Source organism: Oncorhynchus keta, unplaced genomic scaffold (assembly GCF_023373465.1).
Source record: "Oncorhynchus keta strain PuntledgeMale-10-30-2019 unplaced genomic scaffold, Oket_V2 Un_contig_20236_pilon_pilon, whole genome shotgun sequence".
Lineage (NCBI taxonomy): Eukaryota > Metazoa > Chordata > Actinopteri > Salmoniformes > Salmonidae > Oncorhynchus > Oncorhynchus keta.
In genome coordinates, this window is record NW_026281891.1 from 36,004 (window position 1) to 108,092 (window position 72,089).

Genomic DNA, 72,089 nt, shown 5'->3' on the forward strand with positions numbered 1-72,089 from the left:
TTACCAGTACAGTACAGCATCATGACAGGGGTTCTGTGTGGGGTTCTCTGTGCTGTTTCTCCACAACTGAAGCATGTGTTTCAGACATAAGGAAGTGGATGGCTGCAAACTTTCTACTATTAAACTCGGACAAAACAGAGATGCTTGTTCTAGGTCCCAAGAAACAAAGAGATCTTCTGTTGAATCTGACAATTAATCTTAATGGTTGTACAGTCGTCTCAAATAAAAACATGAAGGACCTCGGCGTTACTCTGGACCCGGGATCTCTTTTGAAGAACATATCAAGACCACGAGGACAGCTTTTTTCCATCTACTTAACATTGCAAAAATCAGAAACTTTCTGTCCAAAAATGATGCAGAAAAATTAATCCATGCTTTTGTCACTTCTAGGTTAGACTACTGCAATGCTCTATTTTCCGGACCCGGATAAAGCACTAAATAAACTTCAGTTAGTGCTAAGGATAATGCTAGATCCTGACTAGAACCAAAAATTTGGATCATATTACTCCAGTGCAGCCTCTCTACACTGGCTTCCTGTCAAAGCAAGGGCTGATTTCAAGGTTTACTGCTAACCTACAAAGCATTACATGGGCTTGCTCCTACCTACCTCTCTGATTTGGTCCTGCCGTACATACCTACACGTACGCTACGGTCACAAGAGAGGCCTCCTAATTGTCCCTAGAATTTCTAAGCAAACAGCTGGAGGCAGGGCTTTCTCCTATAGAGCTCCATTTTATGGAACGGTCTGCCTACCCATGTCAGAGAGCTAAACTCGGTCTCAACCTTGAGTCTTTACTGAAGACATCTCTTCAGTGGGTCCTATGATTGAGTGTAGTCTGGCCCAGAGGGGAAGGTGAGACGGAAAGGCTCTGGAGCAACGAACCGCCCTTGCTGTCTCTGCCTGGCCGGTTCCCCTCTTTCCACTGGGATTCTCTGCCTCTAACCTGTTACGGGGCTGAGTCACTGGCTTGCTGGGGCTCTGAGATCAGACCCTGGGGGGCATGGACCCTCACCTGGGTGGGTTGATTCACTGTTGTGGTCGGCCTGTCTGGGTTGACCCCCCTGGGTTGTACCGTGGCGGAGATCTTTGTGGGCTATACTCGGCCTTGTCTCAGGATGGTAAGTTGGCGGTTGAAGATATCCCTCTAGTGGTGTGGGGGATGTGCTTTGGCAAAGTGGGTGGGGTTATATCCTTCCTGTTTGGCCCTGTCCGGGGTGTCTCGGATGGGGATAATGTCTCCTGACCTCCTGTCTCAGCCTCCAGTATTTATGCTGCAGTAGTTTATGTGTCAGGGGGCTAGGGTCAGTTTGTTATATCTGGGTACTTCTCCTGTCCTATTCGGTGTCCTGTGTGAATCTAAGTGTGACGTTCTCTAATTCTCTCCTTCTCTCTTTCTTTCTCCGGTCTAGAGGACCTGAGCCCTAGGACCATGTCCCAGGACTACCTGACATGAGGACTCCTTGCTGTCCCCAGTCCACCTGGCCATGCTCCTGCTCCAGTTTCAACTGACCTGAGCCCTAGGACCGTGCCCCAGGACTACCTGACATGAAGGCTCCTTGCTGTCCCCAGTCCACCTGACTGTGCTGCTGCTGCTCCAGTTTCAACTGTTCTGCCTTATTATTCGACCATGCTGGTCATTTATGAACATTTGAACATCTTGGTCATGTTCTGTTATAATCTCTACCCGGCACAGCCAGAAGAGGACTGGCCACCCCACATAGCCCGGTTCCTCTCTAGGTTTCTTCCTAGGTTTGGCCTTTCTAGGGAGTTTTCCTAGCCACTGTGCTTTTACACCTGCATTGTTTGCTGTTTGGGGTTTTAGGCTGGGTTTCTGTACAGCACTTTGAGATATCAGCTGATGTACGAAGGGCTATATAAATAAATTTGATTTGATTTGATTTGGAGGAAACATGTGTCTGAAAAGCCTAAGGTGGTAAACTGCTGTAAACACCAAAGCTTCATCCTAAAAGCATGGACCCTACCGATTCAGCAGGTAGCTAGAGGATAATGAGATCAGACCACATAAAGCATGGACCCTAACGTTTCAGCGGGTAGCTAGAGGATAATGAGATCAGACCACATAAAGCATGGACCCTAACGTTTCAGCCGGTAGCTAGAGGATAATGAGATCAGACCACATAAAGCATGGACCCTAACGTTTCAGCGGGTAGCTAGAGGATAATGAGATCAGACCACATAAAGCATGGACTCTAACGTTTCAGCCGGTAGCTAGAGGATAATGTGAGAATGCTGTTCATCGACTACAGCTCGGCATTCAACACCATAGTACCCTCCAAGCTCGTCATCAAGCTCGAGACCCTGGGTCTCGACCCCGCCCTGTGCAACTGGGTACTGGACTTCCTGAAGGGCCGCCCCCAGGTGGTGAGGGTAGGTAACAACATCTCCTCCCCTCTGATCCTCAACACTGGGGCCCCACAAGGGTGCGTTCTGAGCCCTCTCCTGTACTCCCTGTTCACCCACGACTGCGTGGCCATGCACGCCTCCAACTCAATCATCAAGTTTGCGAACGACACAACAGTGGTAGGCTTGGTTACCAACAACGACAAGACGGCCTACAGGGAGGAGGTGAGGGCCCTCGGAGTGTGGTGTCAGGAAAATAACCTCACACTCAACGTCAACAAAACTAAGGAGATGATTGTGGACTTCAGGAAACAGCAGAGGGAACACCCCCCTATCCACATCGATGAAACAGTAGTGGAGAGGGTAGCAAGTTTTAAGTTCCTCGGCATACACATCACAGACAAACTGAATTGGTCCACTCACACAGACAGCATCGTGAAGAAGGCGCAGCAGCGCCTCTTCAACCTCAGGAGGCTGAAGAAATTCGGCTTGTCACCAAAAGCACTCACAAACTTCTACAGATGCACAATCGAGAGCATCCTGGCGGGCTGTATCACCGCCTGGTACGGCAACTGCTCCGCCCTCAACCGTAAGGCTCTCCAGAGGGTAGTGAGGTCTGCACAACGCATCACCGGGGCAAACTACCTGCCCTCCAGGACACCTACACCACCCGATGTTACAGGAAGGCCATAAAGATCATCAAGGACATCAACCACCCGAGCCACTGCCTGTTCACCCCGCTATCATCCAGAAGGCGAGGTCAGTACAGGTGCATCAAAGCTGGGACCGAGAGACTGAAAAACAGCTTCTATCTCAAGGCCATCAGACTGTTAAACAGCCACCACTAACATTGAGTGGCCGCTGCCAACACACTGACACTGACTCCAGCCACTTTAATAATGGGAATGGATGGGAAATGATGTAAATATATCACTAGCCACTTTAAACAATGCTACCTTATATAATGTTACTTACCCTACATTATTCATCTCATATGCATACGTATATACTGTACTCTATATCATCGACTGCATCCTTATGTAATACAGGTATCACTAGCCACTTTAACTATGCCACTTTGTTTACATACTCATCTTATATGTATATACTGTACTCGATACCATCTACTGTATCTTGCCTATGCTGCTCTGTACCATCACTCATTCATATATCCTTATGTACATATTCTTTATCCCCTTACACTGTGTATAAGACAGTAGTTTAGGAATTGTTAGTTAGATTACTTGTTGGTTATTACTGCCTTGTCGGAACTAGAAGCACAAGCATTTCGCTACACTCGCATTAACATCTGCTAACCATGTGTATGTGACAAATAACATTTGATTTGATTTGACTATGGTCAGAAGTAGTGCACTACTAACCCATAGGACTCTGGTCAGAAGTAGTGCACTACTAACCCATAGGACTCTGGTCAGAAGTAGAGCACTACTAACCCATAGGACTCTGGTCAGAAGTAGTGCACTTACGTACCCATAGGACTCTGGTCAGAAGTAGAGCACTACTAACCCATAGGACTCTGGTCAGAAAAGTAGTGCACTACTAACCCATAGGACTCTGGTCAGAAGTAGTGCACTACTAACCCATAGGACTCTGGTCAGAAGTAGCGCACTACTAACCCATGGACTCTGGTCAGAAGTAGTGCACTACTAACCCATAGGACTCTGGTCAGAAGTAGTGCACTACTAACCCATGGACTCTGGTCAGAAGTAGTGCACTATGTAGGAAACGTACATTCTGCCTGGTAATCAAACTGTGAAAATAGGAAGTTAACTACTATGACTGGGTCTGTGAGAAGGTCAGCTGATGTTCTTTTCGTGAGAACTACCAGGAACGACCCTAACCCCAACTACCAGGAACGACCCTAACCCGAACTACCAGGAACGACCCTAACCCAAACTATCAGGATCTACCAGGAACGACCCTAACCCCAACTACCAGGAACGACCCTAACCCGAACTACCAGGATCTACCCTAACCCTAACTAGCAGGACCTACCCTAACCCTAACTACCAGGAACGACCCTAACCATAACTACCAGGAATGACCCTAACCCAAACTATCAGGATCTACCAGGATCTACCCTAACCCTAACTACCAGGAACGACCCTAACCCCAACTACCAGGAACGACCCTAACCCGAACTACCAGGAACGACCTAAACAAAACTACCAGGAACGACCCTAACCCTAACTACCAGGATCTACCCTAACCCTAACTAGCAGGACCTACCCTAACCCTAACTACCAGGAACGACCTAACCATAACTACCAGGAACGACCCTAACCCAAACTATCAGGATCTACCAGGAACTACCCTAACCCTAACTACCAGAATCTACCAGGAACTACCCAAACCCTAACTACCAGGAATGACCCTAACCTAACTACCAGGATCTACCCTAACCCAAACTACCAGGATCTACCCTAACCTAACTAGCAGGACCTACCCTAACCATAACTACCAGGATCTACCCTAACCCTTACTACCAGGATCTACCCTAACCCTAACTAGCAGGACCTACCTAACCATAACTACCAGGATCTACCAGGAACTACCTAACCCTAACTACCAGGAACTACCGTAACCATAACTACCAGGATCTACCAGGAACGACCCTAATCCTAACTACAAGGATCTACCAGGAATGACCCTAACTACCAGGATCTACCAGGAACGACCCAAACCCTAACTATCAGGAACGACCCTAACCCTAACTACCAGGAATGACCCTAACCTAACTACCAGGAATGACCCTAACCCTAACTACCAGGAATGACCCTAACCCTAACTACCAGGATCTACCCTAACCCTAACTACCAGGATCTACCAGGAACGACCCAAACCCTAACTACCAGGATCTACCAGGAACGACCCTAATCCTAACTACAAGGATCTACCAGGAATGACCCTAACTACCAGGATCTACCAGGAACGACCCAAACCCTAACTATCAGGAACGACCCTAACCCTAACTACCAGGAATGACCCTAACCCTAACTACCAGGAATGACCCTAACCCTAACTACCAGGAATGACCCTAACCCTAACTTTCAGGAACGCCCCTAACCCTACCTACCAGGATCTACCCTAACCTTAACTACCAGGATCTACCCTAATCCTAACTACCAGGACCTACCCTAACCCTTACTACCAGGAACTAAATTACTATTATTTCACTGTCCACCTCTCTCCAATCTCCCTCCCACTGTAGTCAGGTGATATACATCTCTCTCTAATCTCCCACTGTAGTCAGGTGATATACACCTCTCTCTAATCTCCCTCCCACTGTAGTCAGGTGATATACATCTCTCTCTAATCTCCCTCCCACTGTAGTCAGGTGATATACACCTCTCTCTAATCTCCCTCCCACTGTAGTCAGGTGATATACACCTCTCTCTAATCTCCCTCCCACTGTAGTCAGGTGATATACACCTCTCTCTAATCTCCCTCCCACTGTAGTCAGGTGATATACATCTCTCTCTAATCTCCCTCCCACTGTAGTCAGGTGATATACATCTCTCTCTAATCTCCCACTGCAGTCAGGTGATATACACCTCTCTCCAATCTCCCACTGTAGTCAGGTGATATACACCTCTCTCTAATCTCCCACTGTAGTCAGGTGATATACACCTCTCTCTAATCTCCCACTGTAGTCAGGTGATATACACCTCTCTCTAATCTCCCACTGTAGTCAGGTGATATACACCTCTCTCCAATCTCCCACTGTAGTCAGGTGATATACACCTCTCTCAATCTCCCACTGTAGTCAGGTGATATACACCTCTCTCTAATCTCCACAGTAGTCAGGTGATATACACCTGTCTCCAATCTCCCTCCCACTGTAGTCAGGTGATATACATCTCTCTCCAATCTCCCTCCACTGTAGTCAGGTGATATACACCTCTCTCCAATCTCCCACTGCAGTCAGGTGATATACACCTCTCTCAATCTCCCACTGTAGTCAGGTGATATACACCTCTCTCCAATCTCCCACTGTAGTCAGGTGATATACACTCTCTCTAATCTCCCACTGTAGTCAGGTGATATACACCTCTCTCTAATCTCCCTCCCACTGTAGTCAGGTGATATACACCTCTCTCTAATCTCCCACTGTAGTCAGGTGATATACATCTCTCTCTAATCTCCCACTGTAGTCAGGTGATATACACCTCTCTCCAATCTCCCACTGTAGTCAGGTGATATACATCTCTCTCTAATCTCCCACTGTAGTCAGGTGATATACATCTCTCTCTAATCTCCCTCCCACTGTAGTCAGGTGATATACATCTCTCTCTAATCTCCCACTGTAGTCAGGTGATATACATCTCTCTCTAATCTCCCTCCCACTGTAGTCAGGTGATATACACCTCTCTCTAATCTCCCTCCCACTGTAGTCAGGTGATATACACCTCTCTCCAATCTCCCACTGTAGTCAGGTGATATACACCTCTCTCTAATCTCCCACTGTAGTCAGGTGATATACATCTCTCTCTAATCTCCCTCCCACTGTAGTCAGGTGATATACACCTCTCTCTAATCTCCCACTGTAGTCAGGTGATATACACCTCTCTCCAATCTCCCACTGTAGTCAGGTGATATACATCTCTCTCCAATCTCCCACTGTAGTCAGGTGATATACACCTCTCTCCAATCTCCCTCCCACTGTAGTCAGGTGATATACATCTCTCTCTAATCTCCCACTGTAGTCAGGTGATATACACCTCTCTCCATTCTCCCTCCCACTGTAGTCAGGTGATATACATCTCTCTCTAATCTCCCACTGTAGTCAGGTGATATACACCTCTCTCTAATCTCCCTCCACTGTAGTCAGGTGATATACACCTCTCTCTAATCTCCCTCCACTGTAGTCAGGTGATATACATCTCTCTCTAATCTCCCACTGTAGTCAGGTGATATACACCTCTCTCCAATCTCCACTGTAGTCAGGTGATATACACCTCTCTCCAATCTCCCTCCCACTGTAGTCAGGTGATATACATCTCTCTCTAATCTCCCACTGTAGTCAGGTGATATACACCTCTCTCCAATCTCCCTCCACTGTAGTCAGGTGATATACATCTCTCTCTAATCTCCCACTGTAGTCAGGTGATATACATCTCTCTCTAATCTCCCTCCCATTGTAGTCATGTTATATACATCTCTCTCCAATCTCCCACTGTAGTCAGGTGATATACACCTCTCTCCAATCTCCCACTGTAGTCAGGTGATATACACCTCTCTCCAATCTCCTACTGTAGTCAGGTGATATACACCTCTCTCTAATCTCCCACTGTAGTCAGGTGATATACACCTCTCTCCAATCTCCCACTGTAGTCAGGTGATATACACCTCTCTCCAATCTCCCACTGTAGTCAGGTGATATACACCTCTCTCCAATCTCCCACTGTAGTCAGGTGATATACACCTCTCTCCAATCTCCCACTGTAGTCAGGTGATATACACCTCTCTCTAATCTCCCTCCCACTGTAGTCAGGTGATATACATCTCTCTCCAATCTCCCACTGTAGTCAGGTGATATACATCTCTCTCCAATCTCCCACAGTAGTCAGGTGATATACATCTCTCTCTAATCTCCCTCCCACTGTAGTCAGGTGATATACATCTCTCTCCAATCTCCCACTGTAGTCAGGTGATATACATCTCTCTCCAATCTCCCACTGTAGTCAGGTGATATACATCTCTCTCCAATCTCCCACTGTAGTCAGGTGATATACACCTCTCTCTAATCTCCCTCCCACTGTAGTCAGGTGATATACACCTCTCTCTAATCTCCCACTGTAGTCAGGTGATATACATCTCTCTCCAATCTCCCACTGTAGTCAGGTGATATACATCTCTCTCCAATCTCCCACTGTAGTCAGGTTATATACATCTCTCTCTAATCTCCCACTGTAGTCAGGTGATATACATCTCTCTCCAATCTCCCACTGTAGTCAGGTTATATACATCTCTCTCCAATCTCCCACTGTAGTCAGGTGATATACATCTCTCTCTAATCTCCCACTGTAGTCAGGTGATATACATCTCTCTCCAATCTCCCACTGTAGTCAGGTGATATACACCTCTCTCTAATCTCCCTCCCACTGTAGTCAGGTGATATACACCTCTCTCCAATCTCCCACTGTAGTCAGGTGATATACACCTCTCTCCAATCTCCCACTGTAGTCAGGTGATATACATCTCTCTCAATCTCCCACTGTAGTCAGGTGATATACACCTCTCCAATCTCCCACTGTAGTCAGGTGATATACATCTCTCTCTAATCTCCCACTGTAGTCAGGTGATATACACCTCTCTCTAATCTCCCTCCCACTGTAGTCAGGTGATATACATCTCTCTCCAATCTCCCACTGTAGTCAGGTGATATACATCTCTCTCCAATCTCCCACTGTAGTCAGGTGATATACATCTCTCTCCAATCTCCCACTGTAGTCAGGTGATATACACCTCTCTCTAATCTCCCTCCCACTGTAGTCAGGTGATATACATCTCTCTCCAATCTCCCACTGTAGTTAGGTGATATACACCTCTCTCCAATCTCCCACTGTAGTCAGATGATATACATCTCTCTCTAATCTCCACTGTAGTCAGGTGATATACATCTCTCTCCAATCTCCCACTGTAGTCAGGTGATATACATCTCTCTCCAATCTCCCACTGTAGTTAGGTGATATACACCTCTCTCAATCTCCCACTGTAGTCAGATGATATACATCTCTCTCCAATCTCCCACTGTAGTCAGGTGATATACATCTCTCTCAATCTCCCACTGTAGTCAGGTGATATACATCTCTCTCAATCTCCCACTGTAGTCAGGTGATATACATCTCTCTCCAATCTCCCACTGTAGTTAGGTGATATACACCTCTCTCCAATCTCCCACTGTAGTCAGGTGATATACATCTCTCTCTAATCTCCCACAGTAGTCAGGTGATATACACCTCTCTCAATCTCCCTCCCACTGTAGTCAGGTGATATACATCTCTCTCTAATCTCCCACTGTAGTCAGGTGATATACATCTCTCTCTAATCTCCCTCCCACTGTAGTCAGGTGATATACACCTCTCTCCAATCTCCCACTGTAGTCAGGTGATATACATCTCTCTCAATCTCCCACTGTAGTCAGGTGATATACACCTCTCTCCAATCTCCCACTGTAGTCAGGTGATATACATCTCTCTCCAATCTCCCACTGTAGTCAGGTGATATACATCTCTCTCCAATCTCCCACTGTAGTCAGGTGATATACATCTCTCTCTAATCTCCCACAGTAGTCAGGTGATATACATCTCTCTCCAATCTCCCACTGTAGTCAGGTGATATACATCTCTCTCCAATCTCCCACTGTAGTCAGGTGATATACATCTCTCTCAATCTCCCACTGTAGTCAGGTGATATACATCTCTCTCCAATCTCTCCCACTGTAGTCAGGTGATATACATCTCTCTCTAATCTCCCACAGTAGTCAGGTGATATACATCTCTCTCAATCTCTCCCACTGTAGTCAGGTGATATACATCTCTCTCCAATCTCCCACTGTAGTCAGGTGATATACACCTCTCTCCAATCTCCCACTGTAGTCAGGTGATATACATCTCTCTCCAATCTCCCTCCCACTGTAGTCAGGTGATATACACCTCTCTCTAATCTCCCACTGTAGTCAGGTGATATACACCTCTCTCTAATCTCCCTCCCACTGTAGTCAGGTGATATACACCTCTCTCTAATCCCTCCCACTGTAGTCAGGTGATATACATCTCTCTCTAATCTCCCACAGTAGTCAGGTGATATACATCTCTCTCCAATCTCCCACTGTAGTCAGGTGATATACACCTCTCTCCAATCTCCCACTGTAGTCAGGTGATATACATATTAATATCTACTACAGTAACATCCCTGTTAATATCTACTACAGTAACATCCCTGTTAATATCTACTACAGTAACATCCTGTTAATATCTACTACAGTAACATCCTGTTAATGTTAATATCTACTACAGTAACATCCCTGTTAATATCTACTACAGTAACATCCCTGTTAATATCTACTACAGTAACATCCCTGTTAATATATACTACAGTAACATCCTGTTCATATCTACTACAGTAACATCCCTGTTAATATCTACTACAGTAACATCCCTGTTAATATCTACTACAGTAACATCCCTGTTAATGTTAATATCTACTACAGTAACATCCCTGTTAATATCTACTACAGTAACATCCCTGTTAATGTTAATATCTACTACAGTCATGTCCCCCCACAGTAACACACTAATATAAAACAGTCTTTTCCCTTATCTCTGAGTCATTCCGGGGTCCTTAGCTGAAATCTAAGCCCCTGCCACACAATGCGTCATGGTGCTGCAGCATGCTTGTCCTCTGTCCGCCCCGTAAACACTGTACCATCTATTACCCTGACACTGGTCCATCTCTCAGCCCTGAGTCACAACACAACACCAGCCAATGTCACTACACATTCCTACAGTCAGAACTAATGAGTAGTGATGCAGAGAGTGAAACAGTACAAAGTAATTTAATGTCAACACTTACTGCTCCTAGCAACTCTGCTCCCTCCTCCACTGCCATTTTCCCTGTTTGAGAGTGACACCGGAGTCGTCAATTAGCAGCGCAGGGATTGGCCCAAGCAGAGAGACATTATATCAGCGCTAAAAATACCTGGAGGGAAGAAACATGACGAGTTCCGGAGACCAGGACACTACAGCAATGGAACTACCTAGCCTGCTAACACTGGTCTTAACCCTGAGACTACCTAGCCTGCTAACACTGGTCTCAACCTGACACTACCTAGCCTGCTAACACTGGTCTCAACCTGACACTACCTAGCCTGCTAACACTGGTCTCAACCTGACACTACCTAGCCTGCTAACACTGGTCTCAACCTGACACTACCTAGCCTGCTAACACTGGTCTCAACCTGACACTACCTAGCCTGCTAACACTGGTCTCAACCTGACACTACCTAGCCTGCTAACACTGGTCTCAACCTGACACTACCTAGCCTGCTAACACTGGTCTCAACCTGACACTACCTAGCCTGCTAACACTGGTCTCAACCTGACACTACCTAGCCTGCTAACACTGGTCTCAACCCCTGAGACTACCTAGCCTGCTAACACTGGTCTCAACCCCTGAGACTACCTAGCCTGCTAACACTGGTCTTAACCCCTGAGACTACCTAGCCTGCTAACACTGGTCTCAACCTGACACTACCTAGCCTGCTAACACTGGTCTCAACCTGACACTACCTAGCCTGCTAACACTGGTCTCAACCTGACACTACCTAGCCTGCTAACACTGGTCTCAACCTGACACTACCTAGCCTGCTAACACTGGTCTCAACCTGACACTACCTAGCCTGCTAACACTGGTCTCAACCCCTGAGACTACCTAGCCTGCTAACACTGGTCTCAACCCCTGAGACTACCTAGCCTGCTAACACTGGTCTTAACCCCTGAGACTACCTAGCCTGCTAACACTGGTCTCAACCTGACACTACCTAGCCTGCTAACACTGGTCTCAACCTGACACTACCTAGCCTGCTAACACTGGTCTCAACCTGACACTACCTAGCCTGCTAACACTGGTCTCAACCTGACACTACCTAGCCTGCTAACACTGGTCTCAACCTGACACTACCTAGCCTGCTAACACTGGTCTCAACCTGACACTACCTAGCCTGCTAACACTGGTCTCAACCTGACACTACCTAGCCTGCTAACACTGGTCTCAACCTGACACTACCTAGCCTGCTAACACTGGTCTCAACCTGACACTACCTAGCCTGCTAACACTGGTCTCAACCTGATACTACCTAGCCTGCTAACACTGGTCTTAACCCCTGACACTACCTAGCCTGCATACACTGGTCTTAACCCCTGAGACTACCTAGCCTGCTAACACTGGTCTCAACCTGACACTACCTAGCCTGCTAACACTGGTCTCAACCTGACACTACCTAGCCTGCTAACACTGGTCTCAACCTGATACTACCTAGCCTGCTAACACTGGTCTTAACCCCTGAGACTACCTAGCCTGCTAACACTGGTCTCAACCTGACACTACCTAGCCTGCTAACACTGGTCTCAACCTGACACTACCTAGCCTGCTAACACTGGTCTCAACCTGACACTACCTAGCCTGCTAACACTGGTCTCAACCTGACACTACCTAGCCTGCTAACACTGGTCTCAACCTGATACTACCTAGCCTGCTAACACTGGTCTTAACCCCTGACACTACCTAGCCTGCATACACTGGTCTTAACCCTGAGACTACCTAGCCTGCTAACACTGGTCTCAACCTGACACTACCTAGCCTGCTAACACTGGTCTCAACCTGACACTACCTAGCCTGCTAACACTGGTCTCAACCTGATACTACCTAGCCTGCTAACACTGGTCTTAACCCCTGAGACTACCTAGCCTGCTAACACTGGTCTCAACCTGACACTACCTAGCCTGCTAACACTGGTCTCAACCTGATACTACCTAGCCTGCTAACACTGGTCTCAACCTGACACTACCTAGCCTGCTAACACTGGTCTCAACCTGATACTACCTAGCCTGCTAACACTGGTCTCAACCTGACACTACCTAGCCTGCTAACACTGGTCTCAACCTGACACTACCTAGCCTGCTAACACTGGTCTCAACCTGACACTACCTAGCCTGCTAACACTGGTCTCAACCTGAGACTACCTAGCCTGCTAACACTGGTCTCAACCTGATACTACCTAGCCTGCTAACACTGGTCTCAACCTGACACTACCTAGCCTGCTAACACTGGTCTCAACCTGACACTACCTAGCCTGCTAACACTGGTCTCAACCTGACACTACCTAGCCTGCTAACACTGGTCTTAACCCCTGAGACTACCTAGCCTGCTAACACTGGTCTCAACCTGAGACTACCTAGCCTGCTAACACTGGTCTCAACCTGACACTACCTAGCCTGCTAACACTGGTCTTAACCCCTGAGACTACCTAGCCTGCTAACACTGGTCTTAACCCCTGAGACTACCTAGCCTGCTAACACTGGTCTTAACCTGACACTACCTAGACTCACAGCTCCCTGACACTACCTAGACTCACAGCTCCCTGACACTACCTAGACTCACAGCTCCCTGACACTACCTAGACTCACAGCTCCCTGACACTACCTAGACTCACAGCTCCCTGACACTACCTAGACTCACAGCTCCCTGACACTACCTAGTCTCACAGCTCCCTGACACTACCTAGACTCACAGCTCCCTGACACTACCTAGCCTCACAGCTCCCTGACACTACCTAGACTCACAGCCACTACCTAGTCTCACAGCTCCCTGACAGTACCTAGTCTCACAGCTCCCTGACAGTACCTAGACTCACAGCTCCCTGACACTACCTAGCCTCACAGCTCCCTGACACTACCTAGCCTCACAGCTCCCTGACACTACCTAGGCTCACAGCTCCCTGACAGTACCCAGACTCACAGCTCCCTGACCCTACCTAGACTCACAGCTCCCTGACACTACCTAGACTCTCAGCTCCCTGCCAGTATCTAGCCTCACAGCTCCCTGACAGTACCGAGTCTCACAGCTCCCTGACACTACCTAGCCTCACAGCATCTAGCTTCACAACTCCCCAGCCTCACAGCTCCTGACAGTAATACCGGTGCTGTGACCACTAGCCTTCCCCAGCTGTCTCCACAGACAGCACCTCTACATAGCTGAGCTGGGGATCTCTCCCTCACTTACCATATTTGTAGGCGCAAGTCACTCCGTGCAGCATGATCCGTAGGGGGACCAAAATAGCAGCGCAAAATCAGCTGGTTTGGACCGGCCCTGCTGGCCTCCCTGTCTGGAATCTGTTCTGCACAAGTCCTATTGTCATATGGTTAATCAGCTCTTTCTCTATACAATGCAGTCCACAGCCAGTCAGTCAGCCAGCCAGCCAGCCAGCCAGCCAGCCAGCCGTGTAGTCAACCAGTCAGTCTGCCAGTCAGTCAGCCAGCCAGCCAGCCGTGTAGTCAACCAGTCAGCCAGTAAGCCAGCCAGTCAGTCAGCGAGTCCCACTCGTCCCGGCTCAGCCACCCACCACTATAGAGAACCAGTCAGCCATGCCGGGAAGTTGAGCACAAAGTCAACTGGTCCAGCTTAGGGAAGACTTATTATGGAGAGCTGCCTGATCAGTCCGCTTGGTCTGGTCCCTCAACCCACTGCTGGACTGGACACGACTGGGCTGGTAGTAACCACTGTCTGGCAGCATAAACAGCCTTCTCCCCAACAACCGCCAGCCTAATTAATTGAATCAATGCAGTCAGCAGTAATTCATTCTGATATTTTGAAATGCTTCCCTCTCTTTGAGACAGTGAAATGCCTCCCTCTCTTTGGGACAGTGAAATGCCTCCCTCTCTTTGAGACAGTGAAATGCCTCCCTCTCTTTGAGACAGTGAAATGCCTCGCTCTCTTTGAGACAGTGAAATGCCTCGCTCTCTTTGAGACAGTGAAATGCCTCCCTCTCTTTGAGACAGTGAAATGCCTCCCTCTCTTTCAGACAGTGAAATGCCTCCCTCTCTTTGAGACAGTGAAATGCCTCCCTCTCTTTGAGACAGTGAAATGCCTCCCTCTCTTTGAGACAGTGAAATGCCTCCCTCTCTTTGAGACAGTGAAATGCCTCCCTCTCTTTGAGACAGTGAAATGCCTCCCTCTCTTTGAGACAGTGAAATGCCTCCCTCTCTTTGAGACAGTGAAATGCCTCCCTCTCTTTGAGACAGTGAAATGCCTCCCTCTCTTTCAGACAGTGAAATGCCTCCCTCTCTTTCAGACAGTGAAATGCCTCCCTCTCTTTCAGACAGTGAAATGCCTCCCTCTCTTTCAGACAGTGAAATGCCTCCCTCTCTTTGAGACAGTGAAATGCCTCCCTCTCTTTGAGACAGTGAAATGCCTCCCTCTCTTTCAGACAGTGAAATGCCTCCCTCTCTTTGAGACAGTGAAATGCCTCCCTCTCTTTGAGACAGTGAAATGCCTCCCTCTCTTTCAGACAGTGAAATGCCTCCCTCTCTTTCAGACAGTGAAATGCCTCCCTCTCTTTCAGACAGTGAAATGCCTCCCTCTCTTTGAGACAGTGAAATGCCTCCCTCTCTTTCAGACAGTGAAATGCCTCCCTCTCTTTCAGACAGTGAAATGCCTCCCTCTCTTTCAGACAGTGAAATGCCTCCCTCTCTTTGAGACAGTGAAATGCCTCCCTCTCTTTCAGACAGTGAAATGCCTCCCTCTCTTTCAGACAGTGAAATGCCTCCCTCTCTTTCAGACAGTGAAATGCCTCCCTCTCTTTCAGACAGTGAAATGCCTCCCTCTCTTTCAGACAGTGAAATGCCTCCCTCTCTTTCAGACAGTGAAATGCCTCCCTCTCTTTCAGACAGTGAAATGCCTCCCTCTCTTTCAGACAGTGAAATGCCTCCCTCTCTTTCAGACAGTGAAATGACTCCCTCTCTTTCAGACAGTGAAATGCCTCCCTCTCTTTCAGACAGTGAAATGCCTCCCTCTCTTTCAGACAGTGAAATGCCTCCCTCTCTTTGAGACAGTGAAATGCCTCCCTCTCTTTCAGACAATGAAATGCCTCCCTCTCTTTCAGACAGTGAAATGCCTCCCTCTCTTTCAGACAGTGAAATGCCTCCCTCTCTTTCAGACAGTGAAATGCCTCCCTCTCTTTCAGACAGTGAAATGGCTCCCTCTCTTTCAGACAGTGAAATGCCTCCCTCTCTTTCAGACAGTGAAATGCCTCCCTCTCTTTCAGACAGTGAAATGCCTCCCTCTCTTTCAGACAGTGAAATGCCTCCCTCTCTTTCAGACAGTGAAATGACTCCCTCTCTTTAAGACAGTGAAATGCCTCCCTCTCTTTCAGACAGTGAAATGCCTCCCTCTCTTTCAGACAGTGAAATGCCTCCCTCTCTTTGAGACAGTGAAATGCCTCCCTCTCTTTCAGACAGTGAAATGCCTCCCTCTCTTTCAGACAGTGAAATGCCTCCCTCTCTTTCAGACAGTGAAATGCCTCCTCTCTTTCAGACAGTGAAATGCCTCCCTCTCTTTCAGACAGTGAAATGCCTCCCTCTCTTTCAGACAGTGAAATGCCTCCCTCTCTTTCAGACAGTGAAATGCCTCCCTCTCTTTCAGACAGTGAAATGCCTCCCTCTCTTTGAGACAGTGAAATGCCTCCCTCTCTTTCAGACAGTGAAATGCCTCCCTCTCTTTCAGACAGTGAAATGCCTCCCTCTCTTTCAGACAGTGAAATGCCTCCCTCTCTTTCAGACAGTGAAATGCCTCCCTCTCTTTCAGACAGTGAAATGGCTCCCTCTCTTTCAGACAGTGAAATGCCTCCCTCTCTTTCAGACAGTGAAATGCCTCCCTCTCTTTCAGACAGTGAAATGCCTCCCTCTCTTTCAGACAGTGAAATGCCTCCCCTCTCTTTCAGACAGTGAAATGACTCCCTCTCTTTAAGACAGTGAAATGCCTCCCTCTCTTTCAGACAGTGAAATGCCTCCCTCTCTTTCAGACAGTGAAATGCCTCCCTCTCTTTGAGACAGTGAAATGCCTCCTCTCTTTCAGACAGTGAAATGCCTCCCTCTCTTTCAGACAGTGAAATGCCTCCCTCTCTTTCAGACAGTGAAATGCCTCCCTCTCTTTCAGACAGTGAAATGCCTCCCTCTCTTTCAGACAGTGAAATGCCTCCCTCTCTTTCAGACAGTGAAATGCCTCCCTCTCTTTCAGACAGTGAAATGCCTCCCTCTCTTTCAGACAGTGAAATGCCTCCTCTCTTTCAGACAGTGAAATGCCTCCCTCTCTTTCAGACAGTGAAATGACTCCCTCTCTCTTTCAGACAGTGAAATGCCTCCTCTCTTTCAGACAGTGAAATGCCTCCCTCTCTTTCAGACAGTGAAATGCCTCCCTCTCTTTGAGACAGTGAAATGCCTCCCTCTCTTTCAGACAGTGAAATGCCTCCCTCTCTTTCAGACAGTGAAATGCCTCCCTCTCTTTCAGACAGTGAAATGCCTCCCTCTCTTTGAGACAGTGAAATGCCTCCCTCTCTTTGAGACAGTGAAATGCCTCCCTCTCTTTGAGACAGTGAAATGCCTCCCTCTCTTTGAGACAGTGAAATGCCTCCCTCTCTTTCAGACAGTGAAATGCCTCCTCTCTTTGAGACAGTGAAATGCCTCCTCTCTTTCAGACAGTGAAATGCCTCCCTCTCTTTCAGACAGTGAAATGCCTCCCTCTCTTTGAGACAGTGAAATGCCTCCTTCAGACAGTGAAATGCCTCCCCTCTTTCAGACAGTGAAATGTCTCCCTCTCTTTGAGACAGTGAAATGCCTCCCTCTCTTTCAGACAGTGAAATTTAATTCACCAAACCAGCCAAACATTAAAAGCAATAACTCAATTACATTTTATTGGCAAAAGGTCAATCCAAATATATTTTTATATGGGCCTGTCCTTTCGATAGATCATATAGGCCTGTCCTATCGATAGATCATGGGCCTGTCCTATCGATAGATCATGGGCCTGTCCTATCGATAGATCATGGGCCTGTCCTATCAATAGATCATGGGCCTGTCCTATCGATAGATCATGGGCCTGTCCTATCAATAGATCATGGGCCTGTCCTATCGATAGATCATGGGCCTGTCCTATCGATAGATCATGGGCCTGTCCTATCGATAGATCATGGGCCTGTCCTATCGATAGATCATGGGCCTGTCCGATAGATCATGGGCCTGTCCTATCAATAGATCATGGGCCTGTCTATCAATAGATCATGGGCCTGTCCTATCAATAGATCATGGGCCTGTCCTATCGATAGATCATGGGCCTGTCCTATCGATAGATATCAGGCCTCCTATCGATAGATCATGGGCCTGTCCTATCGATAGATCATGGGCCTGTCCTATCGATAGATCATGGGCCTGTCCTATCGATAGATCATGGGCCTGTCCTTTCTAGATCATGGGCCTGTCTATCGATAGATCATGGGCCTGTCCCTATCGATAGATCATGGGCCTGTCCTATCGATAGATCATGGGCCTGTCCTATCAATAGATCATGGGCCTGTCCTATCGATAGATCATGGGCCTGTCCTATCGATAGATCATGGGCCTGTCCTATCGATAGATCATGGGCCTGTCCTATCGATAGATCATGGGCCTGTCCTATCGATAGATCATGGGCCTGTCCTATCAATAGATAATGGGCCTGTCCTATCAATAGATCATGGGCCTGTCGATAGATCATGGGCCTGTCTATCGATAGATCATGGGCCTGTCCTATCGATAGATCATGGGCCTGTCCTATCAATAGATCATGGGCCTGTCCTATCAATAGATCACTAGAAGATGCATATTGTTCATTCTAGGAGAGGTCTCGAATGAGTTTTCTGCTAGCGAATTAAAACTTTTAAATTAAAAGTAGCCAGCTGAAAATAGGTATGTTACCGGCTATTTGGCCGAAATCCGGCGCTTAGAGAAACACAGGAAAACACAGGGAAAGTACTGAGTGTTGCAACATGCTCTGGGCTGTCTTTATAAAAGTACTAAGTGTTGTGTGGGTCTTTACCAGAGAAAGTACTGAGTGTTGCAACATGCTCTGGGTTGTCTTTATAAAGAGGTGTGGGACCAGAGAAAGTACTGAGTGTTGCAACATGCTCTGGGTTGTCTTTATAAAGAGGTGTGGGACCAGAGAAAGTACTGAGTGTTGCAACATGCTCTGGGTTGTCTTTATAAAGAGGTGTGGGCCAGAGAAAGTACTGAGTGTTGCAACATGCTCTGGGTTGTCTTTATAAAAGAGGTGTGGGGCCAGAGAAAGTACTGAGTGTTGCAACATGCTCTGGGTTGTCTTTATAAAGAGGCGTGGGCCAGAGAAAGTACTGAGTGTTGCAACATGCTCTGGGCTGTCTTTATAAAAGAGGTGTGCATCTTAGTGGGGACAAACAGCTCATGAAGACACTGACATCTGCTACTGATACAGGTGAGCTCATGCATGTCTCTCACTATTCTTAACTGATCACACATCATTTCAAATAAAACAATTGGGAAGGGAGGTTTTCCTGGTGCCTAATGTAACATTGTCCGATCTGTTCAGTCATCATAGGACCTAACTAGAATCCTGCTTGTTAACACAGTCAAATGTCAATAGTCATAGTGAGACAGAGTGACTGTGTAAGTGTTAGTATTTCACCAACAGCTGGAGACCTGAACAATACTGTAGTAAATGAGCTCCCTTTTCTTACAGGGCGTCCATTCAACATACTATTCTGAAGTTTCCTTCAAAGGCAAACAGACATCTATCACAACAACGATGGTATGTATTAATAAACCACAGCATTATTAGAATGATCAGAAAACAGCATTCAGAGATACTAACGAGAATATAGGACATGTGTCTCTAATGAAAAGCCCATTCTGGTGGGAAGCTGCTATAGACCACCAAGTGCTAACAGTCAGTATCTGGATAATATGTGTGAAATGCTTGATAATGTTTGTGATATCAACAGAGAAGTATATTTTCTGGGGGATTTAAATATTGACGGTCTTTCATCAGGCTGCCCACTCAGGAAAAAACTTCAAACTGGAACCAGTGCCTGTAACCTGGTTCAGGTTATCAGTCAACCTACCAGGGTATTTACAAACAACACAGGAATTAAATCACCAACATGTATTGGTCGCATCTTTACTAATGCTGCAGAGATTTGTTTGAAAGCAGTATAGAAATCCATAGGATGTAGTGATCACAATATAACAGCCATATCTAGGAAAACTAACGTTCCAACTGGGTCTAATATAGTGTATAAGAGGACAGGCTGGGCCTAATATAGTGTATAAGAGGACAGGCTGGGTCTAATATAGTGTATAAGAGGACAGGCTGGGCCTAATATAGTGTATAAGAGGACAGGCTGGGCCTAATATAGTGTATAAGAGGACAGGCTGGGCCTAATATAGTGTATAAGAGGACAGGCTGGGCCTAATATAGTGTATAAGAGGACAGGCTGGACCTAATATAGTGTATAAGAGGGGTCAGGCTGGGCCTAATATAGTGTATAAGAGGGTCAGGCTGGGCCTAATATAGTGTATAAGAGGACAGGCTGGGCCTAATATAGTGTATAAGAGGACAGGCTGGGCCTAATATAGTGTATAAGAGGACAGGCTGGGCCTAATATAGTGTATAAGAGGACAGGCTGGGCCTAATATAGTGTATAAGAGGTCAGGCTGGGCCTAATATAGTGTATAAGAGGACAGGCTGGGCTAATATAGTGTATAAGAGGACAGGCTGGGCCTAATATAGTGTATAGAGAGGTCAGGCTGGGCCTAATATAGTGTATAAGAGGACAGGCTGGGCCTAATATAGTGTGTATAAGAGGACAGGCTGGGCCTAATATAGTGTATAAGAGGACAGGCTGGGCCTAATATAGTGTATAAGAGGACAGGCTGGGCCTAATATAGTGTATAAGAGGACAGGCTGGGCCTAATATAGTGTATAAGAGGACAGGCTGGGCTAATATAGTAAAGAGGACAGGCTGGGCCTAATATAGTGTATAAGAGGACAGGCTGGGCCTAATATAGTGTATAAGAGGACAGGCTGGGCTAATATAGTGTATAAGAGGACAGGCTGGGCCTAATATAGTGTATAAGAGGACAGGCTGGGCCTAATATAGTGTATAAGAGGACAGGCTGGGCCTAATATAGTGTATAAGAGGACAGGCTGGGCCTAATATAGTGTATAAGAGGACAGGCTGGGCCTAATATAGTGTATAAGAGGACAGGCTGGGCCTAATATAGTGTATAAGAGGACAGGCTGGGCCTAATATAGTGTATAAGAGGACAGGCTGGGCCTAATATAGTGTATAAGAGGACAGGCTGGGCCTAATATAGTGTATAAGAGGACAGGCTGGGCCTAATATAGTGTATAAAGGAGGCTGGGACATGCTGGGCCTAATATAGTGTATAAGAGGACATGCTGGGCCTAATATAGTGTATAAGAGGACAGGCTGGGCCTAATATAGTGTATAAGAGGACAGGCTGGGCCTATTATAGTGTATAAGAGGACAGGCTGGGCCTAATATAGTGTATAAGAGGACAGGCTGGGCCTAATATAGTGTATAAGAGGACAGGCTGGGCTAATATAGTGTATAAGAGGACATGCTAATATAGTGTATAAGAGGGGCCTAATATAAGAGGACATGCTGGGCCTAATATGTATAAGAGGACAGGCTGACATGCTGGGCCTAATATGCCATAGTGTATAAGAGGACAGGCTGGGCCTAATATAGTGTATAAGAGGACATGCTGGGCTGGGCTAATATAGTGTATAAGAGGACAGGCTGGGCCTAATATAGTGTATAAGAGGACAGCACTTCGCTCTGCAGGTTGTATAACTTTTTTCATTACATTTCATTATAGTGTGATTTGTCTAATCTTAGCAATTCTTCTTAGGCTACATAGCCGTCCTTGTATCAGAGATATTGCATAATATCGTATTTGTATAAGAGCCTTCACTGATCGCCCAGGAGGCTAACGCTAGCTAACGCACACAGATTAGCATCACTGTAGTGCTATTCACTCAACTGTACGAGGACAGGCTGTTAGCTAGCTACATAATCTTAGCCATTCTTCTTAGCTAGCTACATAGGTCCTTGTATCAGAGATAATTGCATAATTATAGTGATTGCCGCCCCTAACGTAGGACAGGCTGGGCTAATATAGCTGTATAAGATTACATGCTGTAGGCTATTCACTCAATATAGACTTGATTAGTTCAGTGTTAGCTAGCTACATAGCTGCTTTGGGCCAAGATAATTGTGTAGTTTAGTGTGTGTAGCCTTGGGTGCCCTAATATAGTGTATAAGAGGACAGGCTGAGGTTATAGTGCTAGCCAGGACTGCTGGGCCTCGTATAGTTTATAAGAGGACAGGCGTAATATAGTGTACAGGACACTGGGCTATAGTGTATAAGAGGATTTCCATGCTGGGCCTAATATAGTGTATAAGAGGACAGGCTAGGGCCTAATATTAGGACACTACTGGGCGACTTGATTAGTGTATAAGAGGACATAGCCTACTGGTACTGTATCATTTTAATATAGTCAATAGAGAGGTCTTTCTGAACATTGGGCGTGTAGTCCACTTGTCATTCCAATTTCCTTGAGCGTAGCCTTTTCTGTAGCCTGTAATATGTGTCTGTCTATCCCTGTTCTCTCCTCTTTGCAAGACCATACAAACGCTCCACACCGCGTGGGACCACCTAATCTGGTGGTAGCGCCGACCCACGTGGACAGGTCTGGTAGCCTCTGGAACTGCCGATCTGCGGCCAACAAGGCAGGTTCATCTCAGCCTATGCCTCCTCCAGTCCCTTGACTTCTTGGCACTGACGGAAACATGGATCCCACAGATAACACTGTATACTGCTCTCTCCTCGTCCGCCCACGTGTTCTCGCACACCCGAGGCTTCTGGTCAGCCTGGCAGGATCCTCATCTCTAGTGGTATACCCATCTGTCTATTGGATTCCATGCTGTCACAGTTACCAGCCCTTTCAAGCTTAACATCCTTATCATTTATCGCCCTCCAGGTTCCCTGGGAGTTCATCAATAGCTTGATGCCTTGATAAGCTCCTTTCCTGAGACTCACCTCTCACAGTTCTGGGCGACTTTAATCCCCCGTCTACCTTTGACTCATTCCTCTCTGAGGACTCTCCTCTGGGCCTAATCTCACCTTCCCCCCTACTCACAGAGGACAATAGGCTTGACCTCATCTTTACTAGATGCTGTTCTTCCACTAACCTCATTGCAACTCCCTTCCAAGGCTCCGACCACTAATCCTTTTCCCTCTCGCTCTCATACACTTCCCACACTGTCCCAGGCTGGGCCTAATATAGCTCTCTCTCCCCTACTCTCTCCTCTTCCATATCAGACTTTCTCCAACCTATCTCCCTGATTCTGCCTCCTCAACCCTCCTCTCCTCCCTTACTGCATCCTTTGACTCTCTATGTCCCCTATCCTCCAGGCCGGCTCAGGCTGGGCCTAATATAGTATAGCTCAGAGGACAGGCTGGGCCCTAACTGTATGCCCGGACCTGGCATCCTTTCAGTTTTCCTCCACCCCTCTGTCTCTGGGCCTACCATATAGCATCTGTATAAGAGGAGTCAGGCTGGGCCTAATCCCCCTCCTCCCTCTCTGCAGATGTATAACCATTTTGAAAAGAAGGTCGATGACATCCGATCCTCGTTTGCTCAGAGGGGCTGGTTCTGCTCAATACCCTATGTGACTCTTTCTCCCCTCTATCCAGATGAGCGTCAGGCTGGGCCTAATAATATCCCCTCCTCTCTTCTCCAGACCATTTGGAGACCTTCTAATACCTCACCTCGCTCATCAACTCATCCCTGAGGCTGGGCTAATATAGTCTTCAAAGAGCGAGAGGCTGGGCCTAATATAGTGTATAAGACCAGTATCCCTTCTCTCTTTTCTCTCCAAAACTCTTGAGCAGGCTGGGCTCTAATCTCTCTCAGAATGTATATCAGTCAGGGAGTCATTCAACTGAGTTCTCTTCTCTGTATCACGGAGGCGCTGGGCCTAATCCTCTGCTCTCATCCTTCTAGAGGACGGCTGCCTTGATACTGGAACCATCAGATATAGTGTATAAGTTGGGCACAGGCTGGGCCCTAATATGCGTGTGCCTGACAGAGGCTCCTACCAGGTGGCGTGGGGAGTCTGTCTCCTCATAGCTCTCACCACTGGTGTCCCCCAGGCTCTGGGCCCTCTCTTAATACACCAAGTCACTTGGCTCTGTATAACCCTCACAGGTCTCTCCTATCATTGCTATGCAGACGACACACAATTAATTTCCCCCTTCTGATGACCAGGTGGGAATCGCAGGCTGGGCAGACATATAGTGTGGATACGGATCACCACCTCAGGCTGAACCTCAGCAAGACGGGCTCCTCTTCCTCCCGGGTAAGGACTGCCCATTCCATGGCCATCACGGTTGACAACTATAGTGTATCCCCAGAGCGGAACCAGGCGTGGGCCTAATATGGCGTGTATAAGAGGTTCCAGGTTGAGCCTACAACATAGTGTATAAGAGGACAGGCTGGGCTAATCCAGGCACTTGTCATCTCCGTCTTGATTAAATAATAGGACTGGTCTGTGGTGTGTGAGGAACAGCCAGACGCTGCTGGTATAAGAGGACCAGGCTGGGCCTGTGGTGTGTATGAGGAGGACCAGGCTGGGACTGGTGTGTAATCATATAGTGTATAGCAGGACCAGGCTGGGCCTGCTGTGGTATTATTATTATTATTATTGAGGTGCCAGATGCTGCTGATATAGTGTATAAGAGGAGCAGGCAGATGCTGCTGGTCTAATATAGTGTAAAGAGGACAGGCTGGGCCCTAATATAGTGTATAAGAGGACAGGCTGGGCCCTAATATAGTGTAATGAGGTCAGGCTGGGCCTAACCAGATAAGAGGACAGGCTGGGCCTAATATAGTGTATGCTATTGATGTAAACCAGGTGCTGCTGGTCTGTGGTGTGTAATGGGAGCAACCAGATGCTGCTGGTCTGTGGTGTGTAATGAGCAGCCAGATGCTGCTGGTCTGATGGTCTGTGTAATGAGGAGCAACCAGATGCTGCTGGTCTGTGGTGTGTAATGAGGAGCAACCAGACGCTGCTGGTCTGTGGTGTGTAATGTGAGGGAGCACCAGATGGCTGATGGTCTGTAATGAGGAGCAGATGCTGCTGGTCTGTGGTGTGTAATGAGGAGCAACCAGATGCTGCTGGTCTGTGGTGTGTAATGAGGAGCAACCAGATGCTGCTGGTCTGTGGTGTGTAATGAGGAGCAACCAGGTGCTGCTGGTCTGTGGTGTGTAATGAGGAGCAACCAGATGCTGCTGGTCTGTGGTGTGTAATGAGGAGCAACCAGATGCTGCTGGTCTGTGGTGTGTAATGAGGAGCAACCAGATGCTGCTGGTCTGTGGTGTGTAATGAGGAGCAACCAGACGCTGCTGGTCTGTGGTGTGTAATGAGGAGCAACCAGATGCTGATGGTCTGTAATGAGGAGCAACCAGATGCTGCTGGTCTGTGGTAATGAGGTGTAATGAGGAGCAACCAGATGCTGCTGGTCTGTGGTGTGTAATGAGGAGCAACCAGATGCTGCTGGTCTGTGGTGTGTAATGAGGAGCAACCAGATGCTGCTGGTCTGTGGTGTGTAATGAGGAGCAACCAGATGCTGCTGGTCTGTGGTGTGTAATGAGGAGCAACCAGATGCTGCTGGTCTGTGGTGTGTAATGAGGAGCAACCAGATGCTGCTGGTCTGTGGTGTGTAATGAGGAGCAACCAGATGCTGGTCTGGCTGTAATGAGGAGCAACCAGATGCTGCTGGTCTGTAATGAGGAGCAACCAGATGCTGCTGGTCTGTGGTGTGTAATGAGGAGCAACCAGATGCTGCTGGTCTGTGGTGTGTAATGAGGAGCAACCAGATGCTGCTGGTCTGTGGTGTGTAATGAGGAGCAACCAGATGCTGCTGGTCTGTGGTGTGTAATGAGGAGCAACCAGATGCTGCTGGTCTGTGGTGTGTAATGAGGAGCAACCAGATGCTGCTGGTCTGTGGTGTGTAATGAGGAGCAACCAGACGCTGCTGGTCTGTGGTGTGTAATGAGGAGCAACCAGATGCTGCTGGTCTGTGTGTGTAATGAGGAGCAACCAGATGCTGCTGGTCTGTGTGTGTAATGAGGGAGCAACCAGACGCTGCTGGTCTGTGGGTGTAATGAGGAGCAACCAGATGCTGCTGGTCTGTGGTGTGTAATGAGCAACCAGGCTGCTGGTCTGTGGTGTGTAATGAGGAGCAACCAGATGCTGCTGGTCTGTGGTGTGTAATGAGGAGCAACCAGACGCTGCTGGTCTGTGGTGTGTAATGAGGAGCAACCAGATGCTGCTGGTCTGTGGTGTGTAATGAGGGAGCACCAGATGCTGCTGGTCTGTGGTGTGTAATGAGGAGCAACCAGATGCTGCTGGTCTGTGGTGTGTAATGAGGAGCAAACAGACGCTGCTGGTCTGTGGTGAGTAATGAGGAGCAACCAGATACTGCTGGTCTGTGGTGTGTAATGAGGAGCAACCAGATGCTGCTGGTCTGTGTGTGTAATGAGGAGCAACCAGACGCTGCTGGTCTGTGGTGTGTAATGAGGAGCAACCAGACACTGCTGGTCTGTGGTGTGTAATGAGGAGCAACCAGACACTGCTGGTCTGTGGTGTGTAATGAGGAGCAACCAGACGCTGCTGGTCTGTGGTGTGTAATGAGGAGCAACCAGATGCTGCTGGTCTGTGGTGTGTAATGAGGAGCAACCAGATGCTGCACTTGACACATTTATGAAACTACGTATTCCAGTTACTAATAAGCACCCATTCAGAAAATGACTGTAAAAACTGTTAAATCCCCATGGATTGATGAGGAATTGAAAAATTGTTTGGTTGAGAGGATGAGGCAAAATGTATGGCAATTAAGTCTGGCAATCAGCCTGTTACCAACACTTAGTAAACTTCTGGAAGAAATTGTGTTTGACCAGATACAATGCTATTTCACAGTAAACAGCATGCTTATAGAGAAGGACACTCAACAAGCACAGCATTTTCACAAATGACTGATGATTAGCTGAGAGAAATTGATGATGAAATGATTGTGGGGGCTGTCTTGTTAGACTTCATTGCAGCTTTTGACATTATCGAAAAATTATGTGTTATGGTTTTACACCCCTGCTATAATGTGGATAAAGAGTTACCTGTCGAATAGAACACAGAGGGTGTTCTTTAATGGCCTCTAAAACATAATCCTGGTAGAATCAGGAATTCCCCAGGGTAGCTGTCTAGGCCCTTTACTTTTTCAATCTTTACTAATGACATGCTACTACTGGCTTTGAGTAAAGCCAGTGTGTCTATGTATGCGGATGACTCAAAACTATACACGTCAGCTACTACAGCGACTGAAATGACTGCCACACTTAACAAAGAGCTGCAGTTTCAGTTTCAGAATGGGTGGCAAGGAATAAGTCAGGCCTAAATATTTCTAAAACTAAAAGTATTGTATTTGGAACAAAACACTCACTAAACCCTAAACCTCAACTAAATCTTGTAATAAATCATGTGGAAATTGAGATGACTAAACTGCTTGGAGTAACACTAGATTGTAAACTGTCATGGTCAAAACATATAGGTGCAGTAGTAGCTAAGATGGAGAGAAGTCTGTCTATAATCAAGCGCTGCTCTGCCTTCATAACAACACTATCAACAAGGCAGGTCTTACAGGCCCTAGTTTCTACCTTCATAACAACACTATCAACAAGGCAGGTGCTACAGGCCCTAGTTTCTACCTTCTTAACAACACTATCAACAAGGCAGGTGCTACAGGCCCTAGTTTCTACCTTCTTAACAGCACTATCAACAAGGCAGGTCCTACAGGCCCTAGTTTCTACCTTCTTAACAGCACTATCAACAAGGCAGGTCCTACAGGCCCTAGTTTCTACCTTCTTAACAACACTATCAACAAGGCAGGTCCTACAGGCCATAGTTTCTACCTTCTTAACAACACTATCAACAAGGCAGGTCCTACAGGCCCTAGTTTCTACCTTCTTAACAACACTATCAACAAGGCAGGTCCTACAGGCCCTGGTTTCTACCTTCTTAACAGCACTATCAACAAGGCAGGTGCCACAGGCCTTAGTTTCTACCTTCTCAGAACAGCACTATCAACAAGGCAGGATGTACAGGCTAATTTAATAATTGCTTAACAACACTGGCTGAACAGTGGAGGCAGGTCCTACAGGCCCTATTTTAATTTATAAGCTATTGACACTAAATCAACAAGGTCTGTCTAAACTACAGGCCACAGCTCTACACCTTCTATACCCCACAAGCATGACACCAGCAGGTCTCTTCACAGTCCCCAAGTTCCAGAACAGACTACAACAGTACTACAAGAGCCATGACTACATGGCCCTAGTTTCTACAGTTCTACACAGAGCCATGACTACATGGAACTCTATTCAACACAGGGTTTCTACTTCTTAACAACACTAGGCAGGTCCTACAGTACTACATAGAGCCATGACTACTATAGGTGATCCTACATAGAGCCCTAGCTACATTCTCTATTCCACACTACTACAAGGCCATGACTACAGAACTCTATTCCACAGTACTACATAGAGCCATGACTACATGGAACTCTATTCCACAGTACTACATAGAGCCATGACTACATGGAACTCTATTCCACAGTACTACATAGAGCCATTTCTACATGGAACTCTATTCACAGTACAACATAGAGCCATGACTACATGGAACTCTATTCTACAGTACTAACAGAGCCATGACTACATGGAACTCTAGGCCACAGTACTACATAGAGCCATGACTAACATGGAACTCTATTCCACAAGACATAGGTCCTACATGGAACTAGTTTCCACAGTACTTCATAGAGCCATGACTACATGGAACTCTATTCCACTACATAGGCCATGGTTTTACATGGTACTCTATTCCACAGTACGACATACAGCCATGACCACATGGAACTCTATTCCACAGTACTACACAGAGCCATGACTACATGGAACTCTATTCCACAGTGACATAGAGCCATGACTACATGGAACTCTATTTTACAGTACTACATAGAGACATGACTACATGGAACTCTATTCCACAGTACTACATAGAGCCATGACTACATGGAACTCTATTCCACAGTACTACATAGAGCCATTCACATGGAACTCTATTCCACAGTACTACATAGAGCCATGAGGAACTCTATTCGCACAGTACTACATAGAGCCATGACTACATGGAACTCTATTCCACACTACAGAGCCATGAACATGGAACTCTATTCCACAGTACTACATAGAGCCATGACTACATGGAACTCTATTCCACAGTACTACATAGAGCCATGACTACATGGAACTCTATTCCACAGTACTACATAGAGCCATGACTACATGGAACTCTATTCCACAGTACTACATAGAGCCATGACTACATGGAACTCTATTCCACAGTACTACATAGAGCCATGACTACATGGAACTCTATTCCACAGTACTACATAGAGCCATGACTACATGGAACTCTATTCCACATCAGGTAACTGATGCAGCCATGACTACATGGAACTCTATTCCATCAGTACTACATGCAGCCATGACTACATGGAACTCTATTCCATCAGTACTACATAGAGCCATGACTACATGGAACTCTATTCCACAGTCAGGTAACTATGCAGCCATGACTATATGGAACTCTATTCACATCAGGTAACTACATGCAGCCATGACTACATGGAACTCTATTCCACATCAGTACTACATAGAGCCATGACTATATGGAACTCTATTCCACAGTACTAACATAGAGCCATGACTACATGGAACTCTATTCCACAGTACTACATGAGCCATGACTATATGGAACTCTATTCCATCAGGTAACTGATAGCAGCCATGACTACATGGAACTCTATTCCACAGTAACTACATGAGCCATGACTATATGGAACTCTATTCCACATCAGTAACTGATAGCAGCCATGACTACATGGAACTCTATTCACAGTATCAGGCCATGACTATATGGAACTCTATTCCACAGTAACTGATAGAGCCATGACTACATGGAACTCTATTCCACATCAGGTAACTGATGCAGCCATGACTATATGGAACTCTATTCCACATACTACATGATGCAGCCATGACTACATGGAACTCTATTCCACAGGTAACATGAGCCATGACTATAGAACTCTATTCCACAGTAAAAAACAGCCATGACTACATGGAACTCAAACCACAAACTACATAGAGCCATGACTATATGGAACACACACACATAGACATGACTACATGGAACATTCCACATCAGGTAACTGACAGTAGAATTAGATTTTAAAACACACTGGAACACAAACACAAACACACACACACACACACACACACACACACACACACACACACACACACACACACACACACACACACACACACACACACACACACACACACACGATATCATTTTCACTACACCAACACATGGATTTAGTACTGTAGATATGTGGTAGTGGTGGAGTAGGGGCCTGAGGGCACACAGTGTGTTGTGAAATCTGTGAATGTATTGTAATGTTTTTAAAACTGTATAAACTGCCTTATTTTGCTGGACCCCAGGAAGAGTAGCTGCTGCTTTGGCATAATAAATGTATCCATAATAACTACAAATGAACCAACACTAGACAGTTTTTGTGTTAAACTGCTGTATCCATCTACCCTGTGCTGCAGTCCATCTTGCTGCTGGCTCTACTGGCTCCCGTGATGGCGCAGTCCTCCCTGCATCCAGTGGACTGTGATGAGGTCTATAGATCAGGTTCTGGACAAAACGGGGTCTACACCATCTACCCTGCAGGACCTACCTCACCTGTCCAGGTCTTCTGTGACATGGGGTTGGAAAGTGCATATCGAGGAAAGTGGACGGTAAGTTTCAATGTGTGGTATTGAAATACACTTAAAGACTAAATTACCATGAACAATCTAATCTGTTTATCAAACTCTCTCTCTCCTAATCTGTTAATTAAACTCTCTCTTAATCTGTTAATTAAATAATCTCTCTCTCTCTTAATCTGTTAATTAAACAATCTCTCTCTCTCTTAACCTGTCAATTAAATAATCTCTCTCTCTCTCTTAATCTGTTAATTAAACAATCTCTCTCTCTCTTAATCTGTCAATTAAATAATCTCTCTCTCTCTCCTAATCTGTTAATTAAACAATCTCTCTCTCTCTTAATCTGTCAATTAAATAATCTCTCTCTCTTAATCTGTTTATCAAACAATCTCTCTCTTAATCTGTCAATGAAACAATCTCTCTCTAAATCAGCTGATTCAGAGGCGACAGGATGGATCAGTGAACTTCTACAGGAAGTGGGATCAATACAAGAGTGGTTTTGGGAGCGCAGCTGGAGAGTACTGGCTGGGTAGGAACTGGTTTAACTTCTAGCCAACAGAACGTTCTCCTCCTAGAACCTTGTTCTACCACTGACTTCATCCGGTTTGTCCTAGTTCATTCAAGGCCATTTGTCATTGTATTCAGACAACACAATGAACTGCTATATTGATCTCATTCTCCAGGGCTGGAGACAATGCATCTCATGACTATGAAAGGAACCTATGAGCTGAGGGTGGACATGGAGGACTTTGAGGGGAATAAGGTCTATGCTCAGTACTCTTCCTTCTCCGTTGGACCAGAGGCTGAAGGATACCTGCTAACACTGGGCTCATTCAAAGATGGAGGAGCAGGTGGGTGACAATTTATATTGTCCAAGAAAAAATAACCCAAGAATTAAAGTCTAATAAAATAGTCCAAGAATATACTGTAGTACCAGAATATAGTCCATTAATATACTGTAGTGCCATAATATAGTCCATTAATATACTGTAGTACCAGAATATAGTCCATTAATATACTGTAGTACCAGAATATAGTCCATTAATATACTGTAGTACCATAATATAGTCCAAGAATATACTGTAGTACCAGAATATAGTCCATTAATATACTGTAGTACCATAATATAGTCCAATAATATACTGTAGAACCAGAATATAGTCCATTAATATACTGTAGTACCATAATATAGTCCAATAATATACTGTAGAACCAGAATATAGAACCAGAATATACTGTAGTACCAGAATATAGTCCAATAATATACTGTAGAACCAGAATATACTAGTAGTACCAGAATATAGTCCAATAATATACTGTAGTACCATAATATAGTCCAATAATATACTGTACTACCAGAATATAGTCCATTAATATACTGTAGTACCATAATATAGTCCAATAATATACTGTAGTACCAGAATATAGTCCAATAATATACTGTAGTACCAGAATATAGTCCATTAATATATTGTAGTACCATAATATAGTCCAATAATATACTGTAGAACCAGAATATAGTCCATTAATATACTGTAGTACCATAATATAGTCCAATAATATACTGTAGAACCAGAATATAGAACCAGAATATACTGTAGTACCAGAATATAGTCCAATAATATACTGTAGAACCAGAATATACTTTAGTACCAGAATATAGTCCAATAATATACTGTAGAACCAGAATATACTGTAGTACCAGAATATAGAACCAGAATATACTGTAGTACCAGAATATAGTCCAATAATATACTGTAGTACCAGAATATAGTCCAATAATATTGCACCTGAATATAGACCAAGAATATAGTACCAGAATATAGTCCAAGAGAATAGTACAAGAATATAGCACTAGAATATAGTCCAAGGGTATAGTACAAAAATATAGAACCAGAATATAGTACCAGAGTATAGTACCAGAGTATAGTGCCAGAGTATAGTACCATAATATAGCACTAGAATATAGTCCAAGGGTATAGTACTAAAATATAGTACCAGAATATAGTACCAGAGTATAGTACCATAATATAGCACTAGAATATAGTCCAAGGGTATAGTACAAAAATATAGAACCAGAATATAGTACCAGAGTATAGTACCATAATATAGCACTAGAATATAGTACCAGAGTATAGTACCATAATATAGCACTAGAATATAGTACCAGAGTATAGTACCATAATATAGCACTAGAATATAGTCCAAGAGGACAGTACCAGAATATAGTACCAATATAGTACCAGAGTATAGTACCAGAGTATAGTAGCATAATATAGCACTAGTACCATTTTATTTATTTATTTATTTATTTCACCTTTATTTAACTAGGTAGGCAAGTTGAGAACAAGTTCTCATTTACAATTGCGACCTGACCAAGATAAAGCAAAGCAGTTCGACAGATACAACGACACAGAGTTACACATGGAGTAAAACAAACATACAGTCAATAATACAGTATAAACAAGTCTATATACAATGTGAGCAAATGAGGTGAGAAGGGAGGTAAAGGCAAAAAAGGCCATGGTGGCAAAGTAAATACAATATAGCAAGTAAAACACTGGAATGGTAGTTTTGCAATGGAAGAATGTGCAAAGTAGAAATAAAAATAATGGGGTGCAAAGGAGCAAAATAAATAAATAAATTAAATACAGTTGGGAAAGAGGTAGTTGTTTGGGCTAAATTATAGGTGGGCTATGTACAGGTGCAGTAATCTGTGAGCTGCTCTGACAGTTGGTGCTTAAAGCTAGTGAGGGAGATAAGTGTTTCCATAATATAATAATATTATTAATAATTAATAACCATAATATAGTATCATACTATAAAATTGGAATATAGTCCATGAGTATAGTACCATAATATAGCACTGGAATATATTACCAGAGGATATAGTACCAGAGTATAGTGGCATAATATAGCACTAGGATATAGTACCAGAGTATAGTACCAGAATATAGCACTAGAATATAGTACCAGAATATAGTACCAGAATATAGTACCATAATATAGTCCATGAGCATAGCACTAGAACATAGTACAAGAGTATAGTAACAGAATATAGTACCAGAGGAAATTACAAGGAAAATAGTGCAAGAAAATCTGTCAACAAGGGTTCATTACTAGGGATGTACGATATATCGGTGAACATATCGGAACCGCCGATATTAACTAAAAATGACAACATCAGTAGCGGCCTGATGTCTAGTTTAACGCTGATGTGCAAAACAGATGTCAGAGCTGACGTGCAAACCTATATAACGTAGGTACATGACGTAATGACGCCGCGTAAAATGTCGCGCTACACGTGCAACACAGCATTCCTAACCTCGCCCACAATGTCTGCTGTGTGGATCGAGCAGACAACAAGTCCAGCAGTCATTTGGAAGGATAACAACATTTCAGAGAGACGACTCAAAGATAATGGAATTCATTGCCCTTGACAATCAACCGTCCTTTGTAGTGGGTGACGTTGGCTTTCGCCGACTGGTCGAGCACCGGTACAAACTACCAAGTAGGCGCTATTTTTCAGATGTTGCCCAACCGAAGTTGGTATTAGCTAGGTTGCCACTTGTTGTTTGCCTATTAAATTTTTCAGATGTTGCCCGAAATTACACAGTAATAGCGTCACTGCTATTAGCTTCACAACATACTATGGAACTATGGGGGTGGCACAGGGTTCAATTCTCGGGCCGACTCTTTTCTCTGTATATATCAATGATGTTGCTCTTGCTGCGGGCGATTCCCTGATCCACCTCTACGCAGACGACACCATTCTGTATACTTCTGGCCCTTCCTTGGACACTGTGCTATCTAACCTCCAAACGAGCTTCAATGCCATACAACACTCCTTTTGTGGCCTCCAACTGCTCTTAAACGCTAGTAAAATCAAATGCATGCTTTTATATAATATAATATATAATAATAATAATAATTTTCAACCGATCGCTGCCTGCACCCGCATGCCCGACTAGCATCACCACCCTGGATGGTTCCAACCTTGAATATGTGGACATCTATAAGTACCTAGGTGTCTGGCTAGACTGCAAACTCTCCTTCCAGACTCATATCAAACATCTCCAATCTAAAAATCAAATCTAGAGTCGGCTTTCATTTCGCAACAAAGCCTCCTTCACTCACGCCGCCAAACTTAACCTAGTAAAACTGACTATCCTACCGATCCTCGACTTCGGCGATGTCATCTACAAAATGGCTTCCAACACTCTACTCAGCAAACTGGATGCAGTTTATCACAGTGCCATCCGTTTTGTTACTAAAGCACCTTATACCACCCACCACTGCGACCTGTATGCTCTAGTCGGCTGGCCCTCACTACATATTCGTCGCCAGACCCACTGGCTCCAGGTCATCTACAAGTCCATGCTAGGTAAAGCTCCGCATTATCTCAGTTCACTGGTCATGATGGCAACACCCACCCATAGCACGCGCTCCAGCAGGTGTATCTCACTGATCATCCCTAAAGCCAACACCTCATTTGGCCGCCTTCCCTTCCAGTACTCTGCTGCCTGTGACTGGAACGAATTGCAAAAATCGCTGAAGTTGGAGACTTTATCTCCCTCACCAACTTTAAACATCTGCTATCTGAGCAGCTAACTGATCGCTGCAGCTGTACATAGTCCATCGGTAAAATAGACCACCCAATTTACCTACCTCATCCCCATACTGTTTTTATTTATTTACTTTTCTGCTCTTTTGCACACCAGTATCTCTACCTGCACATGACCATCTGATCATGCATCACTCCAGTGTTAATCTGCAAAATTGTAATTATTCGCCTACCTCCTCATGCCTTTTGCACACAATGTATATAGACACTTTTGTCTTCTTTTTTTCTACTGTGTTATTGACTTGTTTATTGTTTACTCCATGTGTAACTCTGTGTTGTTGTCTGTTCACACTACTATGCTTTATCTTGGCCAGGTCGCAATTGTAAATGAGAACTTGTTCTCAACTTGCCTACCTGGTTAAATAAAGGTGAAAAAAAATACAACCAGCCTGAAAACAATGACCAGTAGAAACTGCAGTCATTTTCATTATTCTTGGCAATGATTTAGGAATCCTTGTGAGTTAGTATTAGCAAGGTAGCCACTTGTTGTTTGCCTAATGAAATGGAACTTCAGTTCATGAAAATAAATAGCTAGCCAGATACTTAACCCCGTCTCCCAAAGCTAACGTTATAAGCAGCCAGCTAGCTTCATCTGGCTAGTGAGGCTCGACCGGACCGGGATATGTGTTGTGAAGCTAGCCACAATAAGGATTAGGCACAATAGTGGAATTTGTGGTTTGCTTTCAAAATAAAAGTCTGTTGTTGACAGTGATGCAAATGAATACAAATAGTAGAATTATGCCATACTTGTATTTTGAAGGCTAACCGCAAAGTCCACTATTGTGGTTAATCCTTATTGTGGCTAGCTTCACATAGATGGGTCCGATGAATAATACAATTAAGATCTGTCTTACAAATTAGGGTTATTTTAGATGATGACACCTAGCTATATAGTTAGCTAGCTAATTAAAGCTACTGAAATAGATGTTTGCTAGCGAACTATAGCTACTGAAACAGATGTCAGCTAGCTAACTATAGCTACTTAAATAGATGTTAGCTAGCTAACTATAGCTACTGAAATAGATGTTAGGTAGCAAAATATAGCTACTGAAATAGATGTTAGCTTGCTAACTATAGCTACTTAAATAGATGTTAGCTAGCGAACTATAGCTACTGAAATAGATGTTAGCTAGCTAACTATAGCTACTGAAATAGATGTTAGCTAGCTAACTATAGCTACTTAAATAGATGTTAACTAGCGAACTATAGCTACTGAAATAGATGTTAGCTAGCTAACTATAGCTACTGAAATAGATGTTAGCTAGCTAACTATAGCTACTGAAATAGATGTTAGCTAGCTAACTATAGCTACGTAAATAGATGTTAACTAGCGAACTATAGCTACTGAAATAGATGTTAGCTAGCTAACTATAGCTACTTAAATAGATGTTAACTAGCGAACTATGTCTACTTAAATAGATGTTAACTAGCTTAACTATAGCTACTGAAACAGATGTTAGCTAGCTAACTATAGCTACTTAAATATATGTTAGCTAGCTAACTATAGCTACTGAAATAGATGTTAGCTAGCGAACTATAGCTACTTAAATAGATGTTAACTAGTGAACTATAGCTACTGAAATAGATGTTAGGTAGTGAACTATAGCTACTTAAATAGATGTTAACTAGTGAACTATAGCTACTGAAATAGATGTTAGGTATCGAACTATAGCTACTTAAATAGATGTTAACTAGCGAACTATAGCTACTGAAATAGATGTTAGCTAGCTAACTATAGCTACTTAAATAGATGTTAACTAGCTAACTATAGCTACTGAAATAGATGTTAGCTAGCGAACTATAGCTACTTAAATAGATGTTAACTAGCTAACTATAGCTACTGAAATAGATGTTAGCTAGCTAACTATAGCTACTTAAATAGATGTTAACTAGCTAACTATAGCTACTGAAATAGATGTTAGCTAGCGAACTATAGCTACTTAAATAGATGTTAACTAGTGAACTATAGCTACTGAAATATATGTTAGGTAGTGAACTATAGCTACTTAAATAGATGTTAACTAGTGAACTATAGCTACTGAAATAGATGTTACTAGCGAACTATAGCTTAAATAGATGTTAACTAGTGAACTATAGCTACTGAAATAGATGTTAGGTTAACTATAGCTACTTAAATAGATGTTAACTAGTGAACTATAGCTACTGAAATAGATGTTAGGTAGCAACTATAGCTACTTAAATAGATGTTAACTAGCGAACTATAGCTACTGAAATAGATGTTAGCTAGCTAACTATAGCTACTTAAATAGATGTTAACTAGCTAACTATAGCTACTGAAATAGATGTTAGCTAGCGAACTATAGCTACTTAAATAGATGTTAACTAGCGAACTATAGCTACTGAAATAGATGTTAACTAGCTAACTATAGCTACTTAAATAGATGTTAACTAGCGAACTATGTCTACTGAAATAGATGTTAGCTAGCTAACTATAGCTACTGAAATAGATGTTAGCTAGCTAACTATAGCTACTGAAATAGATGTTAGCTAGCTAACTATAGCTACTGAAATAGATGTTAGCTAGCTAACTATAGCTACTGAAATAGATGTTAGCTAGCTAACTATGTCTACTGAAACAGATTATGTCGTGTTTTTGGGGAAGAATATTGTTTGCATCCATCAACTAGCTAGCTTTTTTATGACCAGGACTGTGAGAGACAACTTTACCAGCATCATAGCATACGTATTGATGAATCTTTGTAACATGAAATACGAGTGATAGTGTAATCAATATGAGTGATGTGTAATAACTATGTAAAAAAAAATATGAACACCTTAAATTATTATGTGACATGCAGTCATATTCAGGTCCTGATTGGTCAACAAGCTTAATTGACACGTCAAATTGTGTTAAATAGTATATATTTTGACGCGCACAGACCCAAACGGCGTTCCATAGAAATCCTGGTTGAGAATAAAACGACTGAACAATGAAACAGCACAGCAAGTAAGTGAAAGAAATAGGTTGTGATGATGTTTTTCTGGTAATGGGGACATAACTTTTTGGTCAGTGTGGTGTTTGTGTGTAACCTTTATTTAACTAGGCAAGTCCGTTAAGAACAAATTCTTATTTACAATGACGGCCTTCCCCGGCCAAACCCGGACGATGCTGGGACAATTGTGCTCCGCCCTACGGGACTCTCAATCACGGCCGGATGTGATACAGCCTGGATTCGAACCAGGGACTGTAGTGACGCCTCTTGCACTGAGATGCAGGGCCTTAGACAGCTGCGTCCATGTGTGTGTGTTAACTCTTTAACTGAATGCTTCAAAGGCTGTAAACATGTTTTATATCAGTTATCTGCATCGGTATCAGGGTTTTTTTGGGGCAAGGAACATATTGGTATCGGCCAGACATGTGATATCGGTGCATCACTAGTTCATACCTAAAGCTGGTGGAAGTATTATCATGAAGTTACCTAGAGTCCTTATTTATCTCCTCTGTTTCCTCAGGAGATTCTCTGGGTTTTCACAATGGTCACAAATTTACAACGTCAGATAAAGACCAGGACCTTGCCGACTCCAACTGTGCCCGGGTGTACTACGGAGGATTTTGGTACACCAACTGCCATGCTACTAACCCCAATGGGATATATGCATGGGGCGAGTCTACCTTTGGTATTGGCATCAACTGGAATTCATGGAAAGGCTATACATACTCCCTGAAAGCCATCACCATGAAGATCAGACCAGCCCCTCAATAATTTCTAACACAATTGTAAAATCTGATTTTTCAATAACAATTATTGCCATACAAACATTTCCAGCACATGTACATATTCCATTTATAAGGGAGAGGGGGGGGGGTTCTTTTTTTAAAGTAGGGTTTGTGTTTGGGTCTTCAGAGATTAGAAGGTGCAGCAGGATACAGAAGATCTCAGATCTACTCTGAAGTGCAGTGTTGCCATAGCAACAGAACCCTGACTGCAGTGGGGATTATATGACTCTGACCCATCATTTAACTATCTCTGTCTCTTACCTTAACACACTGTCTGTCTCTTACCCTAACACACTGTCTGTCTCTTACCCTAACACACTGTCTGTCTCTTACCCTAACACACTGTCTGTCTCTTACCCTAACACACTGTCTGTCTCTTACCCTAACACACTGTCTGTCTCTTACCCTAACACACTGTCTGTCTCTTACCTTAACACACTGCCTGTCTGTCTCTTACCCTAACACTGTCACTGTAACACACTGTCTGTCTCTTACCTTAACACACTGTCTGTCTCTTACCCTAACACACTGTCTGTCTCTTTACCCTAACACACTGTCTGTCTCTTACCCTAACACACTGTCTGTCTCTTACCCTAACACACTGTCTGTCTCTTAGTTTAACACACTGTCTGTCTCTTACCCTAACACACTGTCTGTCTCTTACCTTAACACACTGTCTGTCTCTTACCCTAACACACTGTCTGTCTCTTACCCTAACACACTGTCTGTCTCTTACCCTAACACACTGTCTGTCTCTACCCTAACACACTGTCTGTCTCTTACCCTAACACACTGTCTGTCTCTTACCTTAACACACTGTCTGTCTCTTACCCTAACACACTGTCTGTCTCTTACCCTAACACACTGTCTGTCTCTTACCTTAACACACTGTCTGTCTCTTACCTTAACACACTGTCTGTCTCTTACCCTAACACACTGTCTGTCTCTTACCTTAACACACTGTCTGTCTCTTACCTGTCTCTTAACACACTGTCTGTCTCTTACCCTAACACACTGTCTGTCTCTTACCTACCCTAACACACTGTCTGTCTCTTACCCTAACACACTGTCTGTCTCTTACCCTAACACACTGTCTGTCTCTTACCCTAACACACTGTCTGTCTCTTACCCTAACACACTGTCTGTCTAACTTACTGTCTGTCCCTAACACACTGTCTGTCTCTTACCCTAACACACTGTCTGTCTCTTACCCTAACACACTGTCTGTCTCTTACCTTAACACACTGTCTGTCTCTTACCTTAACACACTGTCTGTCTCTTACCTTAACACACTGTCTGTCTCTTACCCTAACACACTGTCTGTCTTTACCCTAACACACTGTCTGTCTCTTACCCTAACACACTGTCTGTCTCTTACCTTAACACACTGTCTGTCTCTTACCTTAACACACTGTCTGTCTCTTACCTTAACACACTGTCTGTCTCTTACCTTAACACACTGTCTGTCTCTTACCCTAACACACTGTCTGTCTCTTACCTTAACACACTGTCTGTCTCTTACCTTAACACACTGTCTGTCTCTTACCCTAACACACTGTCTGTCTCTTACCCTAACACACTGTCTGTCTCTTACCTTAACACACTGTCTGTCTCTTACCTAACACACTGTCTGTCTCTTACCCTAACACACTGTCTGTCTCTTACCTTAACACACTGTCTGTCTCTTACCCTAACACACTGTCTGTCTCTTACCTTAACACACTGTCTGTCTCTTACCCTAACACACTGTCTGTCTCTTACCTTAACACACTGTCTGTCTCTTACCCTAACACACTGTCTGTCTCTTACCCTAACACACTGTCTGTCTCTTACCTTAACACACTGTCTGTCTCTTACCCTAACACACTGTCTGTCTCTTACCCTAACACACTGTCTGTCTCTTACCCTAACACACTGTCTGTCTCTTACCCTAACACACTGTCTGTTATGATCACCAACACTTGAAATAAAGACAGATACTGTACCTGCAAAATGATGAATTCTCCCGCAGTTTTATTGTGCAATGTTTAGAACCAATGGTCTTTGTTGCCATGCTAAAAAAACACATCACTTTAAGCTCCATATTGAAATAGCATCAGTTTATTATCTATGTGACTTTAGAATAGTTACATGTGTGTAATGACTTCAGCCAACCATGTTGAATTGAGTTTGTGGGTCAGACGGTGAAGTGATTCCAATAATGAGGGTAGACCTATTGAGTGGCTTAAAGAAATACACATCACAACATCAGGTCAATTGAGTGAGAAATGCCTCTTGTATGTGTGTAGATCTTTGTTTTGGTCTCACTGTTTGATGCATTGTCATCTACTTCTACATGTGTCACATACAAACCTATTACTACCTGTCAGGGCAAGGAGATTGAGGTTGTAACCTCATATAAATATATTGGATACTACCTGTCAGGGCAAGGAGACTGAGGTTGTAACCTCATATAAATATCTTGGAATTTTAATTGATGATGGCCTCTCTTTTAAATTGTATATTCAACAACTTACAAAAAAATTGAAGCTGAAGTTGGGATTTTATTTTCGGAATAAGGCCTGTTTTCTTTTGAAGCCAGAAGGAGGCTAGTATTAGCTACATATTTCTAGACTATGGGGATATTTTATATAACGCTCAGAGCGCCCACTTGACGCTCTGGCTGATGATTTGTTTACCTCTGGATAACGTTAGCTAGCTAGCTAACAGCTAACGTTAGCTAGTGAGCCAGTCAGCTAACGTTAGCTAGCTAGCTAACAGTACACTTTAACTTGATAATAAACCACTTTCTGTAAAATTTCTGTCAAATTTAGAAACGTGTAATATCTGAAAATGTAGCTAGCTAATGCTAGACTATCTTACCCGTATACATCATCATGTATGATGGACGCATCTCCCTGTCAGGGATGCCATTACCACGGTTGCCCTTAGTTTGAAGATGTAATCCAGAGACAGGTGTTTTCTCCATCTCTTTAGCTATCATACTCTAATTAACAGGATTTCAAAACGGGCAGCCTCCAGAAATGGAGGAAAACTGCCTCCCTGCGGACCTGGCATCCATTTCACTAAAAAAGCCTCTCTACATTTTCCTCAACTCTGTCCTGCTCAAAAGCCACTTTCTCCATTCTAGACCAAGCATCTGCCTCTAACCCTAGGATGCTCTTTGCCACCTTCTTATCTCCCTCCTGAATCCTCCCCCCTCCTCCCCTCTCTGCAGATTTTTCTGTCAACCATTTTGAAAAGAAGGCTCGACGACATCCGATCCTCGTTTGTATTTACAAACGATACATGCTGGTTCTGCTCACACTGCCCTACCCTGTGCCAGAAGGCATTTATGACCAAAAACGCATTTTCCAGATGAAATCTCGCGTCTTATGAAATGGCTCTCCTGTGAAGTTGCCCGCTTGACCCTATCCACGCCTAGTTTCCAGACCATTTGGAGTCTCCCTTACCTCACCTCGCTCACAACTCATTGACCGACACTCAACATGCCCTCACGTCTTCACAAATGACTGATGATTGGCTGAGAAAAATGATAAAAAGATCCCTGGGGGATGTTTTGTACAGACCAGTATCCCTTATCTCTTTTCTCTCCAAAACTCTTGAGCGTGCCGTTATGGCTCACCCCGCTATCTCTCTCAGAATGACCAGATGGTGTTCTTGATCCAAATCAGTCAGGTTTCAAGACTATAATTCAAAAGAGTTGCTCTTCTAACAGAACACGGAGGGCTCCGCACTGCTAAAGCTAACTCTACTCTCCCTGCTCTATAATGTGGATAAAGAGTTACCTGTCGATACAGAACCACAGATCCTCCTTTCCACCCTGCTATAATGGGCATAAAGAGTTACCTGTCTAACAGAAACACAGATGGTGTCCTACCTGACTTTACGCTCCTGCCAGGTAATGTGATAAAGAGTTGTCCGCGCTCTAACACTGGTGTCCCCAGGGCTCTGTTCTAATGGCCCTCTCTTATTCTCGCTATACAAAGTCACTTGGCTCTGTCATAACCTCACATGGTCTCTCCTACCCCATTGCTTTTTCACACACAATTAATCTGCTCCTTTCCCCCTTCTGATGACCAGGTGTCCCATCTCTGCATGTCTGGCAGACATATCAGTGTGGATGACGGATCACCACCTCAACAAGCTGAACCTCAGCAAGACGGAGCTCCTCTTCCTCCCGGGAAGTGGACTGCACTTCCATGATCAAGGCATCGATTTGACAACTCCATTTGTACCTCCTCCCAGAGCGCTAAGAACAAGGCAGTGATCCTACAACACCTAGACGTTCTCAACACTAACATCAAGGCGGTGTCCTCCTGTAGGTTCAGTTTCTACAACATCTTAACAACACCCTGCCTCAACAAGCGCAGGTCCTAATCCAGGCACTTGTTTCTCCCGTCTTGATTACTGCACTATCAACAAGGCTGGGCTCCTGCCAGTGCCATTTACAACTCATCCAGAACTACTGTTCAGCCCGTCTGGTGTTCAACCTTCCCAAGTTCTTACGTCACCCCGCTCCTCCGCTCTCTCCACTGGCTTCCAGTTGAAGTACATCAGAGAACAAGACCATAAGGTGCATCGCCTACGGAGCTCAAAGTGAGGGAGATTGCACCTCATTTGTACCTCCAGGCTCTGATCAGGCCCTACACCCAAACAAGGGCACTGCGTTCATCCACCTCTGGCCTGCAGCCTCCCACCACTGAGGAAAAACAGTTCCCCGCTCAGTCTTCAAATCTTTGGCTGTTTCTGGCACCTCACTCTGTGAACAAATCCCTAAAGAGATGGGTGGAGCTCAATCAAGACCTTCCGGAACGATGAAACCCCACCTCTTCAAGGAATACCTAAGATAGGGTGAACGATGCTGATTGGGTGGGGCTAAGGCTTAAAAGATTTAGATGCACTATTGTGGGTGGGTTCCACTGGATGTCATAAGGTGTATGCACCAATTTGTAAGTCGCTCTGGATAAGAGGGTCTGAAATGACTTAAATGGGTAAATGTAAAAATTAGAGATTTCAAAACTTGATACCGTTCAAAAGTTTGGGGTCACCTTAGAAATGCTCCTTGTTTTCAAAAAAACGTTAAACATTTTGTCCAACAGACTGACCAGCTCAAATTGATCAGAAATCCAGTGTGGCAGTTAATGTTGTAAATCCTACTATTGTATGTCCAGCCCACTCATTATTCATGGAATATCACGGCTAGTTGGAAGATTGCTGCCCTTTTCTGGGCTTAACCAATAAGGCTCTGTAATTTATCAATTGTATTTGTATTTACAGGCTCATAGATGGTTGTTATTAAGGCACATGAATGTTCACATGTTCAGAAGGCATTTCTGACCAAAAAAACTGCATGTTTGATTAAAACACATTTTTTATTAAATGGCCTCTTTGAAGTTGAGTATCTGGAGCATCAGCATTTGTTTTGAAAGGCTCAAAATTGCCAGAAAGTACTTTCTTATTGGGAAGGACACTCAACATCTATTCTTTCAGAAATGACTGATGATTGGCTGAGAGAAATTGATGAAACTGAAGATTGTGGGGTCTGTTTTGTTGACTTCAGTGCAGCTAACCAACCCATTATCGATCAGAACCCTGAGGAAAAACATGTGTTATGGCTTTAAACCCCCCTAAATTGTGGATCCAGAACCCTGAGAACAGAACACAGGGTGTAACTTTAATGGAAGACTCTCTGAACATTATTCAGGTAGAATCAGTGGTAATCCCCATTAAGAAGCTCCAGAACCCTACATGTGACTGGCTTTGAGTAAAGCCATTGTGTCTATGTATGCAGATACCCTCAGAACATGTGATACAGTGTGCTAACTCAACCCATTAAAATGACTGCAGAAGTCTGTAATAATGTGATACTGCCTTTTTAACAACACTATCAACAAGACTCCAGAACCCTCAGTGCTGTTTTAGTGACCTTCTTAATGAACACTATCAACAAGGCAGGTCCTACAGGCTCTAGTTTCTACCTTCTTATGCAGTAATCAACAAGGCAGGTTAAAGACCCATTCAGTTTCTACCTTCTTAACAACACTATCAACAAGGCAGGTCCTACAGGCCCTAGTTTATACCTTCTTAACAACACTATCAACAAGGCAGGTCCTACAGGCTCTAGTTTCTACCTCCTCTTAACCCACTATCAACTCTTCTGTCCTCAGGCCCTAGTTTCTACCTTCTTAACAACACTATCAACAAGGCAGGTCCTCCCTCTCTAGTTTCTACCTTCTCTCCCTCTCTATCAACAAGGCAGGTCCTACAGGCCTCATTAGTTTCTTCTGTCCTCTTAACTCTCACTATCAACAAGGCAGGTCCTACAGGCTCAGTTTCTCACCTTCTTAACAACACTTTCCTCCCTCCCAGGTCCTACAGGCGTAGTTTCTACCTTCTAACAACACTATCAACAAGGCAGGTCCTACAGGCTCTAGTTTCTACCTTCTTAACAACACTGTCTGGAGCAGTGAGGTTGGGGCTCTAGTTTCTACCTTCTTCCCCTCCTATCAACAAGGCAGGTCCTACAGGCCCTAGTTTCTACCTTCCTCCTTTCCTCTCATCAAGGCAGGTCCTACAGGCTCTAGTTTCTACCTTCTTAACAACACTATCAACAAGGCCCTCTTCCTCTCATCACCCTCCTTTCTACCTTCTTAACCTCCTTTCCTCTCATCTCTCCTTCCTCCCCTAGTTTTACCTCTCATCACACTATCAACAAGGCAGGTCCTACCTCCTAGTTTCTACCTTCTCCTCAACACTATCAACAAGGCAGGTCCTTCAGGCTCTAGTTTCTACCTTCTTAACAACACTTTCAACTCATCAGGTCCTCATCTCATCTCTCCTCTCTTAGCTCCCCTCCTATCAACAAGGCAGGTCCTCTTCTCCCTAGTTTCTACCTCTCCTAACAACACCTCAACAAGGCAGGTCCTTCAGGCTCTCAGTTTCAACCTTCTTAACAACACTCCTCAACAAGGCAGGTCCTCTCCAGGCCCTAGTTTCTACCTTCTTAACAACACTCTCTCAAGGCAGGTCCTACAGGCCCTAGTTTCTACCTTCTTAACCACTATCCTCAAGGCAGGTCCTTACAGGCTCTAGTTTCTACCTTCCCTTAACCTCACTATCAACAAGGCCTTTCCTACAGGCCCTCCTTTCTACCTTCTTAACCTCCTATCAACAAGGCAGGTCCTACAGGCCCTAGTTTCTACCTTCTTCCAACACTATCCAACAAGGCAGGTCCTACAGGCTCTAGTTTCTACCTCCTCTCTAACCTCACTATCCTCCTGGCAGGTCCTACAGGCTCTCAGTTTCTACCTTCTTCCAACACTCCAGTCCAAGGCTTTCCTCTCATCACCCTAGTTTCTACCTTCCCAACACTCTCTCAAGGCCGTCCTACAGGCCCTAGTTTCTACCTTCTTAACAACACTATCAACAAGGCAGGTCCTCTCAGGCTCTAGTTTCTACCTTCTTAACAACCTATCTCAAGGCAGGTCCTACAGCCCTCTAGTTTCTCCTCTCTTAACAACACTATCAACAAGGCAGGTCCTTCAGGCCCTAGTTTCTACCTTCTTAACAACACTATCAACAAGGCAGGTCCTACAGGCTCTAGTTTCTACCTTCTTAACAACACTGTCAACAAGGCAGGTCCTACAGGCCCTCCTTTCTACCTTCCTAACAACACTATCCAAGGCAGGTCCTACAGGCTCCTCTTTTGTCTCTCCCTGAACTACTGTTCAGTCCTGTGGTCAGGTTACACAAAGAGGGACTTAGGAAAATTGCAATTCGCTCAAAACATGGCAGCACGGCTGGTCCTTGGATACACACAGAGAACAAACAATAAGATGCATGTCAATCTTCCTGGCTGAAAGTGGAGAGAGATTGACTTCATCACTACATGTATTTGTCTCAGGTATTGATATGTTCCACCTCCTGTCTGTTTAAACGACTAGCACACAGCTCAGACACCCAAGGAAAAACTTTTAGTCTTGAAATCTTTGGTTGTTTACTCCACTACTCACTCTGTGAATCCTTAAAGAGATGGGTGGGGCTAAGGCTTAATAAGAGGGTGTGAACGATGCTGATTGGGTGGGGCTAAGGCTTAGTAAGAGGGTGTCTCCGATCCTGATTGGGTGGGGCTCCCCTCCTTAATAAGAGGGTGTCCTTCCGATGCTGATTGGGTGGGGCTCCAGGCTTAGTAAGAGGGTGTGAACGATGCTGATTGGGTGGGGCTAAGGCTTAATAAGAGGGTGTCCCGATGCTGATTGGGTGCAGACAAATTAGAGCTCTCCAAGTACACTACCGTTCAAAAGTTTAGGGTCACCTAGAAATGTCCTTGTTTTTTAAACAAAATGAAACATTTTGTCCATTAAAATAACATCAAATTGATCAGAAATACAGTGTAGACATTGTTAATGTTGTAAATTACTATTGTAGGTGGAAACGGCTGATTTTTAATGGAATATCTACATAGGTCCCCAGAGGCCCATTATCAGCAACCATCACTCCTGTGTTCAAATGGCACGTTGTGTTAGCTAATCCAAGTTGATCATTTTAAAAGGCTAATTGATCATTAGAAAACCCTTTTGCAAATATGTTAGCACAGTTGAAAACTCCTGTCCTGATTAAATAAGCAATAAACCTGGCCATCTTTAGACTAGTTGAGTATCTGGAGCATCAACATTTGTGGGTTTGATTACAGGCTCAAAATGGCCAGAAAGTACTTTCTTCAGAAACTCGTCAGTCTGTTCTTGTTCTGAGAAATGGGCTATTCCATGTGAGAAATTATGACAGTCAAACTGAAGATCTGGTAGAACCCTCCAGAACATGTGACACAGTGTGTAACCAACCCATTATGAAGACTCCAGAACCCTCCCAGAACATGTGACACAGTGTGTAATCAACCCATTATGACGACTCCAGAACCCTCAGAACATGTGACACAGTGTGTAATCAACCCATTATGAAGACTCCAGAACCCTCAGAACATGTGACACAGTGTGTAATCAACCCATTATGGACTCCAGAACCCTGAGAACATGACACGATGTGTAACTAACCCAATTATGACGACTCCAGAACCCTCAGAACATGTGACACAGTGTGTAATCAACCCATTATGAAGACTCCAGGACCCTCAGAACATGTGACACAGTGTGTAATCAACCCATTATGACGACTCCAGAACCCTGAGAACATGTCTCCGTGTGTAACTAACCCTCCTATGACGACTCCAGGACCCTCTCTCCTGTGACACGGTGTGTCCACCAACCCATTATGAAGACTCCAGGACCCTCAGAATTCATGTGACACAGTGTGTAACCAACCCATTATAAAGACTCCAGAACCCTCAGAACATGTGACACAGTGTGTAATCAACCCATTATGAAGACTCCAGAACCCTCTGAACATGTGACACAGTGTGTAATCAACCCATTATGACGACTCCAGAACCCTGAGAACATGTGACACGGTGTGTAACCAACCCATTATGACGACTCCAGAACCCTCAGAACATGTGACACAGTGTGTAATCAACCCATTATGACGACTCCAGAACCCTCAGAACATGTGACACGGTGTGTAACCAACCCATTATGACGACTCCAGAACCCTCAGAACATGTGATACCGTGTGTAATCAACCCATTAAGAAGACTCCAGAACCCTCAGTGTGTTTGAGGATCCCCACAGTGTAATCATAATCCCCCCTCTATGTAAATGCTCCTGTCCTAGTTAGTTCTATTCTCTGTGTTGATGCAGTAAAGAGAAAACCCTACAGCAGGATTAAAGACTTCACATTCAGTTTCCCCTAAAATATCAGCACCTTGTTTACCGCACACTCCTCTCTCGCTCTCTTTCTCTAGCTCATTTCTCTCTTCTGTCCTCTTCTTCCACTCTCACTCTCTCATTTCTCTCTTCCCTCCTCTCTCTCCTCCCCTCCTCTCTCTCTCCTTTCCTCTCATCTCCCTCCTCTCTCTCTTCCTCCCTCTCTCTCTCTCTCTCCTCTCCTCCTCTCTCCTCTCTCTCTCTCCTCTCTCTCTCTCTCTCTCTCCTCCTCTCTCTCTCTCTCTCTCTCCTCTCTCTCTCTCTCTCTCTCTCATTTCCTCTTCTGTCCTCTTCTTTCCCCCTCCTCCTCTCATTTCTCTCTTCTGTCCTCTTTCTCTCTTCTCTCTCTCTCTCTAGCTAATTTCTGTCCCCCTCTTTCCTCTTCTCCCTCTCCCTCCCTCCCTGTGTTACTGTGCGTGGGCGTGGAATACCTCTCCCTCTCTACCCCCCACCAGGCCCTGCACCAATCACAGAGCCTCGTCTCCACTGCATGGTGGAGAGTTGTGCTGGAGCAGTGAGGTTGGGGCTGCTCGTCTTCCTCTCCTCCCTCTCTCCTCCCCTCCTGTCCCTCCTTTCCCCTCATCACCCTCATCTCTCCTCTCCTCCTCCTGTCCCTCCTTTCCTCTCCTCTCCCTTATCTCTCCCTCCTCCTCCCTCCTTTCCTCTCATCGCCCTCCTCTCTCCTCTCCTCCCCTACTGTCCAGCTCCTTTCCTCTTCCTCTCCTCCTCTCTCCTCTCCTCCCCTACTGTCCACTCCTTTCCTCTCATCACCCTCCTCTCTCTCTCCCTCCCCTACTGTCCACTCCTGTAAGAGCCTCTCATCACCCTCCTCTCTCCTTCCTCCCTCCTCTCCCTCCTTTCCTCCTCATCACCCTCATCTCTCCTCTCCTCTCCTCCCCTCCTCTCCCTCCTTTCCCTCATCACCCTCATCTCTCCTTCCTCCCCTCCTTTCCTCTCATCACCCTCCTCTCTCCTCTCCTCCCCTCCTGTCATAGTCCTTACCTCTTCCTCTCCTCCTCTCTCCTCTCCTCCCCTCCTGTCCTCTCCTTTCCTCTCATCACCCTCTACTCTCCTCTCCTCCCCTCCTGTCCCTCCTTACCTCTTCCTCTCCTCCTCTCTCCTCTCCTCCCCCTCTTGTCCACTCCCTTTCCTCTCATCACCCTCAACTCTCCTTCCTCCCCTCCCTCCTTTCCTCTCCTCGCCCTCCTCTCTCTCCCCTTCCTCCCCTCCTCTCTCCGTCCTCGCCTCCCTCTCCTCTCCTCTCCCTCCTCTCCTCCTCTCTCCTCTCCTCCCCTCCCTCCTCTCCTTTCCTCTCCTCCCGCCCCTCCTCTCTCCTTCCTCCCCTCCCTCCTTTCCTCTCCGCCCTCCTCTCCCCTTCCTCCCCTCCCTCTCTCCGTCCTCGCCCTCCTCTCTCCTCTCCATCCTCTCCTCCCTCTCTCCCTCTCCCTCTCCACTCATTTCCTCCTGTCCACTCCTTTCCATGACAGTCATAGTGTTAAGAGCGCCCTCCTCTCTCTCTTCCTTCTCCCCTCCCTCTCCTCCTTTCCTCTCCTCCCTCCTCTCTCTCCCCTTCCTCCCCTCCTCCTCTCCTCCGCCCCTCGCCTCCTCTCCCTCCTCTCCCTCTCCCTCCTCTCCTCCTCTCTCCTCTCCTCTCCTCCTGTCCCCTCCTTTCCTCTCCTCCCCTCCTCTCTCCTTCCTCCCTCTCCTGTCCCTCCTTTTTTCCTCTCCTCCCCTCCTCTCTCTCCTCCCTCTCCTCCCCTCCTCTCTCCGTCCTCTCCTCCCTCTCTCCTCTCCTCCCTCTCTTCCTCTCCTCCCCCTCCTTCCTCCCTTTCCTCTCTCCTTCGCCCTCCTCTCTCCTTCCTCCCCTCCCTCCTTTCCTCTCATCGCCCTCCTCTCCCCTTTCTCCCCTCCTCTCTCCTTCCTCGCCTCCTCTCTCCCTCCATCCTCTCCTCCTCTCTCCTCTCCTCTCCTCCTGTCCACTCCTTTCCTCTGATGGCCTCTCTCTCTCCTTCCTCCTCCTGTCCTCTCCTCCCCTCCCTCCTCTCTCCTCCCCTTCCTCCCCTCCTCTCTCCGTCCTCCTCCTCTCTCCTCTCCTCTCCCTCCTCTCCTCCTCTCTCCTCTCCTCCCCTCCTGTCCCCTCCTTTCCTCTCCTCTCCCTCCTCTCCCCTTCCTCCCCTCCTCTCTCCGTCCTCTCCTCCTCTCTCCTCTCCCTCTCCCTTCCCTCTCCTCCTCTCTCCCTCCTCCTCTCCTCCTCTCTCCTTCCTCCCCTCCTCTCCACTCATTTCCTCTGATGGGTTCCGTTCTATAATTCATGACAGTCATAGTGTTAAGAGCGTATCTTCCTCCCCTCCTCTCTCCGTCCTCCCCTCCTCTCCCCTTCCTCCCCTCCTCTCTCCGTCCTCACCTCCTCTCTCCTCCTCTCTCCTTCCTCCCCTCCTCTCTCCTCTCCCTCTCCCTCCTCTCCTCCTCTCTCCTTCCTCCCTCCTCCCTCCTCTCCTCCTCTCCTCTCCCTCCTCTCCTCCTCTCTCCTTCCTCCCCTCCCTCTCCTTCCTCCCTCCTCTCTCCTTCCTCCCCCTCCTCCTCCTCCTCTCCCTCCTCTCCTCCTCCTCCTCCCCTCCTGTCCCTCCTTTCCTCTCTCTCATCGCCCTCCTCTCCCTCCTTCCTCCCCTCCTCTCTCCTTCCTCCCTCCTCTCCACTCATTTCCTCTGATGGGTTCCGTTCTATAATTCATGACAGTCATAGTGTTAAGAGTGTATCTTCCTCCACTCAGTCCTTCTGTTTTAGAGAGAGAGTGACCTGTTGCCAACGAGAAAACCTCTCTACTGGTCAGAACAAGGGACTATTTATCTACTTAATCAGGTGGGCTGATACAGTATTGTATCTCAGTATTTAGATGAAGGGACTGTGTAGATCAGTAATGAAAGGATTTGTACATTCTGAAGGGACGACAGGTAGACTGAAGGAGAAGAGAGAAATACCATTTGTACATTATTGAAACACTGTATATATAATATGACATTTGTAATGTCTTTATTGTTTTGAAACTTCTGTATGTGTAATGTTTACTGTTAATTTTTATTGTTTATTTCACTTTTGTATATTATCTATCTCTGCTTGCTTTGGCAATGTTAACACATGTTTCCCATACCAATAAAGCCCCTTGAATTGAATTGAGAGAGACAGAGAGAGAGACAGAGACAGAGACAGACCTCCAAGAGAGAGAGAGAGAGAGAGAAAGAGGGAGAGAGAGAGAGAGTTAATCAGGTGGGAGAGAGACAGAGAGAGGACCACAAATACAAACTCCATCTAGACACCGTTGCCCTAGAACACACAAAAAAACGATACATACCTTGGCCTAAACATCAGCACCACAGGTAAGTTCCAGAAAGTTGTGAACGAGCTGAGAGACAAGGCAAGAAGGGCCTTCTATGCCATCAAAAGGAACATAAATTTCAACATATCAATTAGGTTAAATTTTGATTGATCTGACTAAAAATACTTGAATCAGTTATAAAGCCCATTGCCCTTTATGGTTGTGAGGTCTGGGGTCCGCTCACCAAGCAAGAATTCACAAAATGGGACAAACACCAAATTGAGACTCTGCATGCAGAATTCTGCTAAAATGTCCTCCGTGTACAACGTAGAACACCAAATAATGCAGAGCAGAATTAGTCTGATACCCGCTAATTATCACAATCCAAAAAAAAGAGACGTTAAATTCTACAACGACCTAAAAGGAAGCGATTCCCAAACCTTCCATAACAAAGCCATCACCTACAGAGAGATGAACCTGGAGAAGAGTCCCCAAGCAAGCTGGTCCTGGGGCTCTGTTCCCAAACAGTCCCCACAGAGCCCCAGGACAGCAGCACATTAGACCCAACCAAATCATGAGAGAAAACAAAAAGATAATTACTTGACACATTGGAAAGAATTAACAAAAAACAGAGCAAACTAGAATCCTATTTGGCCCTAAACAGAGAGTACACAGAGCGGCAGAATACCTGACCACTGTGACTGACCCTAAACAGAGAGTACACAGTGGTAGAATACCTGACCACTGTGACTAAACAGAGAGAGGACACAGTGACAGAAACCTGACCAGTGACTGACCCAAACTTAAGGAAAGCTTTGACTATGTACAGACTCAGTGAGCATAGCCTTGCTATTGAGAAAGGCCGCCTTGGGCAGACATGGCTCTCAAGAGAAGACAGGCTATGTGCTCACTGCCCACAAAATGAGGTGGAAACTGAGCTGCACTTCCTAACCTCCTGCCCAATGTATGACCATATTAGAGAGACATATTTCCCTCAGATTACACAGATCCACAAAGAATCTGAAAACAAATCCAATTTTGATAAACTCCCATGAACTCTCTATTGGGTGAAATACCACAGTGTGGAATCACAGCAGCAAGATTTGTGACCTGTTGCCACAAGAAAAGGGCAACCAGTGAAGAACAAACACCATTGTAAATACAACCCATATTTATGTTTAAATGCAGAAAAGTGGTAATTCACTACAATGGCCATTGCACCATTGCACCTATTCTTCCCAGCACCACACACAGAAGGCATGAGAGAGGAATGTAGCCTAAACAACGCAGCGAGGAAACGAGACGGAGAGGGGGTAGCGTTTGTGAGGAAGCTCTACTCGATTGATAGTAGTAAGTCTTGAAAGTATGACGAACTACTAAAACAGTGATTTGGTCAGACGGCTCTGCAGCGTAGGCAGCTGTAGCAACCCAACGATCATGGGACACCCGCTGGCCAAGGCAGGGGAGCTTGGCTCGTTGGGGAGCACAGAGAACTTTACATGGTTGTCTGGTATCTCTGTCCCTTTGTCTCACTGAGACAGAGAGTCAGAACAGAGGAGTGAAGAGGGGGTATTCTGTCCCTTTGTCTCACTGAGACAGAGAGTCAGAACAGAGTGAAGAGGGGGCATCATTGAGAGGAGAGAGAGAGAGAGAAGAGTCCCTTTGTCTCACTGACAGAGAGTCAGTCAGAACAGAGTGAAGAGGGGGCATCTCTGTCCCTTTGTCTCACTGAGACAGAGTGTCAGAAAGAGGAGTGAAGAGGCATCTCTGTCCCTTTGTCTCACTGAGACAGAGAGGCAGAACAGAGTGAAGAGGGGGCATCCCTTTGTCTCACTGAGACAGAGAGTCAGAACAGAGTGAAACAGCATCTCTGTCCCTTTGTCTCACTGAGACAGAGAGTCAGAACAGAGGGGGGTATCTCTGTCCCTTTGTCTCACTGAGACAGAGAGACAGAACAGAGTGAAGAGGGGGCAGAGTCCCTTTGTCTCACTGAGACAGGAGTCAGAACAGAGTGAAGGGGGCATCTCTGTCCCTTTGTCTCACTGAGACAGAGAGTCAGAACAGAGGAGTGAAGAGGGGGTATCTCTGTCCCTTTGTCTCACTGAGACAGAGTGTCAGAACAGAGGAGTGAAGAGAGGGGCATCTCTGTCCCTTTGTCTCACTGAGACAGAGTGTCAGAACAGAGGAGTGAAGAGGGGGCATCTCTGTCCCTTTGTCTCACTGAGACAGAGAGTCAGAACAGAGGAGTGAAGAGGGGTATCTCTGTCCCTTTGTCTCACTGAGACAGAGAGTCAGAACAGAGGAGTGAAGAGGGGGTATCTCTGTCCCTTTGTCTCACTGAGACAGAGAGTCATGAACAGAGGTGTGAAGAGGGGCATCTCTGTCCCTTTGTCTCACTGAGACATAGAGTCAGAACAGACGTGAAGAGGGGGCATCTCTGTCCCTTTGTCTCACTGAGACATAGAGTCAGAACAGAGGAGTGAAGAACTATCTCTGTCCCTTTGTCCCACTGAGACAGAGTGTCAGAACAGAGGAGTGAAGAGGGGGTATCTCTGTCCCTTTGTCTCACTGAGACATAGAGTCAGAACAGAGGAGTGAAGAGGGGGATCTCTGTCCCTTTGTCCCACTGAGACAGAGTGTCAGAACAGAGGAGTGAAGAGGGGGTATCTCTGTCCCTTTGTCCCACTGAGACAGAGAGTCAGAACAGAGGAGTGAAGAGGGGGCATCTCTGTCCCTTTGTCCCACTGAGACAGAGAGTCAGAACAGAGGAGTGAAGAGGGGGCATCTCTGTCCCTTTGTCTCACTGAGACAAGAGTCAGAACAGAGGAGTGAAGAGGGGGCATCTCTGTCCTTTGTCTCACTGAGACAGAGTGTCAGAACAGAGTGAAGAGGGGGCATCTCTGTCCCTTTGTCTCACTGAGACAGAGAGTCAGAACAGAGTGAAGAGGGGGCATCTCTGTCCCTTTGTCTCACTGAGACAGAGAGTCAGAACAGAGGAGTGAAGAGGGGGCATCTCTGTCCCTTTGTCTCACTGAGACAGAGAGTCAGAACAGAGGAGTGAAGAGGGGGCATCTCTGTCCCTTTGTCTCACTGAGACAGAGAGTCAGAACAGAGGAGTGAAGAGGGGACATCTCTGTCCCTTTGTCTCACTGAGACAGAGAGTCAGAACAGAGGAGTGAAGAGGGGGTATCTCTGTCCCTTTGTCTCACTGAGACAGAGAGTCAGAACAGAGGAGTGAAGAGGGGGCATCTCTGTCCCTTTGTCTCACTGAGACAGAGAGTCAGAACAGAGGAGTGAAGGGGGGTATCTCTGTCCCTTTGTCTCACTGAGACAGAGAGTCAGAACAGAGGAGTGAAGAGGGGGTATCTCTGTCCCTTTGTCTCACTGAGACAGAGAGTCAGAACAGAGGAGTGAAGAGGGGGTATCTCTGTCCCTTTGTCTCACTGAGACAGAGAGTCAGAACAGAGGAGTGAAGAGGGGGTATCTCTGTCCCTTTGTCTCACTGAGACAGAGAGTCAGAACAGAGGAGTGAAGAGGGGTATCTCTGTCCCTTTGTCTCACTGAGACAGAGAGTCAGAACAGAGGAGTGAAGAGGGGGTATCTCTGTCCCTTTGTCTCACTGAGACAGACTGCACTTCAGAACAGGGTTGTTCTAGGGTAAGATTTCCCATACTGCACTTCTACATACAGGGTTGTTCTAGGTAAGATTTCCCATACTGCACTTCTACATACAGGGTTGTTCTAGGATAAGATTTCCCATACTGCACTTCTACATACAGGGTTGTTCTAGGATAAGGTTTCCCATACTGCACTTCTACACACAGGGTTGTTCTAGGGTAAGAATTCCCATACTGCACTTCTGTCACACAGGGTTGTTCTAGGGTAAGACATACTGACTTCTACAACAGAGGTTGTTCTAGGGTAAGAATTCCCATACTGCACTTCTACATACAGGGTTGTTCTAGGATAATATTTCCCATACTGCACTTCACAACAGGGTTGTTCTAGGGTAAGATTTCCCATACTGCACTTCTACATACAGGGTTGTTCTAGGGTAAGATTTCCCATACTGCACTTCTACATACAGGGTTGTTCTAGGATAAGGTTTCCCATACTGCACTTCTACATACAGGGTTGTTCTAGGATAAGATTTCCCATACTGCACTTCTACATACAGGGTTGTTCTAGGTAAGATTTCCCATACTGCACTTCTACACACAGGGTTGTTCTAGGGTAAGATTTCCCATACTGCACTTCTACATACAGGGTTGTTCTAGGATAAGATTTCCCATACTGCACTTCTACATACAGGGTTGTTCTAGGGTAAGATTTCCCATACTGCACTTCTACACACAGGGTTGTTCTAGGTAAGATTTCCCATACTGCACTTCTACATACAGGGTTGTTCTAGGGTAAGATTTCCCATACTGCACTTCTACATACAGGGTTGTTCTAGGGTAAGATTTCCCATACTGCACTTCTACATACAGGGTTGTTCTAGGATAAGATTTCCCATACTGCACTTCTACATACAGGGTTGTTCTAGGGTAAGATTTCCCATACTGCACTTCTACACACAGGGTTGTTCTAGGGTAAGATTTCCCATACTGCACTTCTACACACAGGGTTGTTCTAGGGTAAGAATTCCCATACTGCACTTCTACACAGTAAGAATTCCCATACTGCACTTCTACATACAGGGTTGTTCTAGGATAATATTTCCCATACTGCACTTCTACACACAGGGTTGTTCTAGGTAAGATTTCCCATACTGCACTTCTACATACAGGGTTGTTCTAGGGTAAGATTTCCCATACTGCACTTCTACATACAGGGTTGTTCTAGGATAAGGTTTCCCATACTGCACTTCTACATACAGGGTTGTTCTAGGATAAGATTTCCCATACTGCACTTCTACATACAGGGTTGTTCTAGGGTAAGATTTCCCATACTGCACTTCTACACACAGGGTTGTTCTAGGGTAAATTTCCCATAGTGCACTTCTAGATACAGGGTTGTTCTAGGATAAGATTTCATAAACTTCTACATACAGGGTTGTTCTAGGGGATTTCCCAGCGGAGGTCACCACAGGGTGTTCATCTAAGATTTCACCATACTGATCACCAGAACAGTTCTCACTCATATCTAAACCAATACAGTCGGTCAGCGCCACAGTCACAGATCACTCATATGATCACTCATATCTACCAATACAGGGTTGTCAGCGGTACAGTTTCATCACTCATATCTAAACAATACAGTTCTAGGTCACAGATCACTCATATCTAAACCAATACAGTCGGTCAACACCACAGTCACAGATCACTCATATCTAAACCAATACAGTCGGTCAGCGCCACAGTGATCGATCACTCATATCTAAACCAATACAGTCAGTCAGTTACAAGTGACAGTGCAGACTGGCCTACAATCAATACAATCAGCAGCATTTGTCTTTGCCCACTCTGCCACTAACCGAACGTAGCAGGTGTAAAATACCTTAAACTAGAGCACATTATGGTCTGGAAGAGAAGAAACAACACTGCTGGGGAGTAAATGTGGAGGAGGAGATGGAGTGTCAACTTGTTAACGTCCAAAAGCGGAAGTCACGTTACAGACTCTCTCTTTCATTTCCCCTGAAAACCAGAACATTGGTTTGTTGACGACCCTGCTGAGGACTCTGACACTGCAGGCTCCGTCTCCTTCATTCTCTCCCTCACATCCCTCAGCCAAGCCAGCTACACTGCTTCCTGTTGGCATGGTGTCTAGTGACCCTTACTGATGGTAGAGACCCATTACTGATGGTAGAGACCCATTACTGATGCTAGAGACCCATTACTGATGCTAGAGACCCATTACTGATGGTAGAGACCCATTACTGATGGTAGTGACCCATTACTGATGGTAGAGACCCATTACTGATGGAAGAGACCCATTACTGATGGTAAAGACTCATTACTGATGGTAGTGACCCATTACTGATGGTAGAGACCCATTACTGATGGTAGAGACCCATTACTGATGGTGAAGATTCATTACTGATGGTAGAGACCCATTACTGATGGAAGAGACCCATTACTGATGGTAAAGACCCATTACTGATGGTAGTGACCCATTACTGATGGTAGAGACCCATTACTGATGGAAGAGACCCATTACTGATGGTAAAGATTCATTACTGATGGTAGAGACCCATTACTGATGGTAGAGACCCATTACTGATGGTAGAGACCCATTATTGATGGTAGAGACCCATTACTGATGGTGAGACCCATTACTGATGGTAGAGACCCATTATTGATGGTAGAGACCCATTACTGATGGTAGAGACCCATTACTGATGGTAGAGACCCATTACTGATGGTAGTGACCCATTACTGATGGTAGAGACCCATTACTGATGGTAGAGACCCATTACTGATGGTAGAGACCCATTACTGATGGTAGAGACCCATTACTGATGGTAGAGACCCATTACTGATGGTAGAGACCCATTACTGATGGTAGGACCCATTATTGATGGTAGAGACCCATTATTGATGGTAGAGACCCATTACTGATGGTAGAGACCCATTACTGATGGTAAGAGCCATTATTGATGGTAGAGACCCATTACTGATGGTAAGACCCATTACTGATGGTAGAGACCCATTATTGATGGTAGAGACCCATTACTGATGGTAAGACCCATTACTGATGGTAGAGACCCATTACTGATGGTAGTGACCCATTACTGATGGTAAGACACATTATTGATGGTAGAGACCCATTATTGATGGTAGAGACCCATTATTGATGGTAGAGACCCATTACTGATGGTAGAGACCCATTACTGATGGTGAGACCCATTACTGATGGTAGAGACCCATTACTGATGGCAGAGACCCATTACTGATGGTAGAGACCCATTACTGATGGTAGAGACCCATTACTGATGGTGAGACCCATTACTGATGGTAGAGACCCATTATTGATGGTAGTGACCCATTACTGATGGTAGTGACCCATTATTGATGGTAGAGACCCATTACTGATGGTAGAGACCCATTATTGATGGTAGAGACCCATTACTGATGGTGAAGACTCATTACTGATGGTAGAGACCCATTATTGATGGTAGAGACCCATTACTGATGGTGAAGACTCATTACTGATGGTAGAGACCCATTATTGATGGTAGAGACCCATTACTGATGGTAGAGACCCATTACTGATGGTAGAGATCCATTACTGATGGTAGAGATCCATTATTGATGGTAGAGACCCATTACTGATGGTAGTGACCCATTACTGATGGTAGTGACCCATTACTGATGGTAGAGACCCATTACTGATGGTTGTGACCCATTACTGATGGTAGAGACCCATTACTGATGGTGCAGACCCATTACTGATGGTAAGACCCATTATTGATGGTAGAGACCCATTATTGATGGTAGAGACCCATTACTGATGGTAGAGACCCATTACTGATGGTAGTGACCCATTACTGATGGTAGAGACCCATTACTGATGGTAGAGACCCATTACTGATGTAAGACCCATTATTGATGGTAGAGACCCATTACTGATGGTAGAGACCCATTACTGATGGTAGTGACCCATTACTGATGGTAGAGACCCATTACTGATGGTAGTGACCCATTACTGATGGCAGAGACCCATTACTGATGGTAGAGACCCATTACTGATGGTGAGACCCATTACTGATGGTAGAGACCCATTACTGATGGAAGAGACCCATTACTGATGGTAGAGACCCATTACTGATGGTAGAGACCCATTACTGATGGTAGAGACCCATTATTGATGGTAGAGACCCATTATTGATGGTAGAGACCCATTACTGATGGTAGAGACCCATTACTGATGGTAGAGACCCATTACTGATGGTAGAGACCCATTACTGATGGTAGAGACCCATTACTGATGGTAGAGACCCATTACTGATGGTAGAGACCCATTATTGATGGTAGAGACCCATTATTGATGGTAGAGACCCATTATTGATGGTAGAGACCCATTACTGATGGTAGAGACCCATTACTGATGGTAGACCCATTACTGATGGTAGTGACCCATTACTGATGGTAGAGACCCATTACTGATGGTAGAGACCCATTACTGATGGTAGAGACCCATTACTGATGGTAGAGACCCATTACTGATGGTAGAGACCCATTACTGATGGTAGAGACCCATTATTGATGGTAGTGACCCATTACTGATGGTAGAGACCCATTACTGATGGTAGAGACCCATTACTGATGGTAGTGACCCATTACTGATGGTAGAGACCCATTACTGATGGTAGAGACCCATTACTGATGGTAGAGACCCATTACTGATGGTAGAGACCCATTACTGATGGTAGAGACCCATTACTGATGGTAGTGACCCATTACTGATGGTAGAGACCCATTACTGATGGTAGAGACCCATTACTGATGGTAGAGACCCATTACTGATGGTAGAGACCCATTACTGATGGTAGAGAACCATTATTGATGGTAGAGACCCATTACTGATGGTAGAGACCCATTACTGATGGTAGTGACCCATTACTGATGGTAGAGACCCATTACTGATGGTAGAGACTCATTACTGATGGTAGAGACCCATTACTGATGGTAGAGACCCATTACTGATGGTAGAGACCCATTACTGATGGTAGAGACCCATTACTGATGGTAGAGACCCATTACTGATGGTAGAGACAATCCTATAGGACCATGACCAGAAGGAAAGGTACATCTGACATACAGTATCTGAACTGTAACAACAATATGAACTGTGTTTCTACATTCCACCAGAGAACTGGTGGAACACCCTGGAGTTAGAAGAAGACAGACATGGAACACCCTGGAGTTAGAAGAACACAGACATGGAACACCCTGGAGTTAGAAGAACACAGACATGGAACACCCTGGAGTTAGAAGAACACAGACGTGGAACACCCTGGAGTTAGAAGAACACAGACATGGAACACCCTGGAGTTAGAAGAACACAGACGTGGAACACCCTGGAGTTAGAAGAACACAGACATGGAACACCCTGGAGTTAGAAGAACACAGACGTGGAACACCCTGGAGTTAGAAGAACACAGACATGGAACACCCTGGAGTTAGAAGAACACAGACGTGGAACACCCTGGAGTTAGAAGAACACAGACATGGAACACCCTGGAGTTAGAAGAACACAGACATGGAACACCCTGGAGTTAGAAGAAGACAGACATGGAACACCCTGGAGTTAGAAGAACACAGACATGGAACACCCTGGAGTTAGAAGAACACAGACGTGGAACACCCTGGAGTTAGAAGAACACAGACATGGAACACCCTGGAGTTAGAAGAACACAGACGTGGAACACCCTGGAGTTAGAAGAACACAGACGTGGAACACCCTGGAGTTAGAAGAACACAGACATGGAACACCCTGGAGTTAGAAGAAGACACTATGTCTTGTGCCGTATCCACCAGCCCTGTTCAACTCTCTCTCCTGTTAGTTAGCCTGCAGGCTGCAGACATGCCTGCGCTACTGTATTACTAACCAGCATCACTGCAGTCCATCCACCACACTACAACACAGCACAGCACCACGCTAAACCTTTTGATAAACAGGTGAGGATTCCTCAGGCTGATACCACGGAAACAAGCAGCACCATGCCACACGGAGCAACAGCGAGGCTGAGAGAAGATGAAAGAGGCTGAGAGGCTGAAAGACCACAGTCCCCTCTACTGTCCCATGTCTTTCTTCACCTGCTAGCTCTGTCCTAATGGCCTATGTCTCTCTACCCCCGTGTCTCTCCTCCTCCCCTGTGTCTCTCCTCCTCCCCTGTGCCTCTCCTCCTCCCCTGTGCCTCTCCTCCTCCCCTGTGCCTCTCCTCCTCCCCTGTGTCTCTCCTCCCCTGTGCCTCTCCTCCCCGTGTCTCTCCTCCTCCCCGTGTCTCTCCTCCTCCCCTGTGTCTCTCCTCCTCCCCTGTGTCTCTCCTCCACCCCTCCCCCTCCTCCCCTCTGCCCTCCTCCCCGTGTCTCTCCTCCTCCCCTGTGTCTCTCCTCCCCTCCCCCTCCTCTCCCTCCTCCCCGTGCCTCTCCTCCTCCCCTGTGCCTCTCCTCCTCCCCTCCCCTGCCCCCTCCTCCTCCCCTGTGCCTCTCCTCCTCCCCCGTGCCTCTCCTCCTCCCCTGTGCCTCTCCTCCTCCCCCGTGCCTCTCCTCCTCCCCTGTGTCTCTCCTCCTCCCCTGTGTCTCTCCTCTTCCTCTGTGCCTCTCCTCCTCCCCTGTGTCTCTCCTCCTCCTGTCTCTTCTCCTCCCCTGTGTCTCTCCTCCTCCTGTCTCTTCTCCTCCCCTGTGCCTCTCCTCCTCCCCTGTGCCTCTCCTCCTCCCGTGTCTCTCCTCCTCCCCTGTGCCTCTCCTCCTCCCCTGTGCCTCTCCTCCTCCCGTGTCTCTCCTCCTCCCGTGCCTCTCCTCCTCCCCTGTGTCCCTCCTCCTCCCGTGTCTCTCCTCCTCCCCTGTGCCTCTCATCCTCCCTTGTGCCTCCCCTCATCCCCGTGCTTCTCCCCCGTGCCTGTCCCACTCCCCACTAAGAGCCCACCCACACGGTGTGGTGTGAAGCTGCCGAGCTCTGTGGAGGAAAGGAACCAGGACAAAGGAATGAGAGCACCGGGAGACACTGAGCTTAACTCAGCCCCTCCTCCTCCTCCTCCTCCTCTCCCCCTCTCCTCCTCTTCCTCTCTCTATCCTCTCCTCTCCTTCTCCTGTACCTTTTTCTTCAGTTGCCGTTGGGCTTGTCTGATCTTCCTCTTCTTAAGCTTCTCGTCCTCAACAGAGGTGTCCACAATCGCTCTCTTCTTGATCTGAGATGCAGCCTGAGCCATGGTGCTGGGGAGCTGCGATGGAGCTGGCTGATATCCTTATAGAGCAGGATAGCAGGAGGAAGTCCTACCAGGTTGGAAACAGCTCCTCTCTGTAGTATAGTATCCTACCAGGTCTGGAAACAGCTCCTCTCTGGAGTATAGTATCCTACCAGGTCTGGAAACAGCTCCTCTCTGTAGTATAGTATCCTACCAGGTCTGGAAACAGCTCCTCTCTGTAGTATAGTATCCTACCAGGTCTGGAAACAGCTCCTCTCTGTAGTATAGTATCCTACCAGGTCTGGAAACAGCTCCTCTCTGTAGTATAGTATCCTACCAGGTCTGGAAACAGCTCCTCTCTGTAGTATCAGGGAGGAGGGCTGGGTGTTGATGGTGTGATGATGATGCTCTCTCTCAGGACAGCAGCAGAGGTAGTAACGTTAGCTAGCTAGCTAGCTAGGTAGCAGGGAAAATAAAACAGACCGAGCTGCTCCTCCCTGAGTGGTGTGATCCAGTGTTGTAGTATCCAGGAGGAAGATTGAGTCTGGCAGCAGACAGACGGCCAGGACGGATCCGTCTCTAGAGAAACAGAACCAGCTCTCTCTCTCCTCTCGCTTGCTGACGTCTTCATGTGGCTCGTGGCCCTACCTGAACCACTACCCACCACATTCCCTTCTCCCAACACAGCATCCCTCAGACAGGACAGGCAATGTAATGAGAGGAAGGAAAGTAGGTAGGGCAGCGAGAGATTGAGTAGGAAGGAGAGAGAGAGGGAGAGAGAGAGAGAGAGAGAGAGATCGAGTAGGAACGAGAGAGAGAGGCAGCTGAGACTGGGAGGCAGTGTTACACCACCAGCTGGAAGTGCCTGAGTGAAAGGGAGGAGAGGAGAGGAGAGGAGAGGGAGAGGAGAGGAGAGGAGAGGAGAGGAGAGGAGAGGAGAGGAGAGGAGAGGAGGAGGAGGAGAGAGGAGAGGAGAGGATAGGAGAAGAGGAGGGGAGGGAAGGGAGAGAGAGAGAGGGAGGAGGGGAGGAGAGGGAGGAGGAGAGGAGAGGGGAGGGGAGGAGAGGGGAGGGAAGGAGAGGAGGGGGAGGGAGGAAAGGAGAGGAGGGAGGGGGGGAGGAGAGGAGAGAGGGGGAGAGGAGAGGGGAGGGAGGAGGGGAGGAGGGAGGGGAGGAGAGGGAAGGAGAGGAGAGGGAGGAGGGGAGGGAAGGAGAGGGGAGGGGAGGAGGAGAGGGAAGGGAAGAGGAGAGGAGGAGGGGAGGAGAGGGAAGGGAAGGAGAGGAGAGGAGGAGGAGAGGGAAGGAGGGAGGAGAGGAGGAGAGGAGGAGGGGAGGAGAGGAGGAGAGGAGGAGAGGAGGAGAGGAGAGGGAAGGGAAGGAAGGGATAGGTAGATTACTGGTTCTACAGACAGAGGAGGGGGATAGGTAGATTACTGGTTCTACAGACAGAGGAGGGGGATAGGTAGATTACTGGTTCTACAGACAGAGGAGGGGGATAGGTAGATTACTGGTTCTACAGACAGAGGAGGGGGATAGGTAGATTACTGGTTCTACAGACAGAGGAGGGGGATAGGTAGATTACTGGTTCTACAGACAGAGGAGGGGGATAGGTAGATTACTGGTTCTACAGACAGAGGAGGGGATAGGTAGATTACTGGTTCTACAGACAGAGGAGGGGGATAGGTAGATTACTGGTTCTACAGACAGAGGAGGGGGGATAGGTAGATTACTGGTTCTACAGACAGAGGAGGGGATAGGTAGATTACTGGTTCTACAGACAGAGGAGGGGATAGGTAGATTACTGGTTCTACAGACAGAGGAGGGGGATAGGTAGATTACTGGTTCTACAGACAGAGGAGGGGGATAGGTAGATTACTGGTTCTACAGACAGAGGAGGGGGATAGGTAGATTACTGGTTCTACAGACAGAGGAGGGGATAGGTAGATTACTGGTTCTACAGACAGAGGATGGGGATAGGTAGATTACTGGTTCTACAGACAGAGGAGGGGGATAGGTAGATTACTGGTTCTACAGACAGAGGAGGGGATAGGTAGATTACTGGTTCTACAGACAGAGGAGGGGGATAGGTAGATTACTGGTTCTACAGACAGAGGAGGGGATAGGTAGATTACTGGTTCTACAGACAGAGGAGGGGGATAGGTAGATTACTGGTTCTACAGACAGAGGAGGGGATAGGTAGATTACTGGTTCTACAGACAGAGGAGGGGATAGGTAGATTACTGGTTCTACAGACAGAGGAGGGGGATAGGTAGATTACTGGTTCTACAGACAGAGGAGGGGGATAGGTAGATTACTGGTTCTACAGACAGAGGAGGGGGATAGGTAGATTACTGGTTCTACAGACAGAGGAGGGGGATAGGTAGATTACTGGTTCTACAGACAGAGGAGGGGGATAGGTAGATTACTGGTTCTACAGACAGAGGAGGGGGATAGGGAGATTACTGGTTCTACAGACAGAGGAGGGGGATAGGTAGATTACTGGTTCTACAGACAGAGGAGGGGGATAGGTAGATTACTGGTTCTACAGACAGAGGAGGGGGATAGGTAGATTACTGGTTCTACAGACAGAGGAGGGGGATAGGTAGATTACTGGTTCTACAGACAGAGGAGGGGGATAGGTAGATTACTGGTTCTACAGACAGAGGGGGATAGGGAGATTACTGGTTCTACAGACAGAGGAGGGGGATAGGTAGATTACTGGTTCTACAGCCAGAGGAGGGGGATAGGTAGATTACTGGTTCTGCAGTGATGTACGTATTCTCTATGGGCCCTGGTAGAGACAGAGGCTGAGACGGAGAGACTGAGAGAGTGAGGCAGGGACTGCAGTGATGTACGTATTCTCTATGGGCCCTGGTAGAGACAGAGGCTGAGACGGAGAGACTGAGAGAGTGAGGCAGGGACTGCAGTGATGTACGTATTCTCTATGGGCCCTGGTAGAGACAGAGGCTGAGACGGAGAGACTGAGAGAGTGAGGCAGGGACTGCAGTGATGTACGTATTCTCTATGGGCCCTGGTAGAGACAGAGGCTGAGACGGAGAGACTGAGAGAGTGAGGCAGGGACTGCAGTGATGTACGTATTCTCTATGGGCCCTGGTAGAGACAGAGGCTGAGACGGAGAGACTGAGAGAGTGAGGCAGGGACTGCAGTGATGTACGTATTCTCTATGGGCCCTGGTAGAGACAGAGGCTGAGACGGAGAGACTGAGAGAGTGAGGCAGGGACTGCAGTGATGTACGTATTCTCTATGGGCCCTGGTAGAGACAGAGGCTGAGACGGAGAGACTAAGAGAGTGAGGCAGGGACTGCAGTGATGTACGTATTCTCTATGGGCCCTGGTAGAGACAGAGGCTGAGACGGAGAGACTGAGAGAGTGAGGCAGGGACTGCAGTGATGTACGTATTCTCTATGGGCCCTGGTAGAGACAGAGGCTGAGACGGAGAGACTGAGAGTGAGGCAGGGACTGCAGTGGTTGAATATTTAATGATGAGGAGGAGGCGGGGCTGAGGCTCTCTCACAGGCTGTGCCATGTGTAAAAGGAGCAGGAGCAGGCTGTGATTGGCTGGAAACGTAGAGAACGGGGCTGTCATTGGCTACCTGGCTGGGATGTAACTGTGAGTGGGGTAGAGTTGGAGGAGAAGTGGCAGCACCAGATGGTTTCTACACAGTAAGACAGACAGTGAGTCAGTCACATTACAGATCCTACTGTTGTCACTAGACAGTATCTACATTTACACAGCGTCATACCGTTCCTTTACCAGAGACCTACCGGAGTATACAGTATTACAGACAGTGAGTCAGTCACATTACAGATCCTACTGTTGTCACTAGACAGTATCTACATTTACACAGCGTCATACCGTTCCTTTACCAGAGACCTCCTGGAGGATATAGTATTATAGATAGTGCACCCAAGTGCCACTATTTCTTTCCAAACCTAAACAAAAAATGGTTTTAGATGCTAACAAATGCTAACCAAGTACTAGTGAATTCTAAATAGCGGACACTAGCTAAATGCTAACAGGCGCAAGGCAACATAAATGAATTGCAAGGACAGACAGAGACAATACATATTAGAATCACCTTTGGTAGTGATTACAGCTGTGAGTCTTTCTGGGTAAGTCTCTAAGAGTGATTACAGCTGTGAGTCTTTCTGGGTAAGTCTCTAAGAGTGATTATAACTGTGAGTCTTTCTGGGTAAGTCTCTAAGAGTGATTACAGCTGTGAGTCTTTCTGGGTAAGTCTCTAAGAGTGATTACAGCTGTGAGTCTTTCTGGGTAAGTCTCTAAGAGTGATTATAACTGTGAGTCTTTCTGGGTAAGTCTCTAAGAGTGATTACAGCTGTGAGTCTTTCTGGGTAAGTCTCTAAGAGTGATTACAGCTGTGAGTCTTTCTGGGTAAGTCTCTAAGAGTGATTACAGCTGTGAGTCTTTCTGGGTAAGTCTCTAAGAGTGATTACAGCTGTGAGTCTTTCTGGGTAAGTCTCTAAGAGTGATTACAGCTGTGAGTCTTTCTGGGTAAGTCTCTAAGAGTGATTACAGCTGTGAGTCTTTCTGGGTAAGTCTCTAAGAGTGATTACAGCTGTGAGTCTTTATGGGTGAGTCTCTAAGAGTGATTACAGCTGTGAGTCTTTCTGGATAAGTCTCTAAGAGTGATCACAGCTGGGAGTCTTTCTGGGTAAGTCTCTAAGAGTGATTACAGCTGTGAGTCTTTCAGGGTAAGTCTCTAAGAGTGATTATAACTGTGAGTCTTTCTGGGTAAGTCTCTAAGAGTGATTACAGCTGTGAGTCTTTCTGGGTAAGTCTCTAAGAGTGATTACAGCTGTGAGTCTTTCTGGGTAAGTCTCTAAGAGTGATTACAGCTGTGAGTCTTTCTGGGTAAGTCTCTAAGAGTGATTACAGCTGTGAGTCTTTCTGGGTAAGTCTCTAAGAGTGATTACAGCTGTGAGTCTTTCTGGGTAAGTCTCTAAGAGTGATTACAGCTGTGAGTCTTTCTGGGTAAGTCTCTAAGAGTGATTACAGCTGTGAGTCTTTATGGGTGAGTCTCTAAGAGTGATTACAGCTGTGAGTCTTTCTGGATAAGTCTCTAAGAGTGATCACAGCTGGGAGTCTTTCTGGGTAAGTCTCTAAGAGTGATTACAGCTGTGAGTCTTTCAGGGTAAGTCTCTAAGAGTGATTACAGCTGTGAGTCTTTCTGGATAAGTCTCTAAGAGTGATTACAGCTGGGAGTCTTTCTGGGTAAGTCTCTAAGAGTGATTACAGCTGTGAGTCTTTCTGGGTAAGTCTCTAAGAGTGATTACAGCTGTGAGTCTTTCAGGGTAAGTCTCTAAGAGTGATTACAGCTGTGAGTCTTTCAGGGTAAGTCTCTAAGAGCGATTACAGCTGTGAGTCTTTCTGGGTGAGTCTCTAAGAGTGATTACAGCTGGGAGTCTTTATGGGTGAGTCTCTAAGAGTGATTACAGCTGTGAGTCTTTCTGGGTAAGTCTCTAAGAGTGATTACAGCTGTGAGTCTTTCTGGGTGAGTCTCTAAGAGTGATTACAGCTGGGAGTCTTTCTGGGTAAGTCTCTAAGAGTGATTACAGCTGTGAGTCTTTCTGGGTAAGTCTCTAAGAGTGATTACAGCTGTGAGTCTTTCTGGGTAAGTCTCTAAGAGTGATTACAGCTGTGAGTCTTTATGGGTGAGTCTCTAAGAGTGATTACAGCTGTGAGTCTTTCAGGGTAAGTCTCTAAGAGTGATTACAGCTGGGAGTCTTTCTGGGTAAGTCTCTAAGAGTGATTACAGCTGTGAGTCTTTCTGGGTAAGTCTCTAAGAGTGATTACAGCTGTGAGTCTTTCTGGGTAAGTCTCTAAGAGTGATTACAGCTGTGAGTCTTTCTGGGTAAGTCTCTAAGAGTGATTACAGCTGTGAGTCTTTCTGGGTGAGTCTCTAAGAGTGATTACAGCTGTGAGTCTTTATGGGTAAGTCTCTAAGAGTGATTATAACTGTGAGTCTTTCTGGGTAAGTCTCTAAGAGCGATTAAAGGTGTGAGTCTTTCAGGGTAAGTCTCTAAGAGTGATTACAGCTGTGAGTCTTTCTGGGTAAGTCTCTAAGAGCTTTGCACACCTGGATTGTACAATATTTGCTTATTATTCTTTTAAAAATTCTTCAAGCTCTGTCAAATTGGTTGTTGTTTTTTGCAAGACAGCCATTTTCAAGTTTTGCCATAGATTTTCAAGCAGATTTAAGTCAAAACTGTAACTCGCCCGTAAGTACCTCCTTGTGTTTTAGGTTATTGTCCAACTGAAAGGAACATTAATCTCCCAGTGTCTGGTGAAAAACAGACTGAACCAGGTTTTCCCTCTAGGATTTTGCCTGTGCTGAGCTCCATTCCATTTATTTTGTATCCTAAAAAACTCCATAACGATTACAAGCATACCCATAACATGATGCAGCCACAACTATGACTGGAAATATGAAGAGTTTTACTTAGTGATGTATTGGATTTGCCCCAAACATAACGCTTTGTATTCAGGACAAAAAGTGAATTGCTTTGCCACATTTTTTCCAGTATTACTTTAGTGCCTTGTTGCAAACAGGAAGCATGTTTTAGAATATTTGTATTCTGTAGAGGCGTCGTTCCTAACTCAGTTGCCGGAGAGGAAGGAAACCGCTCAGGGATTTCACCATGAGGCCAATGGTGAGTTTAAAACAGTTACAGAGTTGAATTGGCTGTGAGACGAGGAAACTGAGGATGGATCAACAACATGATCATTGTATGTGTGGGGTACAGAGATGAGGTAGTCATTCAGAAATCATGTCCATGCAACTTATTATGTGACTTGTTAAGTACATTTTTATTCCTGAACTTATTTAGGCCACAAAGTGGCTGAATACTTATTGACTCAAAACATTTCAGCTTTCACTTTTTGTACAAAGGTCTAAAAACAAAGTTTCACTTTGACATGATGGGGTATTGTGTGTAGACCAGTGACAAAACAACTCAATTGAATCCATTATAAATTCAGTTTGTAACAAAACAAAATGTCGAAAAAGACAGAAGGTGTGAATACTTTCTGAAGGCGCTGATTTAAATGGAAACGTAAAATCAGATTTTCTGACATATCAATAACTAAGCCATCTAATCCCGTAGCTTTGGGCCGACACACAGAACTTGGTGTTATTTGGAGTTATGGTTCATCTAATCCTGTAGCTTTGGGCCGACACACAGAACTTGGTGTTATTTGGAGTTATGGTTCATCTAATCCTGTAGCTTTGGGCCGACACACAGAACTTGGTGTTATTTGGAGTTATGGTTCATCTAATCCCGTAGCTTTGGGCCTACACACAGAACTTGGTGTTATTTGGAGTTATGGTTCATCTAATCCCGTAGCTTTGGGTCTACACACAGAACTTGGTGTTATTTGGACTTATGGTTCATGAAATAAGTTTTTAAAAGGTTTTCCAAAATGTCCAAGATGGAGGAAAATCTTTCCTGACGGACATTATGGGTCTTCGAGGCAAATGTGTTCAATATGAGGGTTTAAGTTAGACTGCTTACAACACTGCCCCCTATAGGCAGTCAGGACCATTATTTGATATCAAGTTACTCATGGAATCTAGTTCCTGTTTGTTATCAAGAGAGACCAGAGAGAGAAACCCCAGTAGCTCTGAGCCTGCTGTCTGAGAAGCCCCAGTAGCTCTGAGCCTGCTGTCTGAGAAACCCCAGTAGCTCTGAGCCTGCTGTCTGAGAAACCCCAGTAGCTCTGAGCCTGCTGTCTGAGAAGCCCCAGTAGCTCTGAGCCTGCTGTCTGAGAAACCCCAGTAGCTCTGAGCCTGCTGTCTGAGAAACCCCAGTAGCTCTGAGCCTGCTGTCTGAGAAACCCCAGTAGCTCTGAGCCTGCTGTCTGAGAAACCCCAGTAGCTCTGAGCCTGCTGTCTGAGAAACCCCAGTAGCTCTGAGCCTGCTGTCTGAGAAACCCCAGTAGCTCTGAGCCTGCTGTCTGAGAAACCCCAGTAGCTCTGAGCCTGCTGTCTGAGAAACCCCAGTAGCTCTGAGCCTGCTGTCTGAGAAACCCCAGTAGCTCTGAACCTGCTGTCTGAGAAGCCCCAGTAGCTCTGAGCCTGCTGTCTGAGAAACCCCAGTAGCTCTGAGCCTGCTGTCTGAGAAACCCCAGTAGTTCTGAGCCTGCTGTCTGAGAAACCCCAGTAGCTCTGAGCCTGCTGTCTGATCCTCAGAGAAACAGAGATGTTAAAACCAGAGAGAGAAACCCCAGTAGCTCTGAACCTGCTGTCTGAGAAACCCCAGTAGCTCTGAGCCTGCTGTCTGAGAAACCCCAGTAGCTCTGAGCCTGCTGTCTGAGAAACCCCAGTAGCTCTGAGCCTGCTGTCTGAGAAACCCCAGTAGCTCTGAGCCTGCTGAATGATCCTCAGAGAAACAGAGATGTTAAAACCAGAGAGAGAACCCCCAGTAGCTCTGAACCTGCTGTCTGAGAAACCCCAGTAGCTCTGAGCCTGCTGTCTGATCCTCAGAGAAACAGAGATGTTAAAACCAGAGAGAGAAACCCCAGTAGCTCTGAGCCTGCTGTCTGATCCTCAGAGAAACAGAGATGTTAAAACCAGAGAGAGAAACCCCAGTAGCTCTGAGCCTGCTGTCTGAGAAACCCCAGTAGCTCTGAGCCTGCTGTCTGATCCTCAGAGAAACAGAGATGTTAAAACCAGAGAGAGAAACCCCAGTAGCTCTGAGCCTGCTGTCTGAGAAACCCCAGTAGCTCTGAGCCTGCTGTCTGAGAAACCCCAGTAGCTCTGAGCCTGC

At 45.9% G+C, this 72,089-nt stretch overlaps 2 protein-coding genes and 3 long non-coding RNA genes across 6 annotated transcripts; 4 read left to right on the forward strand and 1 right to left on the reverse strand.

The window, feature by feature from the left end:
- The first annotated feature begins 9,933 nt into the window (after nucleotides 1-9,933).
- Nucleotides 9,934-10,252, forward strand: LOC127920675 (uncharacterized). Its single transcript, XR_008106905.1, has 3 exons — nucleotides 9,934-9,988; nucleotides 10,031-10,110; nucleotides 10,227-10,252. It is a non-coding gene; the product is annotated as an uncharacterized LOC127920675 (long non-coding RNA).
- Nucleotides 10,253-19,305: 9,053 nt separating this feature from the next.
- Nucleotides 19,306-39,583, forward strand: LOC127920677 (microfibril-associated glycoprotein 4-like). Its single transcript, XM_052504744.1, has 6 exons — nucleotides 19,306-19,423; nucleotides 19,688-19,756; nucleotides 30,776-30,967; nucleotides 31,367-31,463; nucleotides 31,618-31,785; nucleotides 39,033-39,583. Exons 2-6 carry the CDS (start codon nucleotides 19,754-19,756, stop codon nucleotides 39,281-39,283), a joined length of 711 nt encoding a protein of 236 aa, XP_052360704.1. The 5' UTR covers nucleotides 19,306-19,423; nucleotides 19,688-19,753; the 3' UTR covers nucleotides 39,284-39,583.
- LOC127920680 (uncharacterized) lies at nucleotides 25,182-25,742 on the forward strand. Its single transcript, XR_008106910.1, has 3 exons — nucleotides 25,182-25,286; nucleotides 25,325-25,456; nucleotides 25,532-25,742. It is a non-coding gene; the product is annotated as an uncharacterized LOC127920680 (long non-coding RNA).
- Nucleotides 39,395-42,358, reverse strand: LOC127920676 (testis-specific H1 histone-like). Its single transcript, XM_052504743.1, has 7 exons — nucleotides 42,348-42,358; nucleotides 40,916-41,299; nucleotides 40,628-40,868; nucleotides 40,509-40,580; nucleotides 40,201-40,272; nucleotides 39,583-39,726; nucleotides 39,395-39,418 (listed from the first exon to the last, which is right to left on the reverse strand). The coding sequence occupies exons 1-7, from the start codon at nucleotides 42,356-42,358 to the stop codon at nucleotides 39,395-39,397; spliced, it is 948 nt and encodes a 315-aa protein (XP_052360703.1).
- A 22,298-nt stretch (nucleotides 42,359-64,656) lies between these two features.
- LOC127920678 (uncharacterized) lies at nucleotides 64,657-65,934 on the forward strand. Of its 2 annotated transcripts, XR_008106907.1 has the most exons (4): nucleotides 64,657-64,892; nucleotides 65,076-65,186; nucleotides 65,515-65,699; nucleotides 65,774-65,934. It is a non-coding gene; the product is annotated as an uncharacterized LOC127920678 (long non-coding RNA). The 2 variants fall into 2 exon arrangements; XR_008106906.1 differs by lacking the exon at nucleotides 65,774-65,934 and having other exon boundaries at nucleotides 65,515-65,749.
- Nucleotides 65,935-72,089: the final 6,155 nt, after the last annotated feature.

What these genes read in the sequence shown, in the direction of transcription:
- LOC127920676 (XM_052504743.1), bottom strand. An exon ending in GAGACAGACAGTGTGTTAAG is followed by an intron (nt 39,727 to 40,200) that starts GTAAGAGACAGA and finishes CAGTGTGTTAAG; the next exon opens with GTAAGAGACAGACAGTGTGT. An exon ending in GAGACAGACAGTGTGTTAGG is followed by an intron (nt 39,419 to 39,582) that starts GTAAGAGACAGA and finishes TAATCTCTGAAG; the next exon opens with ACCCAAACACAAACCCTACT.
- LOC127920677 (XM_052504744.1), top strand. An exon ending in CATATCGAGGAAAGTGGACG is followed by an intron (nt 30,968 to 31,366) that starts GTAAGTTTCAAT and finishes TCTCTAAATCAG; the next exon opens with CTGATTCAGAGGCGACAGGA. An exon ending in ATTCAAAGATGGAGGAGCAG is followed by an intron (nt 31,786 to 39,032) that starts GTGGGTGACAAT and finishes CTGTTTCCTCAG; the next exon opens with GAGATTCTCTGGGTTTTCAC.